The following is a 72,089-nucleotide window of genomic DNA, read 5'->3' as shown; positions in this document are numbered from 1 at the left end:
AATAGCATGACTTTGCAGGATACAAATTTGTCCTTATATATAGTTAAACCTAAAGAAACAGTCGACTTTTTGGAAAAAAATAGGCAAATTTTTCAACTCCCTAGAGTTAAACTATTGAGTTTCACCATTTTAAGCACTTTTACCTTAGCTTAGCACAGATCATTGCATCGGATTAAACCATTAGCATCTTGCTCAATCTCCCCTACAGTGTTGCCAGATATAGCAAACTTTTATAGTTTTAAAATTAACCTAGTTACTTTAACTGACATAATTTTAACCATACAGTCACAGAACCACAACATAACCAGGTCTCATCGAAACACCGCCCCCCTCTCACCCACACATGAGGTGTAAATTCATCCTATTTGGCGTTTTAAATTCTTTTGAACATAATTAAGAGCTGCTTGTCAAGCAGACAACACTTCTATGTTTGTTCTTGCTGTCAATTGCGGGAAAAAATTGTTATGATAAACCACTGTGAGTTTAACTGCAGGCGCTGTGTGATGCACGTGAAGGGAAGTCAGATCTGTCCAGGGAGTCGGATTTTTATACAACTTTCCTTCACCTCCTTTTGCAGGTCGGCCCACGTAGTTTATGCTAAGTTGCATATAAAATTTAACTTTCAAAACCGCCCAAATTTTGTCAATTTTTATGCCAATTTTTACCCGCAAAATCAAATTCAAAACCCTAGTCCAATCTGGCAACACTGCTCCCGTATTTCAGACCCATCTACCGCCACCCTCCCGTTTTGTTATTTCTCCCGGAAAACTCCCATAATTTTACCCCACCCCCCACTGGTAATTAGTTACTTTTATAATGTAACTAGTATCATTGCAGTTACATTGTGTACACTGTAAAACATTTGCTGCTTGTTCAAGCTACTTATTTAAAATGAGCTGAAACAACACAATTCTCAGGTTTTTGGGGGGACAACTTAATTGTTTTATGTTCAATCCACTTAATTTGTAGAAATGATTAAATTAACTCAATTTGTGTTGGGAAAACACAAAGGAATTGTGTGGAAACCAGCATTTTTTTACAGTGTTTTATATTTTTTTTACAGTTCCACACAACTGATTTATATAAACAACTGTACAAAATATAAAACACTGTAAAAAATGATGGTTTCCACACAATTCCTTCGTGTTTTCCCAACACAAATTTAGTTAATTAAATCATTTCTACAAATTAAGTGGATTTAATATATATTATATTAAGATATTATATATATATATATATATATATATATATATATATATATATATATATATATATATATATATATATATATATATATATATATATTAAATCTAGGGGACTTGTAAAATTAGGCAAATTTCAAAACAATAATTGAAGTGTTCCTTTAAATATCAAGGTTTCTTCTATATACAAGTACATGATCAGTAGCAAATACCTTCACAAAAAAACTCTTTCTGTAAGTAATAAGATTAAATGTCTTCCTCCTATTAAGTTTGTATGTTTGCATTTGTTCTCTGAAGCCACAGAGTCCATGAACGTGTTTACGTGTTCAGATAAAGACACATCGTGCTGCTGCCTGTGATGTCGAGCGCAAACCATCTCAATGTCTTTTGTCTCCCTGCTCAGGCTAATTACAGCTCTGCCCACGATTACTGTCCACATTCTCACTTTCACAGATTTAAGAACAGAAAGCTCTCCGGGAAACATAAATAATATCTGCTTGAGTAGATTAGCACTAAAGAGAAGTTCACATTGACAGTGACTCAATAACACCATTTAGTGATCAAGAAAAGCAGAAATAGACCAGTTTTGAGGACAGTATCTTGTCAAGTTCTAAACTATTTATAGCTCGAAGCATTTTATACTGTAACTTTAAGGTTTTAAATTGTAATATGGTAGTATGGTGCGATACGATATTGATCAAAAACTGTAACCGTGAAATATGGATGGAAATTAAAACGTGGTTTATCATGTACAGTTGAAGACTAATTTATTTCTTTTTTTCCACATTCACTAATATTTTTTGTCTTCTGAAGAAATAATTTTCTCTGGAATAAAAAAAGAAAAAAAAATTTCAATTGTCTACAAAACAAACCACTGTTATCCAATGACTTCTGTAACCTTAACCTGCCTAGTTAACCTAAATAACCTAGTTAAGAATTTAAAATGCACTTTAAGCTGAGTTCTAGTATCTTGCAGAACAAGTAGTAAAATATTATGTACTGTCATCATGGCAACATTAAAACAAATTATTTATTAGAAAGTAGTTAGTAATAAATGCTGGAAAAACAGCAGTAAGGTCACTGGTTTGAGTCCCAGCTGGGCCAGTTGGCATTTCTGTGTGGAGTTTGCATGTTCTCCATGTGTTGGCGTGGGTTTCCTCTGGGTGCTCCGGTTTCCCCCACAGTCCAAAGACATGCACTATAGGTGAATTAAATAAACTAAATTGTCCGTAGTGTGTGTGTGGGAATGAATGTATATGGGTGATTTCCAATGATGGGTTGCAGCTGGAACAGCATCTGCCGTGTAAAACATATGCTGGATAAGTTAGTGGTTCATTCCGCTGTCGCGACCCCTGATGAATAAAGAAACTAAGGTGAAGGAAATTGAATGAATGAATGAATGAATGAATGAATGAGTGAATGAATGAGTGAATGAATGCTGGGGAAAAATCTTCTCTCCGTTAAACAGCACAAAGAATAAAAAATTCAATAATTAATAATTTTGATATCAATAGTAATTTAAAATATAATGATGCGTACAATTAAATATATATATTTCTTAAATATAATACTGTTTTGCATATACTCTCTTAAAAATAAAAGTTCTTTATCTGCATCTATGATTCCAAAAAGAACAATTATCTTCATAGAAATTTACAATGTTTATTCTGCTAGCGCACATTGTTACTCTTAACATGAACAATTAATCCATGCAAGTAATCATCTGAAAAAAAAAGTTTGTTCTGGTAATCTTCAATCAAAGTCTGACATTTGCTTCTGCGTTCTACGACTTCAGCCACATTGTTCTAAACCACGCCTCTATTACAGCTGGTTTGCTACTAGGGAATGAAGTGCAAAATGAAAGCCTCGCCTCCGACTCAATATTCCATTCTGATTGAAAATACATCAGCATACTCAAACAAAATAAAAGTCTCAGCAACTTCTGATTCACACAGACTTTAAAGTAGGGGTGCGCAAACTTTTTCTTATGAAGGGTCAAAAACCAAACTTGATTGAGGCTAGTGGGCCGAAGGTAAATATAGTTGACTTGGGTAATTTCCTAATTTATTTAATAATGTTTAAAAATGACTAGAAAACATAACTTTATATTAACTAATATATATATATATATATATATATATATATATATATATATATATATATATATATATATATATATATAATATATATATATATATATATATACACATATTATATTTATATATTATTATATTACAGTAAAAACAAAACAATCTTTATAACAGAATTGAGTTAGTTTTTGCCTTGATTTGCTCGCTAATCTCTTCTGTATATTCCTTTATCTGTTGAGTGACATTGTTTACATTTTAAAAATCTGATTCATTTACATTTAATTGAAACATTTCATTCCTGTTTGCTTTTTAGTAGCTCAGCAATAAAACAAACAAAAAAGGTAACGTCAAATTAAAAATGACTATCTCTGTGTTAAATTCATTCGCCTGACCCTCTCCATCATACTCACTCTTCCTCTCAGATGGCATGGTGGGTCAAATCAAGTTACAATGGGCTAACTTTGGGCATCTTTGCTTTAAAGGTTCTTTAGATTATGAAAACGTTCTTTACACTATGAAAAAAAAAACTGGTCAAGGAGTGGAGTTTAAAAATTTTATTTTGACAGAAATCCCAGACTAAATCATGCCTCCCTATTTTAATTGTGTGCAAAAAAAATACACAATAGAACAATACAATAAATTTTAAGTTCATGTAACTTGATTCTATTATGTACAATGAATTTTCAATAAAAATATAAGTCAAATGAACTAATTTCATTTGATTAATTGCACTGCTCAATTTACAGTGTACACAGAAAAAATGCTTGGTTCCACACAATTCCTTCATGTTGTCCCAACACAAATCAATTATTTTAACTTAATTATTTTTACAAATTTAAGTGGATTGATTATAAAAGAATTAAATTGTCCCAAAAAACTTGAGAATTATTTTGTTTCAACTTATTTCAAGCCGCAAAAGTCATTTTATGAGTGTATATGAGTGTTTGTGTAATACAAAATGAGCTTATAACAATGTAATATATACATTAATGCCATTGTATGCAATTTTAGTGCAAATGTGTGTTACTGTGAACAGTATTACTTCACCACAGCAAAAGAAAGCAAGCAAGAGGGAGGAAAACAGCTCTTGATGTGAAATGACTCACTGACATTCAGTCAGGCCCTCATTAAATTAGTTAAAACACTCCTGCATTATCCAGAGCTCAAATGTGTTTAACAGTCTCAAATGCCCTCCTAATTACAATGAGCCAGCCTCACAGACACACAGGTTCAGCAGTTCAAATCATTTTTACTGCTATTCTGCTCATTATAGGAAGAAACACGATATAGTTACTGCACGGACAGCCACAAAGCACAGGTGATGATAAAACTGTAGGAAATGTCTACAACGAAGCTACAGGAGATAAACACAATTCATATTTATCTGCTTGAGCTCATTAAAAAGACAGTTTAAGCGAATATTTAGTTTACTTATTTACTCACCCCTGTGTCGTCCCATCCTGTGCTTTCTTTCCTCGGTGAGAAGTACATAAATAAAGAACCACAAGTCTGACCACATTAAATTAGATGAACAGTTCCATTAGATGTTACATTTTACCATGGTGTGCGCTATGGTCAGATTCTACCATGCAGTGTTCATTACCATGTTGGGCACTGCTTTCTGTGTGTGCAGAGTATGGCCTAAGTATATACTTCATTGTTTTTACATATGATGGCAGGGCTTGACATTAACGTTTCTGATTACCAGCCACTGTGGCTATTAGTTTTCCAACATTACTAGCCCCTCGCCATTTTTACTAGCCACAATTTTGTTGTTGGAAAAATATATTTTGTATGCATAATTTTTTTTTATTATTTCACCTTTATTGATAGGACAGTGAAGATTTACAGACAGGAAAGTATGGGGAGCCAGAAATCAAACTCGGGTCACCTCAAGCACTTGGGTGCTGTGTGTCAACCAGGGCCAGATTAACATAAGGCTGGGTGGGGCTGAAGCCCCAGGGCCCATGGAAGAAGGGGGCCCTTGATTGGCTGAAGAATTAATTTGTGCTATGATGCGGGATACGCCTCTTTGCGTTTTGCTTTCTCTAGTCGATAATGTGAAGTATTCTTTTCGATTCGCTGCTGTTCAAAAGCAGTAACACCGGAGCTAAACTGGGGCTCAAAGTGGTTGGAGCCCAATCAGAATATTGAATAGCCCTGTTTTAGTCACCCATAAGGGTGATCAGATGTCTCAATTTTCTCCTCAATTTTCTCAATTGTCCCTTATTTCAGCACTACTGCGAGAGCAGTCCAGTCAAAGGTAGGTTAACCAAGCTCATCGTAGAACAAAAAATTTTATTTAAACAGTCCTCATCATCGATTAATTAGTACATGTAATAACAGAAACTGGGATAGGTGGAATCATGCTGAATGGACTCATAACTGAAGCCAGTCTCAGCCGCGCAACGGTTACAGCTAGACTAAAAAAACTGGCATGCGCCCGCACTATCCTTTCATCACACAATATAGCATAGCATGAAGTATCTATCTCAAGTAAATACACTCGATTATGCTTTACAGCAAGTCTAATTGAACTAGTTAGAAGGCAAACTTTTTTATGAATGTTTACTTTGCCCCTTTCATCAAAACGTATTCATAACGTAAACGTAATATGAATGTATATATGTATACACATACATACATACATACATACATACATATATATACATATACATACATAAATATATGTATGTATGTATGTATGTATGTATGTATGTATGTATGTATGTATGTATGTATGTATGTATATATATATATATATATATATATATATATATATATATATATATATATATATATATATATATATATATATATATATATATATATATGTGTAAAAAAATTGCATAAACAGAATAAGATAGAACAGCATAAGATAGAACAGAATTTAGAAGCAAATAAATAGAGCATAATAAAATCATTTAAAACTAAAATAATTAACACAAATAAATATAACAGACTAAAATAAAGTAGAAGAAAAAATAATTTTTTAAAAATGACCATTTCTAAAATAAAATAAAAATAAACACTTTTACAGCACAGAGCCGCTGGGCCCATGCATACTGGTGTCTGCCCTTTGCTCACTAAAATACATTTTTAATCCCTTAAAAATTAAATTAAACTTTGAAAAAAATAAAAAAGCACAGGCCCAGGACAAGTAAGAATCTTTCTAGAGTGCATGTTTTATGAACACTATCAAGTGAACTAAATGCTGTGCTTTTGAAGTACAATTTGGCTTGACGCATACAGAATGAAGAGCATTCATTTAATAATTGGGATTTTGTTTCTTTCTGAGGTTCTGTAACTTTAACAATTATAGTTCCAGCAGTTAAAAAAAGGGAAAATAAAGATAAAACAGTCCTTTTAATCAGTCTAATCCTTTCGATCTCAAAATATCTGTATTGAAATGTCTCGTGGCACCACGCTGATGCATTTGAACTGCACTGAAACACTTTGATATGTCAGAGAGTTTTAGATCTAGCTCACTAAACATCTTCAGAAGAACATTAGGAGTGATTAAATATTCAAAGAGGGAGAGAGTGAGAGAGAGAGATGCAGAAACCAAAATAGAAGGATAGTGAGAGAGACTTAAAAACCTCATTGAGCTGATCTCAAATTTATTCCAACAAATTAATAATGTATAGAATAAACCAATATAAACATGCCTAATAACACGCCAGAATTCAGCACTAAGATTTAAAGATGATGTAAGATTGTGTTATTTAGTTAATACATTTCACATGTGCTGTATTTGTAGCTGGCAGAAAATGGACTTATAAAGATAATGAAGGTTCTACAACAACCAATCACGGCCCATCCAATACAAACTACCTGCTTATCTAGCTCAGTGGTGACTCAAGAATGGGTTTAAGTACAGAGTCAAAAATGCTGGGTTTCACACAATTTCTTCATGTCGTCTCAACACAAATCGTTTAAGTTAACAATGTTCTTGTTTTTTTTTTATTTTAAGTTGATTGATCATAAAATAATTTCTTCCCCCCAAAAAACAAGAGTTGTGTTGTTTCAGCTAATTTAAAATACTTTTGAGTGTATGTACTGATCACAAACAAAAAGTAAAAGTGTTTGAAATAATTCAGATTTTTGTATGTTTACAAAAGTTTGGAAAAAAAAATTCTCCCAGTTATACCTACAAATATAGTAAAGCAGAAAATTTGTAAAATCGTATTGCAATTTACTTTAAACTAATACTATTTTATATTTTAATATTTTCAAGAGTTCACCCTTAGCTGATGATTGGTAATAAAACTTGTTTGGCTTGCTGTCCCGGGAGAGAGCCCTGAGCTCAAAAGATCCTTGAGCCCGGGGCTCCCTCCCATTTGCAGGGCGAGAGGGGAGTTTGAGCTCAGGTAGATTTCGAGAATTCCCCCGCTGTTTGAAACTAGTGTGCGCAAATAGGGATTGCTATAACTACTTACTAGGAGCATGTCTATAGTATCGATTTAGATTAGTCAATTACCTTAAGTTGTATATTTTTGGATGGTGGGGGAAACTGGGGAAAACCCACCCAAGCACGGGGAGAACATGTGAACGCCGGACAGAAATGTTAATTGGCCTGGTAACGACCAGAACCAATGATGTTCTTGCATGGGGCAACAGTGCTAACCACTGGGCCGCCGTGCCGCCCATCTAGGAAAGGAGGAGGAGTAGGGGAGGAAGGGGGACTCTTCAAAACAAAGATGGCTATGGTATGGTACTTAGGGTATTTATGGAGACTTGAAATGAAATGAAATAATGAAAATATATAATGATTTTTGCTGTTGTTGTTCTAATGCCAATTTAGTGCTTTAAATGGATAGCTTGCCCAAAACAAAATAAAAAGTCTATCATCATTTACTCACCCTCAAATGAAGTTTGAAAAATGCTGGAAACAAGTATCAATTGACTTTAATAGTTGGAAAAACAAATACTATAGAAGTCAATGGTTAGTGGTTCCAACATTTTTCAGAATAACTTCATTGTTACTTTACAATTTAGTATGTAAATTCAGCTTTATTAAATTAGTAGTGGGTAGTACTTTTTTTTTTCAGGAGCCAGGTAAGAACTAAACCCCAAGAACAGGTGTAGAAGGTTTATTTATTTTAGCTTTGTCATGTGATTTGTTGTATATTTGAAAGTGTTGTGCCTCTATTCAGTCTGAGAGAGAGAGCTCTGCAACTGTAATTGTTACTAGTGTAAATTAAATTAGAGAGCTTTCTGGATTTTATTGTTACTAGTAAAAATTTTATTAGAGATCTCTATAATTATATTCTTACTAACAAAAATTCTATTTTGCCGAGTAAGGCAGGGTGCAATTTAAACTATTTTGGCTTGACATACAAGAAGGCGTATTCATTTACAAAATATATTAAGGCTAAAAGTAGTTCTTAACTTTTTTTTTTATTTTACAACTTATTTGCTCATTGGAAATGTATGCTTCATCCTGGTGGGTGTGATTTTCCCAAGTAGGATGCGATTCTGGATTATCTAAACTGATCAACCCAGGAAGAGGTCCTATGGATGAAATCACAATAATCCTTGGGTCTAAAGGGATATATAACCTAAAAATGTCAATTTACTCAGTATTTACTCTCCCTCGATTTGTTCTAAACCTTTATGAGTATTGGTATTCTGTTGAACACAAACACAATACCAGTAAAAATGAATCTGAGATCTATATATTCTTACTAGTAAAAATAAAATTATGATGAGTAAGGTAGGGTGCAATTTAGGCTATTTTGGCTTGCCAGACAAGAAGGCGAATTCATTCACAAGACATATTAAGGCTTAAAGTAGTTCCTAACTTTTTTTTATCTTACATTTGCTCATTGGAAATGTATGCTTCAATCTGGTGGGTGGGATTTTCCCAAGTAGGATGTAATTTTGGATTATCTAAACTGATCAACCCCATTCCTGTATGAAAATATAATCCCTACCAATAAAGCTATCTGTAAATTATTCACAAAATTAGAGGCGAACAGTTTAATAGTTTTATAACAAGCACATAACCCTTAACTGCAAGTCAAAACTAACAGTATTTGTGATTTGTTGTATAATGTAAAGTGTTCTGTCTCTGTTCAGTCTCTAAATTCGAAAGTTTTGAAACTTCACATCAATTGTGGTGACTCTTTCATATGTTCTGCCTGTAACGTTAGCCTTTTATTCATATTTTGTGTTAAAATGAGCTGGCATTTTGATAAAGTAATATGCTACCCATAAGATTTTGCTACCAGTGTGAATTTTTATGTGGAGTAGTGTAATACACGAATAATATCGCTCTAATCTACCTAATCCCTAACACCAACCTCTCAATTCAAATACAGTGTTGGTAGCATAATCGGATGGGTAGGATAAAATGTCAGGACACCTGTTTTATAAACTCCAACTGGTTCGTTTCAATCGAGTAGGCTAAACGGCAACAGAATGTCCAGTTTTGGACATTGAAACTTTTCTTACCATTATTAATCACTCTTAAAAATACCTCTCAAGTGAGGGATAGTGGATATATCAGGGTTGTTCCTGGGAGAAATCTCAACCCGCACACATGTCCTCCACACCAGCACCATTACGTAACTCTAATGATGAGTTCAGGAGAGAGTAGGAAGATCGTCTTTGTTTTCGACCAATAACAAGACTGATAATTAGCAACTGTCGACCGGATGCACATTCAGAAGTTTGGCCCGAGACTAGTCATACAACATTTCATCATGTTGAGAGTGTCATTTCTCGACGTGACATCACAGCGGTGTTGTACATCATCATCACTGACTGAAGGTTTGTTCTGCCTCTGATCACAACAGAAAGCGCGCGAGCCGTGCAGGGATAAAAGTGGGAAACGTGAAATAAAACAACAACAGAGACACAAAGACAGAGAGAAGAAACAGCGGCAGACAGAATGAGAGAGACAGAGTGGATCTGTGTGGGCCAGCGTTGTATATTATTTTAGAAACAGGAGTGGGTGGATCTCACGGTGTAGGCCTACATTATTTCATTCAGAAACTAGTATCTTAAAAGAGCTGAGACCGTCAGAAAAAAAAAACAAGTTACACTCTTGACAGATATGTCTGAGGACATATCAACCAGTTTCTCTGGCCCTCTACACCTTTAAAAGCTCTCACTTAGAATGATCAGATCCTGTTTACTCCTGGTATTAAGATGTGTTTTTGTCAATTGTATGGCAAGCCTAATTAGCCTAAATTCAGTTTTTACTTGTAACAATTACAATTAAAGAGCTCTGTAATATAATCAGAGAGATCTTCAATGGCATTCTTACTAGTAACAAATTAATTAAAACTGCAGTTCTCTTGTAAGAATTCAGATTAGAGAGCTCTCGAATTGCATTTTACTAGTAAGAATTTAATTAATCAGAAATGTTATTAGTAAAAATTACATTAAAGTGCTCTCTAATTGAAATAGTTACTAAGAAACTAGCCGAATTAGAGAGCAAAATCAGATGGGATTAGTTCAATAGTTAGGCCCAATGCCAATTCTATTTTTGTACCCCTACTCCTTCCCCTTGGCCCTTAAAACCAAGTGTGAAAGGGAAGGGCTTCAAAATTTACCCCTAAGAATTGGGACAGCACTACAGCACCTGCACACATCATGTCATCGCGATCTCTTGCTTCGTATGAGATCAGACGATGGCGACTGCTGTAGTTATTCCAGTTGCTTTATTTTTTGGTATTTATCTTCAGGAAATCACTTAAGGCATATATCATGTTATCATAATGATCTAATGTGGCAATAAGATTGTAAAAATACTGAGCATTTACACAGTGGCCATATTCATCTATGTAAACACATGAAAACAACATTAACATTATAGCAGACACTGTAAAAAGCTCACTCCCTGCCACTAGACTTTTCTGACAGGGTTTTCGAGTGTCAGAATGTTGTGAGACTGCTGCACAGGAGTTATTATCATGGATTATAGATCGCAAAATTTAGCGTTTTATATTTTAGCGTTTTTTTTTAAGCATGACGGTAAAACATGAACGCGGTTATGAATATATTAAAACATGTGCTTGTTTGTTGTAAAAATTCGTAATAAATGATAAAAAATACTAATTTGTGGATCTCCTTACTTCCGGGTGCAGCTATCCTGCCGTTGTGGCTGGTGTATTCTGGGAATATTCTTACCCCTTGGTTTCGAGTGTGGTCAGTGACTTACAATAATTATCGTATTTGTATGATAATTTCCATCTCTGTACGATCAGTAATGAGATAAATCCTATAATGTATGATAATTTCAGAATTTTATGGCATTTATAAGTAATTTCATTGTAATCTTCGGGCTTCTTATTAATACTTATTGATCAAGCTGCATCTTTTCTGTACTGTCTGTAAGGAGAAGGTGGAGTTAGGCAAGTTTTCTATCTCATCTTATTGTTACCTCTTCTCAACCAGTCAACGTGGAAAATGGCTCTCTCTCACGAGTTACCGCTCCTGCTGCGCGTGCACGTGGTTAGGTCAGTGGCAATATATAATAATAATGTTAAAACAAGTGCTGTAAAGGAAGGTGAGAAAGATGGGAGTTTTCCCTTGATGTTCTCGTTTTTCCCCCATTCTAATGCGTCATGTGAACGTGTTTTTCCCAAAGTTAATCTCATCAAAACAAAGCATGCACACCTCAGAGCGTGTTAAAAATTCAGGAGGGTGCACTGCTTTCAAGACAACCAGCACTATTTTGCAGTCCATGACGGCAACCAATTTGTACAGCAAAATAAATCTCTGAATATCTGGCAACATACAACATTCGATGACAGCAACTCAGAGTTGGAGTTTGAACCTTTCCACAAAGGTATGCCTAGGTTTTTTTTAACGTATTGTGGTAATTTGTACGTTGTGTCAAAACGCTATGTGTCTAGATAATAGCTGTATACTCTCCATTGACTCGTCTATGATATTTTTCCTGGACAACAATAATTTTGAGGTCCTGGTACGATACTTTGACATTTCCAATCTGGCAACACTGAGTGTGGTCCTGAAAAATCTTTGTGCGAAGGGCTATCTACCCCTTCCCCTTAGCCCTCCGCCTTCAATCTAAAGAGAATTGGGACACCCCTACCCCTTGACGTGAACGTGCAAAACGAGGGGTAGGGATAAGGGGAAGGGCAAAGGAGTAGAACTGGGATTGGGCCTTAGATAACTAACGCAGAAGCACATAATCCTTAACTGAGAGTCAAAACTTAACATAAACCGTAAACGTATCTTTTAAAGGTGCAGTAGGTGATCTGCCAGAATGCTAGCATTTACATAATAGCTTAGAAATTTTACGACCCTCCCCTGCCATCCAAAGCCACTCCTCCTTAAGTCATGAACACGCGAACGTGCACTTATTAGATATAACACTAGATCACGTCATTCACCAGTTAGAAAACTCTATGGAGACACACACTTTATCAAGCGGAGTTGTTGACAGGCCAGCAGGTGGCATTTACTTATGTTTTGTTGTTAAACTGAATAAAAATTAGAGCAGTGCTAAAAACAGAAAAATCCTGTCATCTTTTTACATTACGCTTACATTTACGTTACCAAGACAACGAGTGACTTTTCATTTACAATTGTGCTCGCTGATCCTCGTACATCGCTTGTTTTCATCTTCTTTTTCAACTAAACAAATGCTCAAGTCTATTTAACAGACTACATTATTGATGCTGTAAAAGGTACTAAATGAAGTTGAAAATAGCCAGTGTTTTCAGTGGCTGAATAACACTTCTGTGCACATAAACCCATTCATAAACAAGAACACAATCTACATAAGCTTTGCATGGCTAAAATAGTTTTATACATGCCTGTCTAAAACAAATCCTTTGACCGTGGTGTCACCCTTCTGATCAGTTTTGAACTGTATAACATCATTTCCCTTCAGCGTGCAAGAGTAATTCCGATATTGATTCAGGATTTAGAAGTTTTGATTCTGCATTTTAGGCAAAAGCCCTTTCAGAAACAATCTTTCTTTTCATGCATACAAGGCCACGTTGGTCCTTCAGAAAGAACTTCAGGTTGATGCAGAGTTTGCCTGATCACGTCTCTTTCATTTAAAAAAATGAAAATTTACTTACTATTTACTTTTCCTCAGGTGGTTTCAAACTTTCATTAGTATTTGTATTCTGTTTAACCAAAAGAAGATATTTTGAAGAAAGCTGAAAACCTGTGACCATTGACTTCCATAGTAGGAAAAAAATACTATGGAAGGCAACGGTTACAAGTATTCAACTTTCTTCAAAATATCTCCTTTTGTGTTCAACAGAATAAAGAAACTAAATGTTTGTGACAAGTGATGGGTGGGTAAATTACAGAATTTTCAGTTTTAAGTGAACTATAGCTTTTAACTTACATTTGACAGCTGGTTCTAGTTAAAATGAAAGCATTACAACACAGTTTATAGTAAAAACTATACTACAGTATTAATTACAGTTAAACAGTTCACTATAGTTAATAGCCTACTACAGTATAGTCAACATTTGAAGTGGATAAAAAAAGATTTTTAAATTCCATCCACAACAATAAGTGTTGATCAACTGATTTAGGACAACTTCAATAAAGGTTTTGATCCACTTCAAATGTTGACTACTACTGTAGCATTTATTAAAATGTAAATACTATAATATACAGTACACTATATCATTTACCATAAATTATAATAGTATTTTTTTCATTTGGGAAGACCCAAGACCTATGCTAGTATGCTATTCATTTATTTATTGAGGCTAATATTTCTGTATTTTGGATTTCTTGGTATGTTTTCAGTGTGATAATAGTTAATGGTGTTCTTTCTGCCTTTTAGCACTGTTCTACTGGGCATGCTCAAGGTGGCTGTCTTTCACCTCTCTTGTTTATCATGAACAGTTGAAGTCAGAATTATTAGCCCCCTTTGAATTTATTTTTCTTTTTTAAATTTCCCAAATGATATTTAACAGAGCAAGGAAATTTTCACAGTATGTCTGATAATATTTTTTCTTCTGGAGAAAGTCTAATTTGTTTTATTTCGACTAGAATAAAAGCAGTTTTAAATTTTTTAAACACCATTTTAAGGACAAAACTATTTGCCCCTTTAATGCCCCTATATTTTTTATTTATTTATAACAAATGATCTCGGATCCTCTTATTTGCTTACTGACTGGGCTCAAGCATCTCCGAGCTCGGGGTTCTCTCCCGGGACAGCATGCCAAACCTGCTATTAACGCTAGGCATATCTAAGTGGAAACTCTTGAATTTTGTAAGTGATTGTGAATCTCCTCTACGCACAATTTTAAATTTTATTATGAGCAACAAAGTTGAAATGTCAAAACAAACATTAAAAATGCTTCAGATGTAAAATTAGCATCATCCTTTGTGATCATGTTGATGAAAATACAGTAACCTAAACCCTTAGAAGACATAAGCACATCATCAAAAAGTCCTGGGACAGACAAATACACATTTTTAATACAAAAAAAACCTTTGCTCACCTGTTAATGAACACATTCATTGTGATTTTACCATGAAGTTGGGTGCAGATCAACTGGAATAAACATCCGCGTCAGCCCTGAAACACAAGTACTTTTTAAAATCGTATTTAATGGATTGTTTGACAGGATTGTTGTTCTCAGAAATTTGCACTGCAAACTCTGTTGACCATTTGGACATTAAAACAATTCCCCAAAAGCAATAACTCTTATATGGTTTCAGATATCAGGTTATTCCCAACTGTGTCCCCATCTCCATAAAATAAACAGCTTAAAATGAGTGAATTAATCAAAAAATACAGCTGTTTCTTATCTGTGAAACTGCAGATGCAATGACTGTGAATATTCCAGTTATACCAGAGACCTAGATATGAAAACACACTTTTACCAGATTTAAACTTAACTTATGCTCCACCAAAAACAGGTGGTTTGCCATTTCCAGGTTAGAAGAAAGTCCTTACCCCAGGTGGAGGTGTTCAAGTATCTTGGGGTTTTGTTCACGAGTGAGGGAAGGATGGAACGTGAGATTGACAGGTAGATTGGTGCAGCGGCAGTAGTAATGCGGTCAATGTACTGATCTGTTGTGGTAAAGAAGGAGCTGAGCCGAAAGGCAAAGCTCTCGATTTACCAGTCAATCTACGTTACTACTCTCAACTATATGGTCATGAGCTTTGGGTCATGACTGAAAGAACAAGATCTCAGATGCAAGCGGTCGAAATGAGTTTCCTTCACAGGGTGACAGGGCGCACCCTTATATATATATGATCAGAGTAGAGCCACTGTTCCTCCACATCGAGAGAAGTCAGCTGAGGTGGCTTGGGCATCTGTTTCAAATGCCTCCTGAACGCCTACCTAGGGAGGTGTTTCAGGCATGTCCAACCAGGGGACTATGTCTCTCGGCTGGCCTGGGAATGCCTCTGGATTCCCCCGGAGGAGCTGGAGGAAGTGTCTGGGGAGAGGGAAGTCTGGGGCTCTCTCCTGAGACTGCTGCCCCCGTGACCCGGCCCCGCAAAAGCGGATGAAAATGAATAAATGAATGAATGTGTGTTGTTTCAACTCAATTTAAATAAGTCGTTTGAACAAGCAACACTTTTTCAATCATTAATTAATCAAGTCCTCTCAAAATTTTGCATAAGTTTGAATAACGTCAGAGATGATCTCAGGCTTCATGTTCTTTGTCCATGAATGAAAAATTAACTAATTGATACAGTGAGAAATAACTCACGATGATCATCTTCTGTGTTTTCTGAAGTTACTGCTGAAAACTTTTAAATGTGCATTAGCTTAATTCACTCTTAAAAATTGGGAGAAAAAAATATTAATAATTGATAATTATAAATGATTATAAATGGACTATGATAGGCATAGCCATCCATTCAGAACAGTTTTGATGTTTCACCATCACTTAAAGTCGCTAAAGTTAAATTTTTCCAATAATTTTAATATATTTAAAACTGATTACTTTACATTCTTACTTCAAGGAGCTACACACAAGTTTACATCAGTAAATTTTATAAGTTTGGGAGAGATATGCTCTAAATTCTGCAATTTCTCTTTCATAGATGAAAAATTAACTAGTTCATTGAATGAGAAATGAATTATGATAATCATTCTGCTCATCCATCAAACACACTGTGTGAGTTTCCTGAAGTTAGTGAATGGCAATTAGGTCTGCAGTAAAAACACGCACATTTGACTTGATGGTCTTAACTGGTTTACACAGTCTCCCAAATTTGTCAAGGTGTTTTTCAGATAATTTGGATAGCAAGGAGGCTGTTTTACCAACTTCACTTTAACAAAATCAAACTAAACCAAATAAGGCCTGAAAGATTCAAAATGTTTTTGCAAAGGAGCTTTAATGAATATAAGGGTGTCATAAATAAAGCTTGATTTTACTCTGGAAGATACCTTTTTCTAATTACCAAGGCTAACAAATATATTCAAAGAAAAAGACTCACTTTGCAGCTGAAAGAAGTGTGTGACAATGAACGCGTTTAATTTTTCTATCTCTAGATCATTTTTTCTTTTTTTCCAAAAGGACTGCAGAGGTGATGTTAATTAAAGCAAGCAGTCATCCAAGTGTGCGCTTGCTTCCAGTCCTTTCCTCTGTCTCCAAATACCTGACAGGTTAATGCTCAAACTGAGAGAATAAAGCCAGCACATGTCTTAAGTACATATAGACCTGAGAATTTCTGAGCAGCGCTAAATCCTTTAACCCCTCAGGAGAAATCTTACCAAATCCTGTAAGCTCACATTTTAGCATGCAAACCATTAGGAAAAAAACAAGATCGACCTGATTTAAGAGTACATATATATACAGGTTCAAAAGAGTTTATGATTCGCATCGATTTTTAAAAAATGCTGAGCTCTGCTGCACCCTTGTGGAAGAGTTTGGTACAGGTACTTCAAAAGGAATATACTCCGATTTATTGACCCTAAAGGTGTTTTAAATTCAAAGGAGAGTGTTTGAAGATCTATCAGAAAGATATCGAAGGAAATACAACAGTCAGAATGGGCTGTTGTTTTAAAAAAGCCACTGACACGAGGTGTTAATGTGTAAAGGTCAAGAATCAATTCAAATCAATAAGTTTACCAATGATTCTTTAGTCTTTCATTGCATTGGCTTGTAGTTATGATAAAAGAAGCGATTCGTTAAAAGAATCGCTCACGAGTCGTTTAACAAATCTTTAAATATTTATTGACTTAATGCCTAAATGCTTAAATTCACTAACTATGTCTGATTTAAACCAATAGATTCATTATAATAACCAGTTTATGAATCAATTTTCACTAATTATCTTTGAGAGGAACAACTGTTTAGCAGCAGCATTTCTGAGCTGACTAAAAAAAACAACTGACTTAAATGGTATCAAAAACATTTTGACTGATTCAAATCAATGGAGCGGTTACTTAACAACTAGGCTTTACTCGTTCAACTTTTTCTTTCTGATCAAAGAAATGGAATCGATTGATGAGTCATAATTATGATTCATTGTCATCGCAATTGAAGTAACCGAGTTTTAATTGCCAATATAACTCACTTGCGTTTGAGTGTTCTGCAACATTCTGACAGGTTTAGCAAAAAATTGATTAACTCAACGATCCTCGAGTTTTTTTCGATAAGTTAATTAGAACAGAGCCATTCGTTCAACAATTACTGACAAGAATTTGACTTGAGGTTGAGTTTTTAAAAAGCATTTTGATTAATTCAAACCAATCGATTCAATAAAGTAATCAACTTACGAGTAATTTGTTTAACAATTACAGCCCATTCCAATTGGGATATACATCTCCCGCCAAAGGAAACCTAGGAGGGAAAACAATCATGACTCTCATACTGAAGTGTCGTTCCAAACAGAAATGATCAAAACTGGCCACTCACCAAGGGATTTCGGACAACTGACTGACAATTCGGGACCCTACAAGCCTTTGCACAGGGAAGTTGTTGTCATACAATTCATTCAATTCGAAATGGCTCATACCTATGCGCTTAACCCTTCAAAGTTGTCACTCCAGAGGATGAACCCTTCAAATGCATTAGGGCGAATGAGCCCTTCCCAATGGAACGTATAGCACTGTGGCTTCAATTCACAAACTGTCAGTTTTAAACCAATTGATTCATTAAAACAACCAGTTCACAAATATTTTTTCTACCATTATCTTTAAGTGTGACTCTTGCAATTGTCAAACAACATATTTCAGCTGACTAAATTACACTTACATGACATAAATCTTAATCAGTTTATCGGTAAATCGATTAACAAACACTAACAAATAGTTCTTAAGTCACTTGTTCAGCAATTAGTAACAAGTACTGCTGCGCAATTGCCATTCTGCTTCAGTTCAGTTCAAAAATCAATCATTCAGACTGAATCAATTGAGCCTATTAACTAAAATGATCAAACAAACCAAATCAAACGTTATAAGAACTATTCCACTGCAAAAAAGACACTCACAGATACCTCAAACTGTGCGATTTCATCCACTCACACACACACACACACACACACACACACACACACACACACACTAACATCACAAATAAAGCAAATGTGCATTTCATTTTTATCACAAAACAGGTTTAATTTAATATCTCTTTATTTTTTAAAATAATTAAACATTTGTATTTCTCCGACCCTTTTTAACTTTTGTAATCGTTTGATGTTTGGGGCTTTCTAAAGCACAGGTTTCAATTCTGACAAAGCTCACCACAGCATCAGTCCTCCGCAATCTTGCTCTCACCCCCCTCCCCCACCCCCAATCAGCAACTAAGTAAAAAACAAAACAGAAGAGAGAGAACAAATTCCACTTGGTCAAAAAGAAAAACAAAACCAATTCCAGACAAAATAAAAATAAACCCAAAACAAATTAGAAGTGAAACCCAAGAAAGAAAGTAAATCCCAAGAGGCCGTGTTCCAACTTTCCTCATCATATACTGGATTCTCCTAAAGAAAAATACGCTAAAGGTACTACTAGATACAGAGTATCAAAGTACTGCAGTCAGATACAGTATACAGGTACTTAACACTGTAAGAAACTCCCTCACACACTCGAATGCAGAATGTGTGTGTGCACGTGCAGTTCCATTTCGTATGACAAGCATCTCCGATTTGCTGCTGGAATTCAGAACACTCCCTCAGATGTGTGTGTGTCTCTCATTTACTGGTACCAGTACCGGACTGGTGCTAAAGAGTCCAAACAAGTATACCAGGTGGCACATTTGGACAGGAAAAAAAAAAAAAAAAAAGAACGAAAAGGGGAGGAAAATTAAAAAGAGCTGGTGTGTATGTGTGCGTGTGTTACATATGTCCACTTCCTCTTCTCTGCTGGTTACTGCATAGTGTCCCATTTCAAGAAGTCTACAGTCCAGACCTGCTGCGTTTATCCAGATGTCGAAGGACAATCAAAAAGGTCAACGGTAGACTTTCAGATATTCAGGACACGCAGGTGGGCCGATGTTGATCCAATGCTGAGACGAGGAGTAAAAGAACAAGATGGAGTGAGTAAGGAAAGAGGGAGAGAGAGAGAAGAGAGAGAGATTGGGCTGGTGTTGTTCAGCAAGAATGGGTGAGGTATGTCAGATCGGTGGGTTGAGATTCTGTTTCATTTTCCTAACAGCAGTCGTTCGTTTCAGTCCTACTGTCTGTTCAAAGTCCGTTCCCCTCCAGTGTGGGTTTATTTATTTTTTTGCTTATTTTTATTTTTTTAACTTCCTTTTCTAGTCACGTTCTTTTTCGGCTTTATATTTTTAAGGGGGAAGAGAGAGAGAGAAAAAAAGAGAGGATAAAATAAAAGTTATTTACAGTGCTTTTGAAATAATGAGACTGACGAGGTGATTCTACGGTAAAGTAAGTCGCACAAATACAGAAAAGAAAAAAGAAATGTGGCCAACGTTCCGAGCGTGTGGTGGAGGCGTTGGGGAAAAAGCGGTCCAGGAGAGGCGCTTCGTTAAGTGGGAATAATTCCATCGGTCTGGAGGCTTCTCTTCAACTCCAGATCCTCCAACCTTTTCCACAGTTCCTCTCTCTCCTTCTCTTTCTTCTTTTCTCTAAAAAAAAATGACAGAAAAATTTTTCAATGAGAAATATTTTAAGAGATAGTTGACCCAAAAACTAAAATTCTGTCATCATTTACTCTGCCTTGTTCAAAGCCTGTTTGAGTTTCTTTTGTTGATCACAAAAGAAGATATTTTGAAGATGGAAAACAGTAACCATTGACTACTATGGAAGTCAACGCTTACAATTTTTCAGCATTCTTCAAAATATCTTCTTTTGTGACCAACAGAATAAAGAAACTCATAAAGGTTATAACAACTTGAGGGAGAGTAAATAGTAAAAGAAATAAATAAATAGAGCACCTCTGACGATCTGACTTGTAAGTGGACGTGAGTTCATCAAACAAAGTGCTATTCATTTCCATGAAGGCCTTCAGAACATTATAGACTAAAGCTACTATGGCCCTGAAAAAAAGAAGAAAGAAGAATTAGATCATAAGCAAACATTACCCTGGAGCTGGAAGAACAGGGCATGTTTAATCCAGTAGATGGCAATATTCAATTAATGCTGAACAGTAATGAGAATGTTGTGAAGCATTCACATACAAATATACCAAATATTTGATAATATACAATACAAAATTTGGTCAAAATTTGGGGTCAGTAGGATTTTTAAATGTTTTAAAATAAGCTTTTCCTGCTCACCAAGGCTGCATTTATTTAATCAGAAACACAGTACAAATTGTACAACTGTGAAATGTTATTGCACTATAAAATAACTGTTCAGAAGCAGTTTAGAATTTAATTGAATCAATTATTCCAGTGACTTTAAAGATGAATTTTCAGCTTCATTACTCCAGTCTTCAGAGTCACGTAATCCTTCAGAAATCACTCTAATATTAATTATTATTATTATTACTATTATTAATATTAATGGTAATAGTAATAAAAGCAATAATGACTGGAGCAATAATTTCATTTGAAACTACACACAATAAGACAGCAGTTATTTACAATTTTAATAAATATTTAACACATTTCTTGCATTTAATACATGTCGCCTTGATAAACAGAACAATTTTATCAAAAAAAAACAAAACAAAAAGAAAACTTTTGACCAATCGTGTAGTTCAAAACTGATAAAATCCTAATATCCAAGTTCTATTATTTCACCAAATCTGCAATTATTACATCAAAATTCTTTGTTGTCACATGATCCTCTTGAAATTATGCTGATTTGCCCCTCAAGAAATATTTCTTATAATAAACGATGTTACTAAAAATTGATTAAATTCTGTCACCATCACTTGATGAATTGAAACTTTCTAGAAAAAGAACAAAATATCTGCATTTAATTGAAATTGTAATCAACTACTTGATATTTAGTTGATCAACTTATTGCATCTTTACTAAATAAAAGTAAGAAATATTTAAAGAGATTTATATTTTAGTTAAAGAGATATATTAAAGATTAAATCTTAGATTCAATTCCCTTATTAAAATTAAATTAAGATTTATCCCCCCCCCAAGCTCCTCCTTTACCACAACGGGCCAATACATTACCCGCATTACTGCTGCCGCTGCACCAATCCCCCTTTCAATCTCACATTTTATTCTTCCCTCACTCGTGAACAAAACCCCAAGATACTTGAACTCCTCCACCTGGGGTAAGGACTTTCCTCCAACCTGTAAATGGCAAACCACCTTTTTCCAGTGGAGCACCATGGCCTCGAACATGGAGGTGCATCCCAGCCACATCACACTCAGCACCAAACTGCTTCAGTGCATGCTGAAGGTCCATGTTCGATGAAGCCAACAGAACAACATCGTCTGCGAAAAACAGAGATGAAATCCTGTGGTCCCCAAACCGGATACACACCAGCCCAAGGCTGCGCTTTGAAATTCTGTCCATAAAAATTATGAACAGAATTGGTGACAAAGGGCAGCCCTGCCGAAGCCCAACATGCACTGGAAACAAGTCTGACTTATTGCCGGCAATGCGAACCAGACTCTTACTCTGTTCATACAGGAACAAGACAGCTCTTAAGAGAGCATCTCTGACCCCATACTCCCAGAGCACCTTCCACAGAATGTCACGAGGGACACGGTTAAATGCCTTCTCCAAGTCATTTATGCATGTACATTTCGGGCCTCCCAAAAAACGTTCTTACTAAGCACAATTCTTTTGGATGGTAACATATAAAATGTTTAAATGGAACTAATTTTATGCCAATAAATGGCTACTTTTATGCATAAAACCATAACCACATCCCTTAATCACATAATGTTATATTTATTATATTGAATTTACATCATTTTATAAATTAAACTATTTATTACTCTTATTATTATTTATGACTCTTTATCAAAAGGTGTAGAAAAGCAGGAAATTTGATGGGAAAAAAGCAGCACTAAACGTTATTGGAACAAAGGACTCTACATTATTTATAGGCTGAGTGATAGTGTTGGTGGTGCAGGTTTGACTCACGGGTTCCAGTGTTCTTTGGAGATCCGGTAAAGACTGGCGAACATTATTGGAAGAATCACGTTGGAGTTCTCCTCAATCAGACTCATGATGTACTCATTATTCCAGTAGTACAGAGCTCTCTCAGCCACCTGGACACACATACACATTCATTTAAAAACTCACATGATTCATCTAGCATTTGAATGCATTCAATTCGCAGCTGCTTCATGCATTTATAGAAGCAGCATTAATGCATTAAAAAAAAAAAAATTAAATAAACCTAGTTGTCGTAAGAACAGACTTATCCTTACCAAAGAAAATTGGAAAATGATTGTAAAAGATATATTTGATATGGAGAAAATGACCTTTTCACATAGACAAACTATGAATAAATCTCATAAGAGTTAGTCAAAATGTTTATTGCACATATTGCAATAATGGACAATGCATAAGTAATTATAGAGTGCTTTGAAATGAGTACGCCATGTTTCTTGAGCATTGTATATTCAAATCTGCTGTACCTTATATACTTGAGTTAGTGTATTTTTATTATTATATTTTTTCTGGTTACATTCATTACACCTGTTCCCCTTTTTTATTTAGAATGTGGAGGGAACCAATAGGATTGTATGCGCTGTCATAAAAAGGCATATCTGTAAGAATTATGCGTGAGCTGTATGTGACATCTCTGGTTTGTTCCGTTCTTTATTTATTTATAATAATAAGATGTTTATTGATGTATGCTTTGTTAGGACAGATCAATATTTGGCAAACATACAACCATTTTCAAATCTGGAATAAAAATAAAAAATAAATAAATACTGATGAAAGCACTTTCATTTTGTCTGAATTAAGTGCTTAAAAATGCATATTACTAATCGAAAATTTAGTTTAGATTAATTTTTAGATAAAAAAATATTAAATATATTTTTTATATAAATACATATACACACACATACGTACAGTTTAAGTCAGAATTATTAGCCCCCCCCTTTTAATTATTATTATTATTTTTTTATATTTCCCAAATGATGTTTAACAGAGCAAGGAAATTGTCTCAGTATATCTGATAATATTTAGTCTTCTGGAGAAAGTCTTATTTGTTTTGGCTGGAATAAAAGCAGTTTTAAATTTTTTTTTAAACATTTTAAGGTAAACATTATTAGCCCCTTTAAGCTATATATTTTCGATAGTCTACAGAACAAACCATCATTATACAATAACTTGCCTAATTACCCTAACCTGCCTAGTTAACCTAGTTAAGCCTTTAAATGTCACTTTAAGCTGTATAGAAGTGTCTTGAAAAATATCTAATAAAATATTATTTACTGTCATCATGGCAAAGATAAAATAAATCAGTTGTTAGGAATGAGTTATAAAAACTATTATGTAGAAATGTGTTGAAAAAAATCTCTCCGTAATTAAACGGGGGCAAATAATTCAGAGGGGTTAATAATTCTGACTTCAACTATATATATAAATTGTATTTATTAAGTACACCCCTCATAAATCTATCTTTGAAATTAATGATACAAGATTATATTATACTTGTACAATATTATATTTGTGAATATACATTAGTTCATTCTATAGAACCAGTCTTCTGCACTTGAATAACTGTCTGGTTTAGCTCAGCTACCAAATCTGACCTCTGAAGTCTACGTCGAATAGGTCGGACTGCTGAGTCAATCACTCGTACAACCCTCCCTACTCTCCAAGAAATGTACTTATCCACAGCGAGCAGAAGGGCTGCCAAAATCACACTGAACCCCTCACACCCAGCACATTGCCTCTTTGAACTTTTACCTTCAGGTCGACGCTACAGAGCACTGTGCACTAGAACAGCCCGACACAGAAACAGTTTCATCCCTCACGCAATCAATCTCATGAACACTTGATGATAGTAATTGTGACGCAACCATCACTACTTGCTATACACTTTTATACACATATACACTTATTTAACAACACACTTTACATGCCAATTTGAACAGATGAACATATAACGTTGTATATTGCAATATACCTGCATACACTTGTACATACAATTTGTATATTTGCATTCACTACTTACTTCTTTAAAATATATTTATTATCTGTTTTTTGTCCTGTCGCAGTAATTCTGTTGCAAAAAAATATATAAATAAAAATATTAAATAAAAATATTAAATAAATATTTAGATATGAAAAAAAAATCAAGAGAAACAAAAATATAAATATACACAATCTAGTTGTAATTGTGCAATTTATTATTATTATTTTTTTTATATTTTGCTTAAATGTAAATGTATTATCTGTCCATTTCGAAAGATGCACCATAATACTGTATATTCACTGTGAAATGAATAAAACTATTCATTTTTTAAATGGGGTGTATTAATTTTTGCTGTCTATATAATTTTTCATTATTATTATTTTTTTAATAAAAGAAAAAGTGACAGTTATGATTGATTAAATGTATTTTTGGCTTTTGCAAAAAAATATATCCTTGCAACTAAAGACCTGTTTTGCGGTCCAGGGTTACAATTCCGGTAGCATAACTTTAATTGGTACAGTTTAATTTGAACAGACCTGAAAATGAGGACTAGAGACGCATCTGGAGATCTGTTTGAAGAGAGGCTCCTGGATCTTCACAAACTGCGTAGGCTCAATCACATCCAGAATCTCCTCCAACTCTCCTAGGAACATGACCTAAAGGCGCACACACACAGACACACATTGATGCAGACAATCAGAACAAAGTATAAAGTACATCAGTGAATGCATCCTAAACAATCATCAACGCTTCCACTGTCCTGACCAATCAACCTCATGCTGTGATTGAGCTCTATTCAGCAGAATGCATCCATCTCACCTCTTTCTGACTGCAGGTTTTAGGCCAGAATTTCAGCAGACCTCTGATAACCTGTTAGAAAGGAGCAACTGGTGAAATAAATGGACAAAACAACTGCACAAGTTGTACAGATTTAATATACTCACAGGTTCTGTTAACGCTGGGTCTTTCTCTAGGAACTGTACAATACAATACGCCAGCTGCAAAAACAACAGTAATTTCACTGCAGGAAGTAAACACACACACACAACTCATCTGATTGTTTCAATACACAAGCAATACCTGTGCGTGGAAAAGTGAGAGGCTCCTGACGGTGTGAAGAGGAATCAAAACTTTCACCAGAAACTGTTTGTGTTCAGCTTTCAGCGGCAGAGCGAAGCCATTGATGATACTGATTGGAGACAAACACAACTTTTAATTAGGGCTGTGCAATTAATCAAATCCGGTTTCGATTTCAGCTTTTAACAATTATGAAAAACCATTAATCGAGATAAACTATTATTGCATCATATACCATCCCTTTTCCAGTTGTACACATTTGTTGCTCTGCAAAGCTCAGTTCCACGTGAAAATGACTAAAAGCATGTACTGTAATGAAACTTTTGCACGGTATATATGTGCACGGGATGAGCATCATTCATTGATGTACGTTCGAATCATTCATGCTTTTAAACGCGCGAAAGAGAACATGCTGTTGTGTGTGCGCTTAGCCTCGCGCTTAGCCTCGGACAGGCTCGGAGACGAGTGGAGCACACACATCTAACGCCATCTTAATGTGAGCGCTTTAATGGTCAAATACATGCACATGTGTGTCAGAGCGCGGTGTTTAGTGATTATTCATATTAACCCTCATTTGTGTAATAAACAAACATCAACAAGAATCAAAAGACAGAGAAACCATATCAGAGCCGCACTATTCTTAAAGTGACAGCGTGCAATATCCTGCTGCCGCCTGTTTTTATTATTAATCAAACAACAAAAGGAGAAAATCCCTCACTGCTCTTGACTGAAGAGCTTTTGTAGCTAAAGTTTTTTCTTATAGTGAAATGCTTAAAGCACAGTTTAAACATAACAGATTTAATAACTCATTTCTAATAACTGATTGATTTTATCTTTGCTATGATAACAGTACATTATATTTTACTAGATATTTTTCAAGACACTAGTCTTCAGCTTAAAGTGACATTCAAAGGCTTAATTGGAGTAATTAGGCAAGTCATTGTGTAACAGTAGTTTCTTCTGCAGTCAATCAAACATATATATTGCTTAAAGGGGCTAATAATATTAAGCTATTAAAATAGGTTTCAAACTATTTAAACCTGCTTTTATTCTAGCCGAAATAAAACAAATAAGCCTTTCTCCACAAGAAAAAATATTATAGGAAATACTGTGGAAAAAATCCTCTGTTAAACATCACTTGGGAAAAATTTATATATAAAAAAATTCACAAAAGGGCGAATAATTTTTACTTTAACTGATAATCATTTTGAATAATCGTGATTACAATTATGACAAAAATAATTGATTTTTCCCATAATCGAGCAGCCCTACTTTTAATAGCAGAATTTGGGGAACAATGCAAAACTTAGGGTCACTAAAGTATTTTCAAAACAAATTTAAATTCCATTTCAATTCATTTATCTTTTAATTGGATATAGCGTTAAAGGTGCAGTAGAAGGTGATTGTCTTCAGAAACATTTTGGGTTGTGCTGGTTGATTCTCTCCACATTCCAAAAGTAATGATTTAAGTAAATGATCTAAATGTATTTATGTGTATTTTTATATTCTGGGTAAGGCATAAAACTAAAAAATGTTCATCCAATTAAAATGTGTTGAGCAGACAATTCGCATAATTCTGATAAGAACGTAACACCCATGATGAACGAGGGACCACTGCTTCAATCCAATCAACAACCAACTGAAAGAACCAAGATGCTGCAACATTGTTTCAATAATCAGATTCACTCAGATCTACATCACAATACCAAAAAATATCCGTCACTACTTCCATTACAAGCAAATATCTCACCTGCCCAAAATCTCCAACAATTCTGCGACTCCATTGAAGTGCTCAGTTTCATAAACAAAACTAGGAATGAGAAAGAGAGAGAGAGAGAGAGACACATCAGTGCTTGCTTTTCATTCCAAGAAGGCCTAATACTATACAAATGCTGCCATTAAAAGCCTCACCGTAGAAAAATATTATTTATCTGTTTTCGTATAAAAGCTCTCAGTCCCAGGAATTTCCCATAGATTCTGTGTAAGACTGTCTTTAGATAATCTCTCTCTCTTGGGTCCTCACTGTCGAACAACTCCAGCAGCTGAGGAAAAGACAGATAAACAAAAAGATAAACAACAAACACTACTTAACTAAAGCTGAAATGAAGGAGAGCCTTTTTAAAAACGAACATTCTCACCTGTAAGACAAATTTCTGGTCTATGTATTTTTTGGCAATGCTGGGCTGAAACTCCTGACTCTCCAAAAACCGAATGAAGAACTCATACACCAGCTGAGAAAAGAAACGAGAGGTGTGTGTTATTTGGTGGAGGTCTTCAAACTTAGCATGCACAAAGAAATGCAAAGAAGGGGAAAAAGGTCATGGTTCGACTGAGGTCACAGGACACTGCTACTGCCGCCGGTGGTGGTTGTTCCCATTATGACACAGGACAAGGAACACATATCTGGGAATGTGGCTTTTCAAAAACTGAACTTTATATTTTTTTTCCAGATGAGAAAAGACAAAAGCAGGGATTAATAACAAAACAAAAGAAAGAAGTTTTACCAGGAAGATTCTCCTTGAGATATGCATCTCATTTCTAAAGGAGTCCTGGAAGCATACGGTGAGTACACACACAGAGAGGTCAGAGTGTGTGTACGAACGAGCAGAAAAACACACACAGACAAACATGCTTAAATCAAACAGACAGGAGCTCTACACAAGGAGAGAGGGACCAGAGTACACAACAATAGCTTTACACACACACACGCACACACCTGTAAATGTGGCCACGAGGCCTCTAGAGTGGGTTCATCCTCCTCAGGATCAAACTCATTACTGTCACTGGGCGGAAGAGTTCGGAATATATTATAGGACACCTGAGGAAAAAAAATCAAAATAAGAATAAATTAAAAAAATAGTATTTGTCTAATGTAAATCTAAGCCACATATTAGCTAAGTATTCCCTTTTAAAGAGAACTAATGAAGTCAAAGGCTGCTGAACCTGAACTTTTGATCAACTATCAAGTTGATCAAATTTAGTATTTTTTATTTAGGTTTTTTTTTCCTCTTTGGAGTAGAAATTTGTTTATTCCATACAAAGTATGAAGCTGATTGGTCCTGCTCTTGTCACGTGACTCGCAGTACACTCGCAGCATTATTTCAACTAGGAGCGCCTGGAAAACGTGAGTGCGTTGCTTACAATATGCATGCGCATACTTCGTGGCTCCATTAGAAATAACGAACTTGAGCACGCAAAAGGCTCAATATGTAAATGGCCCTTAGTTAATAGCCTCAGCCATAGTTAATCCAGTGTCGGTATGTATTAGCCTCTGTGTACAAGCTCGGAACTTCAAACTAGCGCACAGTTGGCATAACTTTTAGTTTCAGCAGTTTTAATGCTTGATGATCCTTGTGTAGTTGATAAGGGCTAAACAATACATTGTTTGAGCATCGATATCGCAATGGGTGTATCCGCAATAGTCACATTGCAGGATTAGATTATTTATTAAAGATTAATTAAAGATAGAGATATTAAAGATAGAGTTTCCATATTAAAGATAGAGAAATAATCAAATATTGGTAATATAAATTTATACAATAATGACCATGTTTTTATTACGTTTACATTACGTTTCAAGTTTTATATTTAAATACTGTTAGACTCTATGAAGCATTGTTTAACGTTTTTTTTACTGCTAGTATTTAGAAATATCATATTTATATCTGCTTGTTCTTTATTACATTTTATGCAGATCTAGTGCATAGCAAAACACTTGATCAGCCCAGTTGACCTAAATTAAGGAACTATTTCCAAATACTATTCAAATCATCTGATAAAAATGATATTTATTTTGTCATATACAGTTGAGGTCAGAATTTTAAGCATTTTTCTTGTTATAATATTTCCCAAATTATGTTTAACAGAGCAAGGAAATTTTCACAGTATGTCTGATAATATTTTTCTTCTAGAGAAAGTCTTATTTGTTATATTTCGGTTAGAATAAAAGCAGCTTAAATTAAAAAAAAAAAATTTAAGGTCAAAATTACATATAAGTTAATTATAAGTGAAAATTAGCCCATTTAAGCTACATTTTTTCCGATAGTCTACAGAACAAACCATAGTTATACAATAAATTGTTTGATAACCCTAACCTGCATAATTAACCTAGTTAAGCCTCTAAATGTCACTTTAAGCTGTATAGAAGGGTCTTGAAAAATATCTAGTAAAATATTATTTACTGTCATCATGGCAAAGATAAAATAAATCAGTTATTAGAAATGAGTTATTAAAACTATTATGTTTAGAAATGTGTTCAAAAAATCTTCTCTCTGTTAAACAGAAATTGGGGAAGAAAATAAACAGGGGGGCTAAAAATTCTTCAGACTTCAACTGTATATTGCAGCAAATCAAAATATCACAATATTTTTCTAATATCGTGCAGCCCTATAGTTGATTGTGTGTTTTCACTCACCATTTTGACGACCTCTGGGTAGGCCTGTTCTGTGAGGTATCCTCGGCTAACTGTGACATAATCGACGAGCTCGTTGAGGGTTGAGCGCTTGTATTCTTTCATCTTCAGGTCTGACAGAGTGTCCATGAAATCAAACACAGCACAACACTGCTGAAGTTTCTTCAGGAACAACTCCGGCTGCTCCTGAGCAGAGACGTCTGTGGACAAACAAACACACACATATGAGAAAGAGAAAAACAAATGCCCTGCTGAAACTTCACTTCATGATGGGTGCACTCACAAGACAACTTAAGTAAAAGATGAGTATGTCAATAAATACAAACTAGGGCTGTGTAACATATTGTTTCATCGCAATTAGAGCATTCACAATAGTAACATCACAGAATGTGCAATGTTGAGTTGGGATTATATTTCATCAGGAGCTCCAGGGCAAAACACATGAGATTTGTGGAGTCACTGCAGAGTTTTACGATAAAGCCTGGTTCATACTAGACACGTTCGCTTGAGTGCGCGCAACAAATGTGCCGTCATCGATGTGTTTGCAGAGGTTTGCTTTGGGTGTGCGTGCCATGATTTTGGCTGGCGGAGCACACAATTTTTTTTGAGACTCGAGCCAACAGTTTGTGTGGCGCAGCATTTGATTTCAGTTGAATATGAATCACTTTAAAGAGATTTTATTTGAAACATGTATGACTGTAGAGACATCCGTCCACGCATGATCATAGGGAGAACCAGATGACCAACAATTCTTGACTAGAAATTGCAACTGCTGTTGGAAAAAGGAGGAAAGTTTTTGTTAAAAAGTTTAGAAAAACCTGAGGGATAAGTTTGTTAAAACCAAAAGAGGCCATGGCAAAGGTGGAGACCCAGGTACACAATTACAAAATATGTACCACCATTACATCAATAGTTACAAAACTATCATCAAGGAACAAACAATTTCTTTGATAACTGGAAAGGAATATTTGAAGCTGTCGGTTTACAATATACTGATGTCCTGTTTTTCTAGGCTTTATTGGTGATAATGGTCAGGAATGTTGGACCATTATTGCCTTTTAGCATGGGTAGAGAACAGAAACTATCCAGACAGTAATGTGTAAATTGTGGAGTGGACTAACTCTATTAAAAAAAAAAAAAAAAATCTGTATTTTTTAGTAAGTGTACATTTTTGCATTTATTCTTGCCATAATGAAAATATATATTTGTAGAGCAACCTATGTTGTCTTGTCTTGTGTATTTTAATAAAACTTTAATACTTTTAAAACTTCCTACTTCTCTGTTTGTCCGTCTTTCTTTCTCTATTTATTTTCCATATTTAATGCCTTATTTGTTGTTTTATTCCTTTGATTTTGATTTTACAATTTTCCTACAACACAATGGTCAACTACACTGTAAAAAAATCAGTTGACTCAACTCAAAATAGTAAGGCTACTTGTTGCAGAGCTTTTTTTGGGTTGACTTAACTTTCAACCCAAGCACTGCACTCAATTTGATTTATGTTGAGTAAACTCAAAAATGTCCTGAAGCTGTTAACTTATTTATTATTATTTTTTTATAGTGTACTGATGGTGTGTTTGGATGGCTTTAAACTAAAAAAATCTGGGTGCCAATCTTACATTTGAACCGCATGTTAGTAACACAGTCAAGACATTGTTTTTTCATCTGAGAAACATTGCCATGCTCTTTTCTGTTGCTGAAAAACTAATTAACACCTTTGTATTTTCCCATATCGCCTATTGTAATACTTTGTTGGCTAGAGTTTCAAAAGCTACTCTAAGCAAGTTACAATTAGCACAAATTTCAGCAGCTAGAAAAAGTACCAGTGGAAGAGAGCGCACAAAACTTCTATTTTGAAAAAACTGCGCTGGCTTCCTGTCAGTTTTTGTATTGATTTTAAAATTTTCAAGCTTGCGTACAAAGCCTTGAATGGTCTAGCACCACAATATTTATCTGAGTTTTTAATCCCATATACCCCTAGATGTGCTTTACGCTCATCTGATGCTGTTTTTTAACTGCTCAGTCAACACAACTAAAGTCTATGTGAGACCGCACATTCTCTTCATTGCCACCTAAATAGTGGAACTCTTCACCCTCTGATATTCGCAATGCAGAATCCCTGAATATGTTTAAATGTTTTTTCAATTATTTTTTTATTGCATTTTTTTTTTTGCATTCATCCTTGTATGCATCTTTAACTGCTGCACATTTTATATGCCTGTAAAGCAGGGGTAGGGAATCTATGGCTCGGGAGCCACATGTGGCTTTTTAACCAAAAATATGTGGCTCTCCAGTTGTCTCCCTTTAATAAAAAATTTAATCTGTCACTAAAAATCAGTTTCCTATTGAAAACACAATTAAAATGACCTTTTCATCGTATATTTTAAAGCAAAATGAATAAGAATAAAAGGACGTTTCAACCAATGCGCGTGTGCGGTGCTGTGGATTAACTTGAACTGCAACACCAATAAAGAGCATGCCACTTACATTTCTATGGTAACTTTGCGCCATAAAATTAAAAACAATGTTTATGGGTGGTGAAAAGAAAGCAATTCTATAAATTGTCCTTTATTAATACATGGACTTGCTCAACATGTGATGCTTCATATATATCCCTAATAGCTCTTTGCTGAAAAAAGGTTCCTGATCACTGCTGTAAAGCAACGTGAGATGCTACATTTAAAGGTTTAAAGTTTAATATTATTATTATGTTGGATTGTGTTATAGAAATACAATAAAGTGAAAGTAAAGTTATTTCAACACAGAACTAAAGGTTTTGACGTATCAAAGCAAAGCTCAAGTAAAAGGTGGACGCAAAGCTTGCAGCAAAGTCAGCTGAGAGATTATAAAGGAACTGATCTGCAAATTACATTCATATAAGGTGACGACTCATGCTGTTTTACAACACACACTTTAAAAACCTGGGTGGGGAAAAACCCATTGATGGAATGGTGGTCTTAGATTACGTTAGAGAGTGTTGTGTGTGTGTGTGTGATATTAAATGCACAGAGAGAGAGAGAGAGAGAGAGAGAGAGAGAGAGAGAGTGTGAGCGTAGTGTACTTGTTACAAAGTTCTGTGCAAGTAACTAGACACACAGTGCATGTGCAGGAGTGTGTATGTGTGTATGCGTGAGTTGTTCTGACAGGTGGAACAAGCAGGTGATTTTTACAGAGCCAAAGACGGGGAAGGAAATGTACTGTATGCATTCAATACACACACGCACACTCAAGGAAATACAGTTCCCTGAATCTAAGGGAAGACCCTTTTATTTTGGCATGAAACTGCACGTCTGCACAGAAAAGGTGGATATGGTCGTAGAGAAGTACAGATTCAATGCAGGAAGCTAATTTCACTTTTCAGGTTCTGTATAACTGATCAATGACGAATACTTCAATAAATGGACTGTAGGCATTGTACTGATATGAAAAGTGGACGTTCATTTTAAGTTTTTGCATGCGATACAATTATTAAATCATTTGTGTTTTTAAAGATCAAGCTAAATGAATGTTTGCCTTCTTTAAAGAAAAGAAAAATGTGCATGTACATTTTAAACATGCCACGTTGGCCAATACATTCTGAAATTATCTCCATAGTATTCACCAAAAAATGATACGATGTAAATATATAACTAAACACTGCTTGTTTATTATTATCATGCACAACGACACAAAATATAGGAGGTTAATATAGACAGTAGATGAAGAGAAAATCTGATCTTATCATAAACATTATTAAAAAGTACAAAGTTAGTTTTACAGTTGAAAAAAAATGTACCAATTCTGAGGTTCATTTGAAAATTGGGAAGCATTTCGGGCTTTGTATTCATTTGTAGTCAAAAAATAAATAAATAAATAAAAAAAGCTACAAAACAGAATAATAGTTTTGCAGTGACGCTACAGAATCATCCATCAAGTAAAACTCATTGTATAAAAATGCAATAGAAGTGGGGCTTTGCAATATATTAATATTATTACAAATAAGCATATCACAATATACATACCACAATAGTTTGCATTGCAATAAATGAGAGATTTAATACAAAGTATCGTTGTGTGCCTGCCAGTAGTACACCCTCTGAAAGATTTCTCAGCACACCATGCAGAGCGGACAAGCGGTTTGGTCACACTTTATTTTGATGGTACATTTGTTGAATTAAGTTACATTGCATCTACATGCTAACTAATTCTCATTAGATTAGAAGCAGACTGTTAGGTTGTGGTTACGCTTAGTGTAAGTTGACATTTACTTGTAAAGTTCCTTATAGTCAGTTAAATGTCTGTTGAAGGAGCAGTATCAGCAGATATTAAGCAGACTACTAATACTCAAATACTTTTTGTTGGTCCAAAAGTCTGTAACAATTTTAATATAGATGCTGAAATAGTGTGTGACCAAGTATGTAAGACATATTAAAGATTTAAGCATGTTAAGCAGTTTTGTTTTCTTAATTGTTCTTAATGTTTTCAGGCTGATATGGCTTTTCCAGTGAAGCAAAGTGGAGATGATATAATTTTTATTTGTTTACCATGTTAAAATATATGATTTTCTTTATATGGCTGTTTACTTTCAGAGGTTGTGATGCTTTCCCCGAAATTATATGACACACGTTGGTTATACACTGTAAAAAAATGCTATGTTAAACAATCAATGTGTGTTGGGACAACATTAAGAAATTAAGTTACCTTATTAGTTTTTTTTTACAAATTTAAGTAGATTGAACATGACAATTAAATTATCCCCCCGAAAATGTCAAGAATTGTCTTTTTTCAGCTCATTTTAAATAAGTAGTTTAGTCATCATTTTGTGAGCGTATATTTTTTTATATATTGTATCTAGGGAAGTAACGATTTACCTGACTCACGATTTGATACGATTCACAATACTAATCTCTCGCTTTAGTCACGATTTTTTTAACAAAATTATTTGAAACACTTAAGGTGAAGAGCTCTTTAATTTTTTTCTTAAATGCTGCACTTTTTTGCAAAATAATATATTTTCTGCCATGACTAAATTGCTATTTTAAAAACAAATAAATAAAAAAGAAGAATACAAACTAAAGAAGACTTAATAATATAAACAAACTAAAACTTTGATTGTGCTGGGATTACATTTTAAAAAGAAATATCAGCATATCTATATTTTCTAGCATAAGCTGAGGTCTTTGCACATTTACAATGTCCCCTGCTGAAAAAACTCTTTCACTGTAGACTGAGATGGCTGGTGTGGAGAGGAAAGCCTTCCCTAAACTAGAGAGCAGTGTGTACAGAGGTGGTCAATAGGCCCTCTGCTCCAGGGGACTGGCCACTGGCACAAAACATAGTAGGATAGAGACAGGAGTTGAACATGATTATGAAGGTGAACAGTTATTATTACTTGTATAATTAATCAGTATAAGCATCAGTGTGATACACTTTATTAAAATACTCAATAATATGCAAATTATTAAAATATGCTTAAACTAATTTGAAAAGAAGAGGGTAAAAATAATCTAATACCTGCTTCTGTAACAGAACAGCTTTCTCTTTCAGTCTGAAAGACATCTTAATACTTTTGCTTTCAGAATAAGTGGAGCTGCAAATCATCCACGTGGTTTGGTTTATTAATAGTTTTTTTTGCGTATAGATGTCTGTGAAAGTAGTTTTTCACTGTGCTGATGGTTTATGTGCATTATGTTCATTGTGTTGTTAAGTAAACGTCTTTTCGCAGTATTTGTGCACAGTTTGTGTTTTGTATGGCACACTTCACCGCTGTCATTTTACTCTGCCGCCCCACCTCTTGTTTGCCGCTGATGTGCAAGTGCACCAAGCTTACGCCTATAAACACAGCAGCCTCTCCGTTCAAAACATGTATAGCGATTCATTTAACATTTCTAACGATTTGAACAGTCACATATTTGAATCGATTTTCAACTCACTCACGGTAAATCGTTACATTCCTAATGGTATCACATACTGAATATATATATTTGTTTCAATATTGGACAGCCCTAAATAAAAAGCAATAGACTCTTGTTTTTTTATTCCATGTAATAATGCAAAGAAAGCATATCTAATGTACATTGTGGGCTGTGCAATTAATCGAAATTTAGTTTCAATTCCATTTTTGGCTTCTAACAATTATGAAAAAACATTAATCGAGATAAAGTGATTATTGTATCATATAGCGCCCCTTTCCAGTTGTACACATTTGTTGCTCTGCAAAGCTCAGTATTGTGTGAAAATGACTAAAAGCATGTACTTTAATGTAACGTTTGCAGCATGGGATGCGGATGATTCATTGATGTACATTCGAATCATTTACGTTTTTAAAAGCGCGAAAGAGATTGCATGCTGTTGTGTGTGTGTGCTTAGCCTCAGAGACGAGCAGAGCACACATATCTAAAGTCATCTTAATGCGAGCGCTTTAATGGTCAAATTAGGGCTGCAACAATGAATCTATTACTAAAAGCATTGGCAATTAATTCATAATCGATTCGTCATGTTGCGCGCTGCGGAGACGTTTGATTATTTATATATAAAAAATATAAAAAATAAATAAATAAGAAGCTTTAGTTGAGCACGGAGCAGAGCGGAGTGAACGCACTCTGCCCCTGTGATGACGGGAGCACCACAGCAATGATCCAGCACCTAAAACGCAAACATGTTGGATCTTTTGATGAGGAGGAAGGGAGTAACAGCAGGCTAAATCACTACAGAATTATACTTTTGTTCCGTTTGGATGTGAGGATTATAATGTCCCTGGTGCTGGTATTTACTTGTTATCCAGCTTGACAAGCATGACTTGAAAAAAAATCAAACTGAGCTTTAATGCGTTGACTGGCGCTGAGCCAGAGAAAGACGTGTCATATCACAATTATGCAGCGTTTCAACCACCCAATGCTTATTTTATGTTTTAGACATGTAAATACACACAAATACTAGTAAAACAATACATTTAGAGTTTGTGAAACACACAAGAAAGTCTATGGAAGTCTAACAATCTATTTCAATATAATTAGCCGATGTGTATTATTCATATCAGACACACATAGTGCAAGTAACAATAAAGTTCAATCTATTCTTCTCCCAGCTGAACAGCCACTTGTTTGCATGCATTTTGGGAGAAACTGATGAATTTACGTGCTGAATCCTGCGTGTTCTGCTTTTATGAATGAGGTGCGCGGCCGCAAGTAAACGCGGTGATTTCATGTTATAGATCACGATCAAGATCATTCATGCGTCTTTTAAACAAAAAAACACACACTTATATATTTTGTATTAAAACGGAAAAGTATAATAGAAGGGATTCATCTGCCATACAGCGCTATTGTGGCTGTGGTGTGTCACGTGACAAACGTGACGCATCACCACGGTAACATTAAGGGTGAACGTTCTACAACAATAACAAAACTCACTCCCGGGGCCAGATAGAATCTTTTAAACTCAGCAGTGAAAGGGTTAATAACAGCAGTAAAGCAGCGGTGGTATAGTTACTTTGCACTTTGCATTGCAAGACTAAAGACACGTTTTTATTCACTCGCCTTTTTTGGATCATTCATTTTTCAATCTGTTGTCATGTATAGCTACACTGCAAAAAAGCTTTTCTTGGTCATTTTGTCTCGTTTTCAGTCCAAATATCTAACAATTCTTAAAATTAAGACTAAACAAGAAAAATGGCATGAGAAAATTAAGTGATGCTTAAAACTTCTGTTTGAGATTATATCTCATTAAAATTATTTTTCTTACCCCAATGGCAAATAATTTAGCTTGTTTTAAGCAAATGATCACTTATTTTTGATTATATTTTTTTTAGAAAACAAGACATAACTTTTCATGCTATTTCATCTGTCTAGTATACATCTTGATTTTTTTAGATATTTGGATTGAAAACAGGACAAAACTGCTAAGTTTGTTTTTTATTTTATTTTATTTTATTTTATTCTATTTTATTATTATTATTATTATTATTATTATTATTATTATTATTATTATTATTATAACAGCTCAGGGATGTTTAAGAACAACATGTTTGTTCACTTTCTAAAGATTTTAGTTCTGTTTTTGAATAAAGGGTTGGCAATGAATGCTTTTTAAAAAAAAGAAATCTGATTCATCGATTAATTGAAAAAATTAATTGACAGATTAATCGAATATTAAAATAATCGTTAGTTGCAACCCTAGATCAAATACATGCAAATTTGTGTCAAAACGCGGTGTTTAATGATTATTAATATTAACCATCATTTATGTAATAAACAAACGAGTTGAGAATCAAAAGACATGTGAAAGTGAAACCATAAACCAGAACGGTACTGCTCTTAAAGTGACAGTGCACATTATTTCTACTGCCAACTGTTTTTATCATTAATCAATCAACAAAAGGACAAAATCACTCACTGCTCTTGACTGAAGGACCTTTGTAGCTGTAATAAAAGTTGTTTTTTTACAGTGAAGATGCCTAAAGCACAGTCTGTTTCATATTTTTATTCTATTGTATTTATTTCCCTTATTTATAGGGAGGAAAATAACTCTATACATAGTTGAAATCTGAATTATTAGTGGCCCTTTATATTTTATGTTATATATGTTATAAATTATCTGTTGGTGGGGTTTAAACTTTGTATTTTGTGATGCTCAATTTGTAATTGTACTGAGTGTGTTTTAATTTTTTCTTTCCATTTACTTGTTTGTATTTATGTGCTTTAAAAATAAACTCAAACGCAACCTGCAACATCAGAAATTGGCAAAAACGGTCTCAAGCACAAAAAAACTTTACTACTCTAAACACAATGAACTTGAATCTACAAGAGATGTAATGGGCATAACAATATATTCGGATCAGATGTTTAATGCGATCACTATTTGACAAACAACGCCTCCTGCTCCAATCATGCCCGCTGGTCTCACTCATGTCCACATACAAACAACACAGAAGGCAACCGGCTAACACACAGACATGTACAGAATGCCCAAAATACACGGCGACCACCCGCACTTCTCCATCACTCACTCTGACAGCTCTCTCTTTCCTTCTCTTGCTTTCTTCCTGCGTCGATCACTCCAAGGAGCCAGAAATGAGTTGGTATTGAGATTATTTGAGAAAGTAAAGCACAGATGGCTCATGAGAGTGTGTTATGTGTACAAGTGAACAGAGCTGCAGCTCCACTGAGGAACACATGAGATCAGGTGTCCGAGCTGAGCCCACGGAAACACGGACGGGCTCTGTGTCTAAAGTCTATTTTCTGCCTTTCCCATTTAAACCCACAAGGTCAGAGGCAGAGCGTAGACCCCCGAGGAGGAGGGGTGGGAGTTTACCATGGGAATGAGGCGCTGATGATTTGTCTGCGTGTGTCACGTTTGAGCTTCACAGGTCTCTCTGCTGAGCAACTCACTGGGCTGGAAATGTTTCTATGGCGGACAGAACACGTGGCTCAGCGAGAGCACTAGAAAAAGACCACAGTGACATGAGGGGTTATAATTAAAAACATGTACTTTCTATGAATTGCCTTTCTCAAGAGTTTACATTTTAGCTGAAATGGTCGTGCAGAAAAGTAAAGCCAACTGTATGGCATGTTTATGTTTACCTTATATAAAATGAATGTCATGCAGCATCAGCAGTGTGACGGCCAGATGGAGAGAGTTTCCCACGCAGCTGAGCAACAAAAGCCTGCATGTCTGTATTGATGCTGCTCGGGTTGTCACAACCTACTCAAAGTTTCTGTCCGCCTCTGGGCAACATTTGTTTAGCTTTAAAAGTCTTTAGATGGTTTTTGTCACTCAAAAGTTAGTGTCAGATTTGAGGCAAAAGTTTTTCTTAGTCTCTTTGGCTGCATTTACACTGCAGATATTAGTGGTCAATTCCGATTTCGTGACTGTATCCAATTTTATTTGATGACCGGCTTACATCATCCTATGGCCCATTTCCACTGAGTGGTACGGTCACTTTTTGGGTACCCTTTCGGAAGTGTACCTAGCACAACAAAAGGGTGCCAAAAGGCACAGCAAGACGTGCAGCTAAATGCTATTGGTTTACAGAGATACGTCACTCACTCATGCAAGCAGCCAGAAGAAAGGACCCGCCACTTTTAAAAACACAGCCAAGACATTACACTGTAATAGTATATACCTATAATAATGAGCCATGGTCAACCCGAGCTTAAACAAACCTTGTTGTCATCTAGATGAACAGCCACAAAGCCAAGAAGAAAAACAGAACTTCCCTGTGCCCCGTAGTTGTTTACAAGCATGATCGTTTTGCTTTCTCGCTTGCGCTCACCTATATTTGAAATAACAAACTTCTTGAGCTGATGATAATAACATGCGTGTGATTATTGAAGTGCTTCTTACATCTGATCCTTTCAGAAACGGACAAACACCAGAGTGAAGTGCGAAAAAACAAAGGAGCAAATGATTCTTTCAGCAACCTAAAACATGAACAAGCTGCCATGTTTAACTATTGTCATCCCCTTTTGGACTATTATGAACTCGGAATAACGGAATTACTTTCTAACAAGAGGTTACATGTGCTTCTGAAGATGAAAGATACAGATGAGAGGTTTGCTATGACTGTGGGCTGTGTGTTGCGTGCTGATTTTGAACCCAAATAAGGACTAAATGTATGCTGTGTGTAGTTTATCTGTAATTGGTAACATATCGGAGACTGTAGGCGGCTGTATGTGTTCATATATGTTGCATTTATTTAATTATTTCATATAATTGCAGATGTTACAGTAGGCTGTTTCGCACTACCATTGATCTGCTTTTTGAAGTGCTTCTCGTATGATATGTGAACGACCCGTACAGCTTTAATTAGACATTTCCTCGAGCAACAATGACATCGAAACAATGAAACTTTCTGTTGTAAACCATGCCCACCATTGGTACCCTTTTGGCAGTGGAAAGTCAAGCCTGATAAAGGTGACCCATACCGACCCTTACCGTACACCTCAGTGGAAATGGGTCATTATAAAAGTGACTCATGTCTGCAATTACACAGCACATAGTAAAGGCGCAATGACCAGGAAAAAAAAAAAAAGAGCGGGTGCTGACTGACAGCTGATAATAAAAGCGTGCCCTTTTCGCCATTCCTGAACTTAATCTGTTTGCAGGGTTTCTTTTTTTTTATTATTTCTTTTTGACAAGTTGTTTTACTAGCTTATGACAGAACAGTTTTCATTTGGCCTTCTTCTTTTAATCCAGGCATTTTTTAAACCAGAAGGCATTTTAATGTAATGTCCATGACGTGATTTATGCACGTGATGTATGCAATTAGTTCTATATAAGCTTATATTGGTAATGTGGCGGATATTGCGCTCTCTCTCTCTCGTTGGCATGCTTAAATACTTGTGCTACGTGACAATATAAAAGCTTTTTTAGTCCTCGGGTATAAGATTTAAGGTTTGCAACTCTGCTGAAGTCTGTTCTGAAATGAAAGCGTCAGACTTGACGTTATTTGTTACGGTTTTTAATGGCGCGCAACTCGCATTGACAGGTGAAAATCCGATTTAACTGCTTACACTGCAGACACGAGGGCACGGATCCGATTCATATCGGATAAATTTACACATATGAACAAGGCCTGAATCTGATTAGAGTAAATCAAAATACATGTGATTTTTTTCCTGCTTACACATAAATGAGCCATATTCGATCTGTGCAACAGAAAAAAAAAAAAAAGTCTTGAGTCACTTGAACCATTCAGTGTAAATGCAGCCTTTTAGGCATGGGCCAATGTAAGATTCTGATTGTATAATAACCCTGGATAAAAATATCATGGTTTCACGGTTTTGTAATTACTGCTCTAAAATAAGTTCTTTTTAAATGTCTCAATCAAAAACAACTTTTTTCCCACTGAACAAAATACTGCATTGTTTAGGGCCACAACATGCTTGGAGGTAGGTTGTTACATTGCCCTGTGACTTTTACAGCACGTAAAAAATAAAAACTTACATATACCATTTTAAAACCATAGTAAACCTTAAAACTGGTTATCATCCCATGCCTAGTCTCTTTATATTTAGCAAGAATGCATGAATTTTAACAAAGTGTAACATTTATAATGTTAATAAATATTTAGATTAAATGACATTTATAGCATAAATTTATTTTTTTTAATCTTTTGAACATCTTTTGAACATCGTATTGGCAATTATTAATATTTATTTATTTATTAATATAAGAATTTTTAGGTTTGTGATTTGATCATTTTTAAAAATATAATAATAATTTAAAAAAAACATGTTATTGCAACCAGAAAAATTTCTGATGGATCCTCCAGTAGGACTAAATAGCATTTTTAATTATTTAAAAATGTCATCATTTTTTCCCTTTTTTTATTCTTATAATTATATTAGAAACTATTAGATATATTATTATCATTTAAATCGCCATAATTTACAATAGAACTGTTTTTACAGAATGTGTGATCAAAATAAACACAGCTTTAGGGTTTAAACATTCAATTTTGCTGACTAGCAAGGATCCATGCAAAGCACATGAAAGCGCAATTGAAGTCACCAATGTGACCAGTCTATAAGAGCTGATTATTAAAGTTTTAATTTTTTTAATTTAATGCCTGTGAATCGACTACTGATTAGACATCTGCGCAGCACTTAACTCAATCCATTAAATATTGCAGACTCTAGGAGTGCAAAATGATGACAGTGCCATGTTCTGGCAAATAGATTGTTTACATACATCCGCAATGTGTACACGTAAAAAACATGACACATTCAGCCGTAGTCTGATTTGCTTTCTCTCTCTTCCCTGTTCATGATTATTTTGATTGTTAATTTTATGAAGAAACATTTCACACAAACATGTAATTTCATTTCTCATGTCATTTCTAAAGCTGAATGGCTTTTTCCATTGGAGCGCAGCAGAAATATCTTGTCCCATGTAGCATCTCCTTTGGTTGCCAGTTATCTTGAAAATAAAAAAGGAAAGTCAAACAAACCTGGATTAAAAATTTACAAATATTACAAATTTCTTTGATTTTTGAACTGCAACAACAATTGGAATGCATTAATTGTGTCCATGCACAATGCAAAAGATAGCTGTCAACACGTTCATCATATTGCTTTCAACACTCCTTTTTGCAAATTCAACAAAACCACAACTACGCAGGCCAGCTAGATAACATTATCTTTGTGACAAATCAGCAGCCTCAACAATGTAGAATACACCAGACAAAAACAAACATTTAAACTTGCAGCTTGCAAGGCATAAAAATAACACCCACAAACTGACCCGACCTCTTAGTTGTCATATATGTTATGTTGTTGAACACCATTGTTGTAGAGTTTAAACCTGAACGTTTCAGAGATTGACTTTACCAGTTTCACTTTCTACAGATGAACAGCCACAAGATCTACAGTCTTCAACAACTCTACTTACATCCACTGTACTTATTTGTCTGTGGTTTGTACTTTATGGTTACGCCTTATTATTTACATTGCATTAGACTTTTTTTTCACAAACATACTATATAACTACCAATAGGGCTGGGTGGTATGACCAAATTTGTATTTCACAGGATAAGAAAGTTTATTTCATGGTAAAAAAATCTTTCACGAATTGTTGTCAGTTATGTTTCAAATGTAAGGTAGACATTGGCACAGTGATGCATGTATTTTGGGGCTGTGAACTGGGTTTTGATTGTGATAAAGAATGTGTATTAAATTTTTGTATATACTTGGCCCAAAAATTTATATTATTATTATGGTCAACTGCTCAGATAGCGTCAGTCAATATGTGGTCAGGCGACCACACTTTTACCACAGGAAAAAAAAAAAAAAACTTATGATTTACATCAGACATCTGAGGTGTTCTGGCACAATTGGTCTCCCTTCTGGAATTTTCTTGAGGGTACTCAGTGACTGTGTATTTCTAAATTTGGTTTTATAATTTAATTTTATTTCTGTCTTTGCTTTCAAGCATTTGTATGCATTTGAATGTCGAATAAAATTGCTGTAGTTGTTATCATCAGATACCAGTAGCACTTATTCTATTGGAAAAATGTATAAAAAATTAAAAATTTTAAAAGAAGAATCTCTTTTACAACATAGTTTTTTATAAAGGTAATTATTCCAAAAAATGTTCAAAAGGGCTTTATATAATAAACAAGCTTGAATATTAAACAAAAGAAAAGGACTTATTAGGATCTTATTAGATTGTTTTTTGTTTTATTTTTAACCTTATAAATTTAGTAAACAAAAAATGACTTTAGACAAAACAAATTCCACTGTACGTACAGTTTTATGTGGACAGACCTTAATATTATAAACATTTCTCGAGTAAAATCGTCTCACAGATATCAAATACATCCCAAGTAAGTAACAGGAAAAGAAAATATAGAAATAAGAAAATATAAATGTGAACACTTTACGGAAATAACTAAATTTAAACCATTAAAATTCTTATATAAATACTGAAACTAAGTGATCAATTTTTAATGAAAATATAAATGCAATAGGGTATATGCAGAAGGACTGATTATGGTAAACTGTCTTTCCATTTCAAAATACATTACAAAATCGCCTCATTGATGTGCAATATAAAGTGGGACTCAGAATGTACAAAAAGCACTACATTAAATTCCATTGCGCAATGTCTTTAAAATATGGACATTTATTTTACCACAGTATTTTCAATAGAGTTTCTGCGCTCGTCTGCAGCACCTGACCGCACTTGTGTTTAAAGGGCTTTTCATCACGTTTTGAAATTGAAAATAAGTCCTTTCACCAGAAGTTTATCGGTAGGGGAAGAACACTTGCTGTGCATCTAGCTCTTTGACAACACTTCCAGGGTGCACTCTCACTATGCTATCTTAATCGTGCTCAGGCGGTTGGAAGAGGTGGCCAGAGTGTGGTTCGGTTGGGCTTGTAGTATGAGTGCAAAGCGTGCCTAAGCCTGAAACTGAAGACGCGATGTCACTTTTAAGGGACTGTTTCATATGGATTTATTAATCATTCTTACTTTTCAATAAATGCGAACTGTCATAGTTTATTAAAGATACAAACCCCTCTCTGCAGGTCAGCTGCACCTTTAGCAAACCTCCTAATACGTACAGCATGAGGACTTTCATGATAATTTATGAGCGTCAAAAATGGTGGATCTGTTCAGCAAAATATTTGACCGTGTCACTGCATCTCAAACAACTACAAATAATACAAAACGATATAACTAAAGCAATCTCCACTGTGCTGAGCGAGAGCACTTCTCTTCCTGTTAAACTGAACAGTCGCATCTTCGATGAAGCAAGTGTGCTCCGGCTCTGAAAGTAAATGCAAAGTGAGTGCAGGCCGTCAGAGGATAGGAGAGGGGGGACAAGCGCGCTTCGGCACATTTCAAGGCAACTGTGCCGAGTGGGAGTTCGCCCCCAGTCTACCATGGATCATTTTTCTCAGCCTCACTCATGCTGCAGGCGAGTTGACCACGCCCACTTCATTCCTCACTATTGACCTTATTCTGCAATGTGGAAGTGCGCTTGTTTTTTGATTGTTTTAGAATTTCCGATATAGTTGTCTATGGGGAAAAATGGCTAGGATTAATAAACAACAGAAAACGGTCAAACTACTTGCTCTACAAACAAGTGTGTTTATGACTACACAAAGCAGAATGATAAAATAAAAAAGATTTGCTCCGTTAGCATCAAGCAACATAACGAGCTGTTTTTAAAGTCTAAAAATCAATGGAAGTGAATAAGACCGGACGTCTCAAGACAAACTCTCCCTTTCACTGCAGATCTTGGTGGTCAATTCTGATTTTGTGACTGTATCTGATTTTTTTGATGACCCACTTACATCATCGTTTAAAAGTGACTCGTACCCGATTGTCTGCATTTACACAGCACACAATGACAAGACGCAATGACTAGTAAAATAAAATAATTTTAAAAAAGAGCAGGCGCTGAATGACAGCTGATAATAAAAGAGCGCTCTTTTCTCCATGGCTCTATATAATCTGTTCGCAGGGTTTTTTTTATTCTTTTTGACAAGTTGTTTTACTATCATTTATGACAGAAATGTTCCCATTTTGGCCATCTTCTTTTAATCTAGGCTTTTTTAAAGCAGTAGGCATCTTAATGAAATGTCCATGGCGTGATTTATGCACGTGATGTGTGCAACAGTTTTATATATTGTTTAAGGTGGCAGATGTTGCGCTCTCTCTCGCTCGCTAACCTGCTTGAATACTTGTGCTATATGACTATATAAATGCTTTTCTGTTTGGGACTCTGCTGAAGTCTGTTCCAAAATAAATAAAAAGCTTCAGAGTTGACATCATTCGATAAGGTTTTTAATGAAGCGCGACTCGCTTTGACAGGTGAAAATCTGATCTACCTGCATATAGGCATGGGACGATAACGGTTTTTAAGGTATACCTCGGTTTGGAAAAGCCAAGGTTTTAAAACCGCTACAATTTTCTGCTATACCATTCCTATGGTAAATGTAACATTTATTTATGTAAAACATTTTTAGGACAACAGTATCTCCAGCAGAAAAGATATCCAAAGACGCCGTTTTAAATTGTAAAAAAATCTGTGCTTTTGAAACAAAGACGTCAATAATTCATTTTTCTTATTTAGCCTGACGTCTTTACTGTTCCAAAATACTTTAAATGTTTCTCAAAACAAAACACTTTGTGTTCTAAAGGGGAAAAAATTGTTGTATTTTTAATCAGACATTTAAAAAGTATATATTTTAGAGCAGTAAATCACAATACTGTGAAACTGTGATATTTTTATCCAAGGTTATCATTCCGTCAGAATCTTATACCGGCCCATGCCTTCCTGCTTACACAGCAGACATGAGGGCATGGATCAGATTTATATAATATAAAATGTATACCTTTTACATATGAACAAGGCCTGAATCGGATTTGAGTAAATCAGAATACATGTGAATTTTTCCTGCTTACACGTAGATGGGCCGAATCCAATCTGTGCCACATAGGAGAAAAAAAAATAAATAAATAAAAATAAATAAATAATAATTTTATTCGGAATTGGGTCACTTGAACCATGCAGTGTAAATGCAGCCAAAAAGATTCCAATAGAGGTGCCCACTCATTCGTGAAGAATAAGGTCAATACACAGAATTCAATTTTAAGGTACACACTTCTTCATTCCAGCCCTAACTAAAATTATAACTACAGAAGTCAACATTTGAAGTAGATGAAAACTTTTTAAAGCTGTCCTAAAACTATTGAACAACTCCAGTGCTTGTGTAGGACAATTTTGAAAATGTTTTTTGATTCACTTCAAATGCTGACAACTGTATAACTACATAACTACCACTAACCTATGGCCACACCACATAAACAATGCAAAGGTGCATGTTTTGTCTACCTTTTGATCTCAAACTCTCAATTCCGGATTACTGTTTTCACCATCAATTATTATAAGTTCTCATGACAGTTGCTAGGTTACCAAGAACCCTGTCTTTACTTATACATGACTGCAATTAGCCTATCATATCACTCGCACACCATCTCTGACGGTGACCTTTGAGGGAGTGACCCCTGCAGGGAGAGAGATGCTTTGATCCTTCCCATAATCACTACTGAGTGTTCTGCGGGGGGCAAAGGTCATTGGTCGAGAGTGGAAACAGTTTCACTCCTGCTTCATTTCTCCGACAATGAACAGATCTGACCTATCAGAAGTCAATAACTTTAATAATGCATGGCAAGTGTTATTTCCAGGCCATTCAGCGAAAGTCTGACATGAAACAGGTATCTGACAATAATCTTGTCTGTTCTTTAATGAGTGAATGAATGATTGTGTTTTGCATTCATTTATGATGAGAGGTAAACAGACAGACGCTCTGTGGGAGGGCAGTTACCTTGGTAACAGCCAATCAGAGGCATTCTACAAATAATACTAAATCAACCTGTTGGACCGCTTGGTGCACTGATCTGGACTCAAAGGTTATTTGGTCAAACACAGCCTCTTTACACAAAATGTTTCAGCCAAGAAAACAAGCAACATTACATTGGATAATTCATCGACTTTATTAGGGCTGCAACTAATGATTATTTTAATAATCAATTAAACTTTCAATTATTATTTTATTTATTGATGAATCGTAAAAAAATAAGCATTCATTTCCAACCCTTTATTAAAAAAACAGAACTAAGATCTTTAGAAAGGGCACACACGTTGTCCATAAACATCCCTGAGCTGTTATAATAATAATAAAATAAAATAAAAGACAAACTTGGTAGTTTTGTCCTGTTTTCAATCCAAATATCTAAAAAAAAAAACATCTTGTTTTCTGAAAAAAAAAAAAAAAAAAAAAACGTGTAAATGGCGTGAATTATAACAGCGCAAACTTTTCTGTAATCGTAGTAGTGCTGTGCCTTATTTTTTTTAACCCTTTAAGATGACGTGCTGACTGACAGGTGCGTGATGCGTGAGGCCAGCAAACACGACGTAGCTTTCAGTTATGATGAACAGAGTCTCCATAATTATATTGTATTTATAGATAAAGGTCTAGGGCTCTGCATACAATGATTTTATCTTGCTGGAGTTTAAAGCTGTTTCACTTTACTCCAGGACGCATTAATGCCGCTCTGTAGGTCTATTGCAGACATTCATAAATATTCCTAGCAAATCTAATAAATGTTGGAGACATACTCGTTACATAAACGCACTTCATCAGTGTTTATTTGAGAGCACACAAGAAGTTTTGTGCATGAACAAAGGAAATCAGCCACAGGTAATAACACCACAGGTTGTTGGTAAATCTGTGTAAAATGCCCAACAGAGTCTGCTGCCACAGCTGGAAAAAATCCTAGAGGAAACACTGGCATGAGTGCATAAGCAATGCAGTTTAACTCCAGCATATTGCTCTATTCTTAACAATAAGTAAAAACACAGACACACCCTTCAGTATTAATCCACACAGTGGCAAAAGCTGAACTATTTTGAAACTTGACCCCTGTCTGTGTGTAGGAACAGCTGGTGGTGGCCATAGCAATGACAAACGGCAGAGGATTGCAAGCTCACAAACACATTTAAATCCGTAAAGAAAATGGCACGCGTCCTGTTTTTAAAGTGGCTTTAGACAGGATATGTGAATATAAAGAGTAAACCAGATAACCACATACAGTACAAGCCACGTGGAGCGATTACAAGTAACGAAACACAATTAAATACATATTTTGCAAGATAGAGAGGAGGCAACCATTTTAATCCCGCTTACACTTGTGAAATGGAAACTGATCCATGAACTGTGTACTGATAAAGTTCCTGTCAAGCTCTGACAAAGTCCCATGCATCCATTGTCTTTTCTGATCCTTTCTTTAACAAACGGCCGACAAATCCCCCATTGCAGGGTAGATTTATTGCATTAATCACCAGAACATTCATCATCTTCAATTCAATGCACACCTGCACTCCTAGAGAAAGGCACGTTCACGTTTTACCGGATTCAGCACTTCATATTTGATATTGTTATTGTTGACGTCAATACGAACAGGCTAAAGATCCGGACGAACGACAAATCATTTAAACAACTCTGAGTCGAATGCTTTATTAAAAAAATCTATATTTTTAAACGAGCTGCACTTTCAGATTTAAACATCATCATTCACTTAGAGCTGTGTTGCACACAGCATGGAAGTTAGTTTTCAAAAACCCATAATAGGGGCTCTTTAAATCCTATCAGCTCTTATTTCCAATCTTTTTCAATTAATCTTGCACACCCTTGAAGGTTTCATTAGTCTAAAAAAATGGCAAAAGAAAAGAAAGTTAGACCACTGCACAAATGTAAAGCACATGACTACCCACGTTTTCGCTCCATCACACACACACTCCACAAAAACAAGCTTTTCAGACACACAGCCATCTGACATGAACCTGACAAAGCCAGAGCTCTGATTTGATCGCTTGTGCTCTCAATGAAACGGACAGATTGCTGCTTCATTTACAGAGTCTGCCAAAACCACAATTGTCAGGCAAGCCTTGGGCTGAAAAAATTTTGATATGGCTCTGCATTTGTTTGTTTTATGTGCCGTTCTTAGTATTTCCTACAGCAAGGAACAATAATCAGGAAACACTTATAACGGAACCCCTAAACAGTATTTGCAATAAACAGTAAGTTCACTAGTGGATCATAACGGAGAAAAACATCTCAAATATGCAGTTGGTAAACAGTGCAAGTCATCATGTATAACAAGCACAGACAAGTTGAGATGCAAGTCTCATATTTGACATTTTACAATCCTTCTGAAACGTTTATTATGCCATGATGTTATTGTTTGAATTTTATCAATTCCGATACCACTTGTCATTTAGATTCTTATCGATTCACAGTTTTGATTTTAACGTAATATAAAAGAATGCGAAAATTTTAAACCCTGTTCACATTGATTTTTAGATGTGTTTCTTTCGTCCACTTTCAAACATTTCTAACCACTTCTCTGATGAGGGTGGGTCTGTAGGCGTGGATTGGCTTTCTCTGATCTTTTAATCCAATTAGGGCTGCAAGATATTGGAAAAATATGATTTTGCGTTGCGTTTTCATAAATACAGCTTTGCATGATAATTGAATAGCACTATTTGACAGTTTTCAGGTACAGAAATCGAATAGTCACAATGCAAAAAAATGCTTTTCTTACTTTGTTTCCTCATTTCTAGTGCAAATATCTAAAAAGAAAACTGATTAGATCAAGAACAAATATTGTTTGTTTTAAAATTCAGATGAAATAAGACGAAATTAAGAGTTTTTCTTTAAAACAACCAAAATTATCTGCCAGTGGGGTAAGTTAAATAATCTTGTTTTTGCTTTGAAATGTAGATATTTGGACTAGAAACAAAGACAAAGATTTTAAGTGATAAAAACTTTTTTGTTGTTGCATAAATCATATAAGTTCCCCACAAATACAGGGATTAAATAGAATTTTGTAGCTCCTGATCCAATTATAATCCAGACTTAACATTGCATATCTTTGCGATGTGACTATTGCGGATGCGCACATTGCGATATCAATGCTGTGCAGCTCTAAATCTAAAACTGCAAAAGCTGATGCAATTTTTATAATTTACAAGGAAAAAGTTCCAGATTCACTAAAGACACTTCATGAATAGTCTTCATTATGCATAAAATATTAAAATGATAGATAATTGATTTCTTATATTACTGTGTTTCACACGTTGCCGGGTCAAATGCTGAACTCCTAATGTGACAAAGTTCATAAACATCAGCTTCGTAATTGCTGTAATAAAATTATTTAAAAATATCTAATTTAAGAATATCTATCTTAAAAAATAGTAACAGCTGCAACAGCACTTCTCAACATGAGGGGAGGAAGGATACACAAAGGATGTTTAAATACACAATATATTGTCATGATACTGCACTTGCTGTACCAATCCCACTACCATTTAAGCACATTCTTAAACAGTGCTGATTTGCCATTGTGTACCATTCCAGTCTTTGCGGTTCTGAAACTCTCCAGTGTTCCTGTATCTGTGTTTGCAACCAGTAAACAGCAGTGAAGTGCGGTGAAATTCTGTCATTTCTGTAGAGCACGTCAACACAATGGCAAATCAGTGGCGTTTAAGAATGATCTCAACAGCGGTTAAATGTTAGAGGCAAATGGACGTTTTAAAAATTTCAATCCCGCTTGGTACTGAAATTCCAGTATCGTGACCACACTAATACATAATGAAAATACTATATTAAGTCTTTATTCAAATAAAGCTAACAACATTAGCATTTTTGACACATCAGCTTCAAATTTACAGCAAAGGTTTAACGCTTATTCTATTATAAAGCTGTATATACTATTGAACCAGGAATGTCACACTACTTCATATCAATTCCGGAGAGCAAATGACTTCAGAGGAAAGTTATTAGCTGTTATGCGAGCATTTAATAATCGTGAGTGCTTCACCTTTTAGCAGGGGAAGAGGTGTGAGCTCGATTGGTTTGCCCTGAGAGCGGAACTGTGAGGAACTCTGAGAACGTTTCTGCTTGGCCTTCCGGACAGACTTCCGGGAGAATCCGTCTACTTTATCCACTGATGGAGGAGTGGTGGCTGCGGAGGACATAGCCCTGGAAAAAAGGAGAAGTGACATGTAAGACAACATAAACACAGCAGCATCTGCATAAGTGGAAAGTATAATGCCATTATGGTCTCATATTAGCTCTTTGTGTCCCCTTAACCAAAAAAATGTGTCATTGTCGCATTGTTTTCAAAGAAAGTATGTTGAAACAAATAAATTACAGTTGAAGTCAAAATGATTGGCCCTAATGAATTATTAGATGCCATGTATATATTTTTTTCCCCAATTACTGCTTAACAAAAAGAGGATTTTCTCAATACATTTCTAAACATAATAGTTTTAATAACTGATTTCTAATAACTGATTTATTTTATTTGGTATAAATGGGAGGAATTTATACCGCATTTCGAAAGTGAAACCACCACATATTCACTGATTATAAGTTCAGTATTTATTACACGAAGGTCTCTTCTTTACATTTACGTTATAACACATTTAGCTCTGCGTTCTGGTCTGTTATAATGACTGTTTACATTTATATGCTTAACCAGCATTTCATCACAGTACTCTGAAAATTTCCTTACTTCTCATATCTATAGTCTATTCGTTTTCATCTCATTTAATATTTAGTAAAACAAGTTTAGTCAAAACTAAAAGAAAACATGTAGGATTTTTTACATGGAGTGAAAGACTTATCTTTAGATATCTTTGACATGTGCATGGTTTAATAATTGTGCACAATACATCCATGTAAATGTGTAGCTAAAAAACATATACAGAGGATTTAATTGTTGTTTGTAAATCACACAACTGTGGTATACAGGATTACAACACTGTAATTGTGACAAAACACTGTGTTTCATATTTACATTTATTGTGGTTCTTTTCTATCCTGCAATACTTTTTGTTGTGTTACTATTTAAGTGTGTTCCTTTTTTGCTCTGACAATGTAGCTGTGTTTTCTATGGTTCTGTTTACGTTGTTATTTGCACAACAGCACAGTAGAGCTGTGTATAGTGTTAAGCAATAAAAAAAACCCTGTACTATATTTATTTATCAAAGATTTTGTTTATAATTTGAAATGTTGTTCAACTTATAGTTAAGCAGGAGAAAAACCTGTAATGTATTTTATTTATCAAAGACTTTGTGCAGCTGTTATTTTTTGTGCAGCTGTTTATTTGTAAACAGGGAGGGAAACCTCTATGTTTGAATTTTATTTTGCTCTTAAGTAATAGTCTATAGGGAAAATACCGGATATCGTATACTGTCATTCATCCTAAAAATACCAGGATATCATATTTTGCCCATATCGCCCAGTCCTAGATACTAGTATTTAGGCCTGCACAATTAATCGAAAAAAAGATCACGATCTCGATTCAACCCCCCACACACACGATCTTTATCCAGCATCTCTATAATTCGGCTAATTATACATTCAAATTTGGGAGAAGCTCAAAACGGAGTCACGATTTTCACATTGTTTTACGGACGTTGCTCATCAGCATGGACACCTGCAAATGGTGGTAAAAGTGTCACATACTGCATTTATAAGGTACAATTCTCCCAAAAATGTCATTTCTGTATTCACGGCTGTGAAATCACACATGAGCTGTTTGTTTACTAGCTGTTTTGTTTAAGAGAGGACGTGCGTGCATGGATGATGTCTACTTTAGTGAACAGAACCTGCATAGGCTGTGAATAACAGGTAATAAAGTTGTAAATAGTGTTCAGTTTTTTGCACAGAGTGATCATTTGGGAGTCGCGAGGGAAGTCTGATTTGTTCATGTCGCATTTTAGAGTTATGATTACAACAAGCGATTTGATGTGCTTTTTTTATTTCACAGCGAACACAGTGTTGTGCATGAAAATAAATGTTTACGGGGTCAGTATAACTACTCTTGCCTATTTAATGTTGAATATAAGGCAAGAGGGAATCTGATAATGACAAATGTCTGATTTTACCAGTAAAAAATGGTCTTATAATGTTGTCAATGACAAATGTCAAGCACATGTCTCAAACATAATAATTAAACTTTTCTAGGATTATGAATAATTGTATTCTGATGTCATCACTTTATTGGCATTAACGACCGAGACAAATTTAAAGTCTATTCCAAGTCTATACAAAATTTAGCATTTTAACCAACAGTGGACCTACACAAATAGGTCTAATATTATTGTTGTTTTACCATATGTTTAGGAAATAACAATAATAGCCTACTCATATTAACCTTTATTTTACATCTACAGAATCGCAAGTTAGGGTAATTAAGCAAGTCATTGCATAATGATGGTTTGTTCTGTAGACAGTTAGACAGTCAAAACATTTTTTGCTTAAGGTGGCTAATAATATTGATCTTACAATGTTTATGTTTTAACTGATTTTATTCTAGCCGAAATAAAACAAATCTATTATAGGAAATACTGTGAAAAATTCTTTGCTCTGTTAAACATCATTTGGAAAATATTTGGAAGAACGACAAAAAACTCACAGGAGGGCTAATAATTTTGACTTCAACTGTACTTGAAATCCTCATGTGTCTGTGTGTGGAATGTTTAAAAAAAAACTCTTATTATATTCTATTAATAGCCTGTGGGTACATGTAAACAATTCAGGGTTATAATGTCCCATGAAAGATCTTAAATAATCTAAGCTTTTAAAATGAATCCCCTCCCAAGATCATATGATTGCAAATATTTTAAAAAAGGACCACTGTGGGCCGACTTTGCTAACTGCAATAAGGAATGGCCTTTTGTTCTGGAATCCATTTGCTTTCTTTTGTTTGGAAACGACTAGATCAAGCAGCCCATTCTCATAGTGCCCATCAAATTTACACATTGCTCTTGAATTACGCAGAAAAGCTGGAACAATATGTTTTAATCCTAAATATTACAGATTTTGAGAGTTTATGTACAAGACCCAAGATTTGAATTAACTTTCATTGTCTTTAGTTCATTTATCAATGGACATTACTGATCCCTCTGTAAAGTGTGAACAAGGTGAATATAATTACAGACCACAACAATCTATTATAATCTCCAAATGTTTCTTGAGCATAACATTAGCAAGCCAATATTTTCAGGCAAAAAAAAAATATGATACGGTCACTGACACTAAATAGACAACATAATTGCACAGTTAATGGCCAGTTTATTTATGGTCAGTTAAAGGTCAGCTCTGTACATATCTGGTGGGACTGTTTTATGATAGATTAAATAATCCCAGATAAATCAAGTGCGTAGTAGCAAAACAGCACAAGAGTATGTCAAGCTCCTCTCCATCGGTCACTGTAAACAGCCATTAGCTTCACAGGGGACTTCATATCAGCGATGTGTGTGTGTTTTCACATCATTTTGTTCATTAAGCTGTTTTGCAGGTCCAGTGTAAGGAGCAATAAAACCAGGTTGGATGTTTAAATGCCTCAGACAAAGACGTTTGCAATTCAAAAGCAAAGGTAATTATGAAATGAACCACAAATGGCTAAAGGAAGTAACTGCGGTGGGATAGAATGAAAATCCAGACAGAGATGTAAATAAAGGCAGGAATTCAAACTCAGATGAAAGATAAAACCGTATGGAAACAAGCTCATAAGCATATTCGAAAAGAAATGAAGGGGTGCAGGACATAGACTGTGTTAACTGCATGAGTCGGGATCATGTTTTTCACAAGTTTACAGGTGTCAGCTTGAATGTCATGCATGATATTACAGCAGAAACATACTGAAAGAATTGCTTGGGCCTAACACCATGTCCTAACAACACGTGTGAAGATTCCAGCGACAAGCAATTTGGCTGTTTGCATGAAAAGTGTCATGACAGAAACATTTAAATACCAGTCACTGCACTCCCAATGAAACAGTAAAGGCTTTTAATCTAATTAATACACAATAAACCTCTTTAACATTATTAATAGGCTAGTAAGTGACTGAGCGACTTTCATTTTCAAACTGTCTGCAAGTTATTTTATTTTCGAGATCTGAGTAGGGTCGTCACGATACTCAAATTCGGTACCAATCGATACTGAAATTTAAAAAATGTCCCTTTCCTGCCAACATGTGAGCGTGTTTGATTGATACCATTAATTTGTTATTGTGTTCACGTGCTCAACAGAACTGTGATTGGCCATGAAGGTCATCAGTTCACTGCTGTTTACTAAGTGTAACCATAGCTACAGGGACACTGGAGCGTTTTAAAGCCTTGATTTATTAGCGGATTGCTCGTATGTCAGCTTATAGACAAATCAGCTGATACACGGGATTTTGAGACACTTCAGTGTCCCTGTATCTGTGATTACACTCATGTAAACAACGATGAGTTTGGGGAACTGATGACCTTCACAGCCATTCACAGTCATTTCTGTTGACTACGTGAACCCAATGGCAAATCAGCTGTGTTTAAGAACGTGCTCCACAGTGCTTAAATGTTCACGGGAAATGGATGTTTTTGATATTTCTCTACCAATTGGTATCGAATTCCAGTATCGTGACAACCCTACTACTGAGTGACTGAGCGACTTTCATTTTCAAACAATTTGCAAGTTATTTTATTTTAGAGATCTGAGTAGAGTTGTCATGATATTGGAATTCGTTACCAATCGATACTGAAATTTATGAAATGACTATTTCCCGCTAACACTTGAGTGCTGTTGAGCCCGTTCTTAAAGACCATTGATCTGCCAGTGTTCACATGCTCAACAGAAATGACTGTGATGGTCATCAGTTCATGGAACTCACTGCTGTTTACATGAATGTAATCACAGATACAGGGACACTGGAGCATTTCAAAGTCACGTTGACCAGCTGGTTTGTCTATAAGCTGACATAGGAGCGATCCGCTGATAAATCACAGCTTTGAAATGCACTAGTGTCCCTGAATTTATGGTTACACTCAGTAAACAGCAGTGAATTCGGTGAACTGATGACCTTCACGACCAATAAGTGATTTCTGTTGAGCACAATGGCAAATTAGCCTTGTTTAAGAATGTGCTCAACAGAGCTCAAATGTTAGCAAGAAATGGACGTTTTTAAAATTTCAGTATCGATTGGTACCGAATTCCAGTATCGTGACAACCCTAAGTCTGAGGTTAACTATCTGCTGCTGCTAGTAGTAGTGCAATAAATGTCACGTAAAATGCTACTCACTGTGTTTACTGTGTTTAACCACAGATACAGGAACATTGGAGCGTTTTAAAGCAGCGATTCACCTGCGGATCGCTTATATGTTAGCTTATGGACAAACCAGCTGATCGAGGTGACTTTGAAATGCTCCAGTGTTCCTGTATCTGTGATTACACTCAAACAGCGGTGAGTTCGGTGAACTGATGACCTTCACAGCCAATTACAGTAATTTCTGTTGAGCACGTGAACACAATGGCAAATTAGCACTGTTTAAGAACATGCTCCAAAGCGCTTAAAATTCCACAGGAAATAGACCTTTTTAAAATGTCAGTACAAATTGTTATCAAATTCCAGTATCGTAACAATCCTAGTTAGTAGTTTTATATGCTGTTGTTCAGCTGTGACATCACGGAAATAGAAAGCAATTGTAAAATAGGAATTTCACAAGTCACCATCGCAGATGGTTAGTACAAAAACTCATTTTAAGATGGAAAAGATTTCTTTATTGTGTGTCGCAGTGACGCATCACGTGTTGTTAGGACACGGTGTAAGAAACCAGCAACATTTCAAAACCTATAGGGGAAAAAAGAGAAAGTAATACTTTTCAACTGTTTCATTCCTATTGATTTTTATTGACAGCAACTGTTTGCAATGCTGCAAAGTGTTAGAGCTGAACACAACAGTCAAACTGGCAGGCCTACAAGTGGCCAATGGCACTGAGGCTATGAACTGTCGGTTGAAAAGACCCTGTAAAGGAGAATTGGAGAAAAGCTTAACAGGAAGTAAACAACCTTTAACAGGAAGACAGAGATGAAGAACCAAGTCCTTGCCATTAAAAATAAGCCAAGGAAGCAGTGAAAGACCACCTCATCTCTGATAATGTTACTGAAACTCAGGGGTTATTTTCAAAGCGGTGTTTTCAGCCAAAAACAGTTGAACTTTTGGTGCATTTTGCCTGTTTCTTAACACGACAATGACATTTTTGGGAGTGAACACATAAATGTGAAATGGGTAACAAAGTGGAGTTTTTTTGAAAACACCGCCACTGTGATGTCCATCTAAACGCCTGAAAACAAGAGCCTTTGAAAATGATGATGTCACATGCATGCATGGCACGTGTTTAAGGAGTTGTAGATTAAAGGCAAGAGTGAACAAACACACATCAGTGATGGAATACATGGTAGTATTGTTATTGCTCAAGAATTGGCCAACTCTCCATCAGCAAAGTGAGGCTTTACATTACATTAAAACCAATAGCTCCAATAGAGGAGCAACCGAATGCACATTGCCACTTATTTTCCTTACAAGTAGTTTATTAACAAGATGACAGCGTCAATTATTGGCCTGGCATGCATAGTACATTCCATGGTGCATTTTAGTCATTCTATGAATGTGTAAATGCAAATCATTTTGAAAACCTTGTCATGTAAATAGAATTTTGTAAAATGCAAAAAGTAAATGTAAACATAACCTTAGAAGATTTCAAACTAACTCATTCGCTTTGTGTCTTCAGATCATTAAAGCAGACATGAGTGAATTTGCACAAAGAAGTGCATTTTAGCCAATTATCTGAACTGGATGTCCGAAGCCGGGGTGTTCTTTAATCTGGCCATTCAGAGCATTTTTATAATGCGGTCCGAGACGCTTAAATTAGCAGACATCAAAGGAACGAGATGCTCCCAACATTCATTGATGATATCTCATAATGCTGCAGTGAGCAAGAGACTGCAAACAATACAATACACAAATACATTTCCTGAGCCACTTTTTCTGTTCTCAGAAAAAAAAATTAAAAAACAAGACTGCTTGTCTTCGATCTCAATGAATATCACATTCAAGCAACAACAAAGCAAGAGAACGCCGACTAAAAACACACAAGGTCAGCAGAAATGAATAAACACATGAAGTCATTGTGGTTAAAAGTTTGAGAATGGCATGGGCTGGGAAAAGTTCAATTTTACCCAAGTACAGTACCTGTCAAAAGTTTGGAAACATTAAGGTTTTTTTTTTTTTTTTAGAAAAAATGTTCTTACCAATAGTGCATTTATTTAATCAAAAATGCTATAGGAAAATATAGTAATATTGTGAAACATTAAACTTAAAATAATCTTTCTTTGATTAAAAGCTGAAAAATGATATGTTTTCTTCTACATAATATTATCAATGTTGTACATCACTTTTGATTAGGGATGTCCAGATCCTATCATGTGATCGGAAACTGGGGCAGATGACACGGTTTCAGGCTCGATCGGAATCAGACATTACCTCCCAATCAGCACTCAAATATATATATATATTCTCATTATAACACATTTACAGTTTACAGTTATGCGGTGGCACAGAGTTAGATCTCTTTCTTGACTTCACACTGAAACAGCAATGTGTGCGGCATGACATCACTTTGTTGCAGAGACGCTATTGGTTAAATACCGGCAAAGTATAACACGGAAGCAGCTTAAAGTCGAAAGCGCGAGTATGTCTGCGGTCTGGAATTATTACAAAGCTTATGATGACAACAATGCCATAGCAAACTAAGAGATATGTAAACTTAGGATTGCCTGCTGGATATTTCAAGTTGAGGTGGTATTTGTTTTTTGATTAAATATTATATTTACAGTTGCACTAAAGTCCAAAAGTGAAGAATTTATGTTATTTATTACTTGATTGTTCAAGCTGCCTCACAGAAGTGCTTTGTTTGTTAACAGAGTTGTTGAATGTTTAAAATAAGGTGAATTAAACTAAAAATAAGGAACATCCTAGATCTGTTTCTTCACTCTTCTTTAATCTTTTTTATGTATTATAGAAGTATCAAATTGGGTTTCGGTATCGGTAGATCCTCAAAATCAAATGACTCCGACTCGAGGGTAAAAAAAAAACCTGATCGGGACATACTTTTGATCAATTTAATGCTTCTTTGATTAATAAAAGTGGTTTAAAAAAAATTGCTGTGGTAATATACATATGTTTACATATGGTGATACCACTTACTGAATGTGTGCCGTTTTAAATAAATCACACATTATTACTTAAAATTATTATTATTTTTATTTACTTTAAATAACATAAAGCAATCACATAATTGAAAACTAATGGAAACTTTACAATAATCAAATAAATAAATTACAGAAATAATAAAAGACGTGCTTAATTTATATTATTAATAACTCAAAAAGCTTAATTATGGAAAATATATGTAGATTTGACTTTGAGGTGCAATTGGACAGGACATCATTTTTTTGTGAATTTTGTGAGAAAAACATTTGGCGATGAAAGGTCGTGACCTATGTTCATCCTGCTTTGACTTCCACAACAAGAGATTTCTGTATGCACCATCACACAAATTACACACTTCTGCAAAATATGGAATGACAACCTTTATACAACTACTCTTAGCAAAAAAATGTATTTGGACTAAATGTCAAGTAAATTAAATAAACAAATAAATAGATCACACATCATACAACCTCTACAGCAGTGACACTGTACTAGTTTATGACATTGTGAGAGATAATCCCAGATATCCAGGCTGTTCGGCGACCCAGCTCACTGCTGTATAAAAAAATCTGCAGGTATAAAAACATCCAAGGGCTTAACCACTGTACCAACTGAGAAAAAGTGAACCACGATCTAGGAAACACTCATGCACAGTCATTAATCCAAAAAAACACTGCCACTGATGCCCTGTCCCTAATCTCCAGAATCAGGTATTTAGAGATAACCTCTCTCATTAGTTTGAATAAAGGTCACCCAAAAACAACCACACAGAGTGTAATCCGCCGCATGTGTCGTTGTTGATGGCGATGGGACATTGCATCTGCCAAACTGCCAGGCAGCTGAAGCGAACCAGACCACAGAGGCATCGTGCCACTGAGCCAAAACAAGAAGTTGGCACAGACAAATGGAGCAACAATCAGAACGGCGTGTATTTGGTGGGTTGGTTCATAATAACAGAGTTTTAGGGTGCACAAAAGCAGCCTGCAAAACAAAAAAAGTTCTTAAAAAACACTGATTAAAGTGGAAAGTTGAACAATTCTGCAATCTATAAGCGTGCATAATGCCCTGATGGATCTAAACACTTAAAGCACACACACAATCAGCTGACAGACCGATTCCAAACTAAAACGGATGAAGAATGAGCTTTCTTTGCGGATTTTCACTCATCCACCCATTCATATGCTGCCTTCCAAGTCAACATGTGTGGGGAATATTGAGAGAGGGGTTTTTCATTGCTCCTTTTAGCTAACGTTAACTAATACAACACAACTCCTTGGAAACTCTGTACAGGAAATGTTTTGAAGCTTTAACCTATTTTTGACATATTTACTTTGGGATGTGAAACATCAAAACGTACCGGATCTCAACTTGAGCATGATAGGCGAAAAAACCTTTAAATATTGAATTTACCTTGATGTTTTCGATGTGAGGAACTGATTTGAGTGTTTTTAACCGTCTTTCCTCCTTCAAGGCCTCTTGAAGCAGCAGAAAAAGAAAAAGAAAGACACAAAATCCGTTTTTGGCCTTAAAAACTGCCAAACCCACAGCAATAATCCCATCAAACACTCAATTTTCCGACGATAGAAATAGATCCAGCTGAAATACGAACATCCCCGGGTATTTCTTTATATCCACACGCCGCGCTCGCGGGTTATTTTTATCCAGAAAATATGTTTTATTAGGGAATATCGGTCCCTTTTTCGCCCTATTGTCAATATTACTGGGCTGAGTCCATGGCACACATAACACGGACGCGTTCTACCATGCTGGGCCGGGTTCGGGCCTACAGCGCCACGCCATTGGTCAGTTTGAAGATTCCAGAGAACGCGATTGGGCGATAATACTGTCAATCACCACGCAAAGGAGGGTGGATAACTCCAAGGCTACTCTTGACGATGAATAGAGAAGTTGGGTTGAGGTGTGTGCGAGCAGGAAAGAGAGTCACCTTACTGTTCTGTCTTAGTGTTTTAATTCTATCATGTGTTTTATTGCAAAAATAACAAAACTAATTAATACACATCTGTTTCGAATGCGCAAGTTTATTAATGCACGACCCTTTGCAAAGCTTGAATGTGTTTTGTGAAAAGTAAAAATTAAGTAAAAGGAACAAATAAAAACAAAATCAATAAATCGTATCCAGAATAATGACAATTTTTTTACAAGAAATAGAAAAGGAAGTAATTCATCTATTTAGGAATGAAGTTAAACCTGTATGAGGGCCCAACCCTTACGAGGAGCGTCTCACTCCAGAAAACAGGAGAAAGAGAAGAGAAGAGCAGAGCACACCTGGCGTGAACTATCAGAACATTGCACGAGCATCGGGATCATATGGCACCTTTTTTACGCTCAGCTGCGGTTTCACGTATGTGTTTCAGGAAATGAGTGACGAGAACGCGCACGTCAGCACGTGCGTCAACGCGTAGACTGAGAATGCCTTTTACGCATCCAAAACATGATCCAAACGCTCAGGGATGTTTTTCTGGTGGATTTCAAATAATACAAATAGTCAAACTTACGCTTTTAAGATTAAAATGAACCATTCGCTTTTTAGGCTTTAGATCATATTCATATAATATAATATAGTAGTAGTATTGTTTTAAACCACCAAATCATAAGTTAAATGTTTGTAAGCCTAGTTAAAAGGTAAACTAAGGCGATATAGACCAATTTCAATGTGGCCATGTTATTAGCCCATGAACATTTCCTGCTTGTTATCAAACTATTTCATAACTGTAACAAGAACAGTTATAATAACAGTTTTATCAATACGTGGCCCTTTTTGGATTCTCGGACGCTATAGAAATTAAAAATGTAAAACAGGAAATTCGTTGGGACCAATGTTATTGTTTACATCCCTCAAAATGCTCTATTTAAATGGACTTTTAATTTCAGTCAGCCAGCCCCAGGGCTTCCTGTGAATTGTCATACAAAATCACAGCGTTTAAGATCTAATTTTCCTTTAAAAAAAAAACAGCGAGCCATAAAATAATTTAAAATATGGAAATTAATTTTACCACAGTATTTTCAATGAAGTTTCTGTGCTAGCCTGCTGATAATGACGGCGCCTGTGTCTTTCATTTCTTTTTATGCTTGAACAACTAAATGACTGCTCAAGTCTATTTAACTGATTTGAATTACATTACAGCATCAATGCTGTAAAAGGAACCTTATGAAATAAAAAGTCACATTAACCTTTCACTGGAAGTTCATCTTTGGCTAAAAACACTAGCTGTGCATACAGCCCATTATCTACTGACATATTCGATTTACTTTTAATTAAAAAAATTAAATCATGAACTATAATAAATGCTTAATATTAGCCCTTTTTATCAACAGAGAAACAATTAGCCTAAATTATAATATACACCAATACACAAATTACACGCCACAATGTACACACAAAACATTCATTCATTCATGAAAAATTAGGTCTTCTTTGCTTTTTTAAATAAATTGTTCTCCAAACTGGTGTAGTAGTAGTTAGCTTGTTACTAGCATAAGCATTAGCTTTGCTAGCATATTTTATCATTCTGAAAGTTGTTTTTTTGCATGTTATAAATATACACATTTCTTTATATTGTAAACACATTTTAAGGTAATTAAAATTTCGCTGGCATATTTGTTATCTGAATTAGCATGTTGCTAACATTTTCCAAATGATAGTAGCAGTCATTGTAGTAGTAGTGAATGTAGTAGTAGTGATGTACTTGTAGTAGTAGTGATTGTATTAGTAGTGATTGTAGCAGTATTGATAGTAGTAGTATTGATTGTACTAGTAGTAGTGATTGTTGTTGTGGTTGTTAGTAGTTGTAGTAGTATCAGTTGTAATAGATCAAGTAGCCTTGTATTAGTCGTCATTGGTGTAGCAGTATCAGTTGTAGTCGATGTTGTTATTGTAAAATCAATAGTAGTTGACATTGCAGTAGTAGCAGTCATTGTGGCTGTAGTAGCAGCAGCAGTAATCGTAGTATTAGCATTATTAATTTCTGTAGTAGTGGTAGTTGGTGAAGTACTTATTGTAATTTTCATTATTGTTGTTATTGTCAGTTACTATTGCTGTTGTCCTTTTTTCTTTTTACAGTCATTATTACTCATTACTGTCATTGTTGTCACTCCTTACCACTTAATGGTTTATTTATATCTATGTATTATTTATACCTATGTTATTTGCTTCATTTATTGACTTATACATGTTGTTTATGTGTATATATATATATATATATATATATATATATATATATATATATATATATATATATGTATATATATATATGTATATGTATATATATATATATATATATATATATGTATATGTATATGTATATATTTTTTATCAGTTATTTCTAGCTTTGTTTTCTTTGTATGTGATCCCAATTTGTGAATCTCTTGCATATTCTAATAATAAATAAACAATTAAATGTTTCAAACCTTTAAAATTAGCATTATGATCATAAATTAATCCATGAGTTACATGAATACAACCTTGCTCCTAACATGTTTATACTCTGTGCTAACATGAATTAGTATGTAACTAGATTAGAAAGACTAATCTTTTTGTTCATTTTTGTCCTTGTGTATTTAAAGTGCACTTTTGTTCCCATGTGAACATCTTGCTCGCACTACTTATACCTGAAGAAATTTGGACACACTTATAAACGATTGCTAGATATATAAAAAAAATAAAGAGTTTAAATGGCTTAGAATATTACTGAAGAGTCAAATCAAAGCTTGTATGATGGTCTGAGTTGAGTTTGGTGGTAAAAAAAAAAAAAAAACTGGAGGAGATACAATTAGGATATGTCATCTTAAAATAAAATTTTAACAAAAAGTAATATGTTTCAATAGAATAAGAGCATGTTAGTTTGAACAAAACTCTTTCTAGGGACTCTAGGGAGCAGGGTGTCAATTTCAGTTTACATATCACTTGAGAATACAGATTGAGCATTTGTTTACTTTAAAAGAGACTGTGTGGATATCCAGGGTGTCTTGAAGCTCTTCCATTTATTTAAGGATGTTTACAACACGCAGAGCATCCACAAACAACACAGCAAAAACAGTTTGTCAATTTCTCTCAGCTGTCACTTCCTGTGCTACATGCCAAATAACGAATTCACATCACGTTCTGCAGCATTCTCAAGTATTATTGAGGGCGAGGCTGCTTCCGCTTACTGGAAAGTCTGTTCTGTTGTGGCAGGTTCAGCGTATTAAACTTTACCAGGCTTTACGTTACATCTGGACCCTCATCATCTGTTTACACTGTGAGAATCAAACATTGAAGATGGTAAAATACACTCTTAAAGTGTATGACAAGAGGGAGCTCATAAATCTCAAGAAACAAACGGTGCCTGTTTGAACCCCACATTTGCATTTCAAAGCACACGCAGTACTTATCCAAGAATGACTAATGAGATTTGAAAAAAGTATGATTATTAAGTCGGAATTCTGCACGATAAAAGACCAAAATCAAGATCAAAAACATATCAAATTCACAAAATATCATGGTTTATAGGAGCTGATCTTTAAATAACTTAAATTTTTAAATAACTTAAATCTTTAAATAACTTAAATAACCTATTTTAACCCTTTTTCAGATTTAATATAAGTCTTCTGTGTCTCCAGAATGTGTCTGTAAAGTTTCAGCTCAAAACACCCATCAGATTATTTATTATACCTTTAAGTATATTGGAAATTTCTGCTCTGAACACAATGTAGCTGTTTTTGTTGCCTGTGTCTTTAATGCTAGCTCTGCCCGCCCACCGTTCCCACATGCCTGTCAAGAATGTGCCTCAATCTCCGGCTGTGTCAGATAAACAGCAGTGACAGACATGAAGGAAGCAGATTTCACGTAACGTTTGTGAGAGATACTACAGTAAGAACTTTCCCAATGATTATTTGATGTATTTGATGTGAAGTTAATTGATTCCTTTCTGCAACGATGAGTCACACACAATGTCATTACAAAGTTCAAGCACGCACATACACAGACACACACACAGAACACAAGGGATTGAAGCGTCTTCTTTTATAATTGTTCTGACATGTGGCTGTGGTGATAAAGACGGTAAAATAATTCCTTATTGCATTGTTTTAAAAACGTTTTAATCTTGTAAAACTCATTCTTGATCACATCTGATGATGACTGGTGAACACAGCGAGTTGGACAGAATCGTAGTTGCTTTGCGCGCGTCCTGTTTTGTGGATAAGAGTATACGCGTTATACGCTATACGCGGAGACATGTTAATACGCAGCTGTTAATCTATTCGGCAGGCGGGGAAACAGCACTCCTACATCACGTTGCGTTCGGCCCCAAAACAGGAGGGATTTGGATCCTATTTTAACGTCAGGAAATTGAAAAAAAAAGAGTTTGATTGTGTTTATTTCATCCCAATATGACTGGACACACCAAACCTACACACAATTCTGTCCAAACAGATTACAAAAAAGGATTTTCATCATAGGTGCCCTTTGAAACTGTAGCACCAAATAAAAGTAATGTTGTTTTTGTTGTTGTAAAAATCTAAAAAAATAACTAGAGCTGGACAATTTGGCGTTGAATTTAATTCGCAATTAATTGAACAATTTAACTCGATTAGGATTAATGAACGATTATTTTATTTCCCTCATAGTTCACTGAGAGGTTTTGTACAGTAAATACGCTCACATATTACAAGTGAGAGAGGTTTGAATGAAGGGTGCGTTATTTGATTTTAAAATAATTAAAGGAAACACACACCATCTACCCTCTATGATTACTTATTGAACATCAACATTGAACAGCTAAAACTAAAACACACATTGTCTAAACCGAACAGTCAATAAAACGAACAGATTTTGGATTGGATTGGAACAGATTCCAATTATGGAAACAAAATAAAAATGTTCAATGTTTTTCATATTAAAAGTAGAAAATAAGCAGTATCTCTTATAAATAAAATAACTCATGTATATCCTGTAAATAATATCTTAAACAGTGCATTTCCTGCAAACAAATAATTCAATGTAAATAATAATTTGAATGAAATGGAAAATATGCCGTCTCAAGGCATCTCTGGCGCAGGTTTCGATTACCATCAATGTAGTGCAAAGTAAGGCTCAAGAATGGGTCTATCATCCTACATGACCGAGATCAGATGTGGCTGTAAAGCGGCTGCAGAAGTATAAATCCGCCTCAACCTTAAGAGCTGGGTCACAAGACTCCACACACGGTAAAGAAAGTAATCGAAAAAAAAAAAATTGACCTGGAAAAATATGATCGATTATAGGTTTTAAATGACGATTTCCATTACTTTTCGATTAATCGCCCAGCACTAGAACTAACCATATTTGATGACCATAATAAATGTAAACCCTTTGAATAAGGAGAAGGCTGACATGCTGTAGTATGGTTTTGGTTGTATTCATGTTGCATTCAAGGAACAAACCAAAAATTTCTGACAAGATACTAATGAAGAACTAAAAAAAAAAAAACAGACTATATGAATCCACACACATTTACATTCATTCACTTTCTTTCTGCTTAGTTTCTTTCGGTCGCCAAAGTGGAATGAACCGCCAACTTATCCAGCATATGTTTTACACAGCGGATGCCCTTACAGCTGCAAACTCCCATACACTCTCACATTCACACACATACACTATGGCCAATTAAGTTTATTCAACTCACCTATTCACCTTATTCTCCGCGTACGAGTGGGCGCAGCCATTTGAATCATTTTGGCTCAAAACTTCCGGTCTCATTCACTTCCATTCATTTTTAGACGTTAAAAACAGCTCATTTGGCTGCTTGGTGTTGAAAACTGATATTTTCTTATTATATTATTCTACTTTGTCTGTATTGTAATGCAAACACTTGTTTGTAGAGTAAGTAGTTTGGCCGTTTTTTGCCATTTATTATTCCTAGTCATTTTTCCCATAGGCAACTGAATCGGAAGTTCTAAAACAATCGCAAAAACGCACACACTTCCGCATTGAAGCATAAGGTCAATAGCGCAGTCTTTGGACTGTGAGGGAAACCGGAGCACCTGGAGGAAACCCACGCCAACATGAGGAGAATTTACAAACTCCACACAGAAATGCCAACTGTTACTCGAACCAGCAACCTTCTTGCTGTAAAAGCAACAGTACTAACCACTGAAGGGGGTCACGCACCATGAGCGCCACGCAGCACCATGCATTTCAGAATTCTAAACATAGGTTTCTAATAGGGTACACACACCGGCACCACAAGTCGTCAGCTGTCCGTGGCGCCCAGCCACGACTCAGGACACTGTTCATATTTCTGCCGCGCCACAGAGCGACATCTGAATAGTTTCATTTTAAATATCATGCGAATGTGCGCGTCGGGTGTGCGATACTTCCAACTGTCATGTGCGTGCCGAGCAGCGCATCCGGTGTGAGACCTACTTGAGTCACCATGTCGCTCACACATTTACATCCTGAAGCTAATTTATAATGTACTAAGATTTAGATAATCAATTTGCGGGAGGAGTATGATGGGGTATACTCAGAAACGATTTCTGATGCTCGTTAAAAACTCTTATTTAAAATGAGCTGAAACAACACAATTCTTGAGGTTTTTTGGGGACAACTTAATTGTTTTATTTTCAATCCTCCTAAATTTCTAAAAATAACTAAGTTAACCTAGTCAATTTGTGTGAAGGCATTTTTTTCAGTGTAAGCTGGGTCTGACAAGAACAAATCTAGATCACGGTAAAAACTGATGATATAACCATTAAACAAAAACTGTTTAGTTATAGTGCTTAATACCAAAAGACAATTTTTCTGCTTCATGGATTTTACCAGAAAAGTAAATATTAAAACCGTTTGGTTGTTAACAGACAAAAGAAAAGGATGAAAGTTTTTATAATGGACCAATTAGATAACTGTAGTTCTCATGTAGTAAACTGTTAACAATGGATATTTTAAAACCACAAAGTCTATTAAACTGTGCCAATATAAAAATAAACCTTTAAATTGTTAAAGGGATGTTTGAAAAAAAAAAAAGAAAACCTGCTCTTATTTCACTCGCCCTCAGGCCACACAAGATGCTACTGTTATTATTACCATTAATTCCCTCTGAAAAGGGTAATAAAATTAGAAATACATAAATTTTTCTGCTCAGTCTGAGTGTTTTGCTACTTAAGATCTCAATGTATTATCAAAAGCCAAGGGTATTAATTTTGTTTTGCCTGTATATGATTTTTGTATGTCTCAAAGTGCAAATAACCACTGACTTGCATATTATGAATCCCAAAGAACTCCAATTTCAGCTAAAAATCCTTAATGCTTAATGAAAAAAAAGTCACCAACATCTTGAATGACTCGAGGGTCAGTTAATTAACCTCAAACATTCATTTTTTGCCTGAAGATTCAAACTTAATCTGCATATAACTTTAAGTGCATTTGTGAAAGCGGAAATCAGAGTAGCTTAGCACACCACAGTTTCTCAGTGATCTGGAAAAAACAAAAAAATAGATTTGGAACCTCTCGAGGTTGAGTAAATAGTCAGGCAATTTTCATTTTTGGCTGAACTATGCCTTTAAATATTGAGACAGTTCAGTCGACACATTACAAAAAATATAATGACTTAAATAAGGTCTACAGATTCTTTAAGGATTAAAGTTTATGTGCTGGACCAATTAGATCATTGTAGTCCTTATGTATCTGTTAACAACGGACATTATAAAAACACTTCAGTGATGTTCCAATAGGGCTGGGCGATAAAATCGGTATCGATATTTATTGACTGAACACGATAAAAAAGTTTGTTTTGAAGTTTCAGTATTAAGGCTATAGTGTTATTAAAATGTGGCTGCTAAGCACGCACCTTGGAAGAAATGGCAATAATTTTAGGGTGTTTGTCATTTCCATTGGAGGCGCAACTTGCATGACGTGCACATGTTTTGTAAGCGGTGCACGCATTTTCCAGGTACACCTAGATAAAAACATTTGAACATTTCCGAATGCCACGAGCGCACCGTGATAAATGCAAGTAGAACTAACCAATCTGCTTCACACTTTGTATGGAATATACACATTTCAGTAACGGTAGACTAATTTCCTCGGACAAAAACAGCGCGCCCAAACACTACAGTGCTTTTTACTTTTCTCCATAAACTTGCATCAGAGCTGCAGCAATGATTTGTCCATTAGTCATCCTCTGAGAAAATGTTGATGGACGCCTATATGAGAGACGCCATAGAAAAGGGTGAAGGAAACCACGCACTCGCACTTGTCACTTGAAGGAATTATGATGTTTTCTAACTTTGTTTTATGCATTAGTAATTTAATCCTGTTTTAATCAAAAATATAAAATTATGTTTGTGTGCTTAACCTCATATAACCTTGCTCCATAACAGCTGTGGCTTCGCATGACTGATAACCGAGAAGTTAAATTCTGAGAACTTGTTATCAGTAAAATGTTACAATTCTTTCTTTTAGGCTGCACTGCTTTCTCCATCTAGCACGGATGGGAAAGTGCAGGCTCACTCTCTCTTGTGTGTTCTATTATGTGTGTGCGTAACTTTTTCTGTGCAGATCATTTGTTTGCATGACAACTGATGATTCTGCTGATCTGGATGGAGGATCTTTCTTACTGAAGCGCCCCTGGGTGCGGCTGAAGAGAGACGGCGATAAATATGGGGGAAGGGAGAGGAAATGTGTGTGCTCAGCCTGTGCTGCGGTTCTCTGGCACCCAGGGCCCTATATGCTTTATCCATTTGATTCATTAAATTCATTTAAACTTATTTGAAGCCTCTGACCGATCTTTGAACCTGGGGACTAGGGGAAAGTCCACCACACTACAGGTCAGAATAACAACACATGCAAAAATGAGTGCTGTATAGCAGCAGTGAGGAGATTGTAAGTAAGGAAGCATGTAAGGATCGCCAGAGTGGCTTTTTGGTTTCTTTTCTTGTGCATCCCAGCCACTAGCTCCCCATCTGAAAGATTTTATAGTGTAGGCATAATGTCGTCATCCAACTTCACAGTTTGTAATGTTGCAGTATGTATTTAAATAATAATGGTTGGTTCCTTTACTTGAAAGCTCAGATTTGATTTTTATAATTTGTTTTGTTTACAGAGTTTGAGGTTTTCCGTATCATTATTACTGACGCCTTACAGATGTTGATCTACCTTAAAGTTTGCTTTGATTGTTCAGTATTTACGTTTTACCATTGCACACACTTTGTAACATTTTATTTATCAAGTTTAAGAGTCTCTTTAACACTAATGTTTATTTTATTATAAAGAGATCTGATATTTTGTTTAAATATTTTTGTTTTTGACTATTAAAACAGTTTAATGTTGGTAAATTAAATTAGAGGTTAAATAACAAAAAAATCCTAATATTGCTAAATGTATTGTTAAAAAATCTTCAATAATTATTGATATCGAATGATATGAAACATGATATCTTAATAATTGTTTTCGCAATATCGCCCAGCTCTGTGTTCCAATATCCAAAAATATATATAATAAATTCTTAAAGGGTTATTTGATGTCATTTTACTCATCCTCAGGGTACACAAGATTTTATTATTATTACAGTCTCTGAAAAAGGTAATATTATTAAAAAATAATGTTTAGTTTCCTGCCCAGACTGACTGTTTTGCTCATTTGTGAAAGCAGGAATCAGTTTCTCTGTTATCTGTTTCATTCTCAACTGTTTCTCCTACAGATATACGCTACACGATCATGCTGTTTTTGTCCGGTCTGTCTTTGTAGCTTGTTTTCTGTGAGCTTTGGTTTTGAGCTGCATTGAGGAGA

At 35.2% G+C, this 72,089-nt stretch overlaps 2 protein-coding genes across 3 annotated transcripts in view; both read right to left on the bottom strand.

The window, feature by feature from the left end:
• Positions 1 to 18,822: 18,822 nt before the first annotated feature.
• ppp2r5eb (protein phosphatase 2, regulatory subunit B', epsilon isoform b) lies at positions 18,823 to 62,083 on the bottom strand. Of its 2 annotated transcripts, XM_056470690.1 has the most exons (14): positions 61,733 to 62,083; positions 52,100 to 52,260; positions 30,230 to 30,426; positions 28,532 to 28,633; positions 27,954 to 28,046; positions 27,727 to 27,857; positions 27,566 to 27,625; positions 25,819 to 25,927; positions 25,683 to 25,736; positions 25,558 to 25,608; positions 25,275 to 25,394; positions 22,725 to 22,852; positions 20,600 to 20,701; positions 18,823 to 20,290 (listed from the first exon to the last, which is right to left on the bottom strand). In XM_056470690.1, the coding sequence occupies exons 2-14, from the start codon at positions 52,254 to 52,256 to the stop codon at positions 20,191 to 20,193; spliced, it is 1,404 nt and encodes a 467-aa protein (XP_056326665.1). In that variant the 5' UTR covers positions 52,257 to 52,260; positions 61,733 to 62,083; the 3' UTR covers positions 18,823 to 20,190. The 2 variants fall into 2 exon arrangements, with proteins under 2 accessions (XP_056326665.1, XP_056326666.1); XM_056470691.1 differs by lacking the exons at positions 52,100 to 52,260; positions 61,733 to 62,083 and adding an exon at positions 39,213 to 39,400.
• A 9,740-nt stretch (positions 62,084 to 71,823) lies between these two features.
• The window catches only part of wdr89 (WD repeat domain 89), a 3,869-nt gene continuing 3,603 nt past the window's right edge, over positions 71,824 to 72,089 (bottom strand). The window contains exon 2 of the mRNA XM_056470970.1: positions 71,824 to 72,089. This exon is cut by the window's right edge and continues 423 nt beyond it. Within this exon, the coding sequence (XP_056326945.1) occupies positions 72,016 to 72,089 (74 nt within the window). The 3' untranslated portion in view covers positions 71,824 to 72,015.

Source organism: Danio aesculapii, chromosome 13 (genome assembly GCF_903798145.1).
Source record: "Danio aesculapii chromosome 13, fDanAes4.1, whole genome shotgun sequence".
In the NCBI taxonomy this organism is placed as follows: Eukaryota; Metazoa; Chordata; class Actinopteri; order Cypriniformes; family Danionidae; genus Danio; species Danio aesculapii.
The sequence above is the reverse complement of the archived record's forward strand: the minus strand, read 5'-3'. Positions and strand labels throughout refer to the sequence as shown.

Excerpts from the sequence above, each read along its gene's own strand:
- ppp2r5eb (XM_056470690.1), bottom strand. The coding sequence starts at position 52,256 with ATGTCCTCCGCAGCCACCACTCCTCCATCAGTGGATAAAGTAGACGGA. Across the intron at positions 27,858-27,953 it reads ACCAGAAATTTGTCTTACAG|CTGCTGGAGTTGTTCGACAG; the intron begins GTGAGAATGTTC and ends TCTTTTCCTCAG. Across the intron at positions 22,853-25,274 it reads TCTCTAGTCCTCATTTTCAG|GTGGCTGAGAGAGCTCTGTA; the intron begins GTCTGTTCAAAT and ends ATGTGTGTCCAG.